The 72089-nt window shown below is 41.9% G+C and overlaps 1 protein-coding gene across 3 annotated transcripts; it reads left to right on the plus strand.

Moving 5' to 3' along the window:
* Positions 1–2246: 2246 nt before the first annotated feature.
* On the plus strand, positions 2247–29677 carry KBTBD11 (kelch repeat and BTB domain containing 11). Of its 3 annotated transcripts, none has more exons than XM_081943038.1 (4): positions 2247–2578; positions 21296–21344; positions 22054–22303; positions 26759–29677. In XM_081943038.1, exons 3-4 carry the CDS (start codon positions 22279–22281, stop codon positions 28717–28719), a joined length of 1986 nt encoding a protein of 661 aa, XP_081799164.1. In that variant the 5' UTR covers positions 2247–2578; positions 21296–21344; positions 22054–22278; the 3' UTR covers positions 28720–29677. The 3 variants fall into 3 exon arrangements, with proteins under 3 accessions (XP_081799164.1, XP_081799163.1, XP_081799165.1); XM_081943039.1 differs by lacking the exon at positions 2247–2578 and adding an exon at positions 2913–2986; XM_081943037.1 differs by lacking the exon at positions 21296–21344.
* Positions 29678–72089: the final 42412 nt, after the last annotated feature.

Consider the following 72089-nt stretch of genomic DNA (forward strand, 5'->3'; position numbering starts at 1 on the left):
ATGCATAAACCAAACCAAAAATTACACAGGAATAAATATGCAAAAAGAAAAGAAAAAACAACAACAAGCATGCTGTGAAGAGGAACATTCAGTAACACATTCTTCGCTTCCCCTTTTCCTCCAACCGCTAACTACTACTAAAATATTTGTGCTATGTTCTGAACACTGGGGATTATTGCTTATATCTGCTTGAGGTTTCATCTGTTGTTTTTAATTAGCCTCAACTCTTTTCCCAAAAAGCATATTCCAAGTGTCTAAATCTGCCTTGCTGTAATGTGTCTCACACACACAAACACACACATTACACAGCAATAATATATATTCTGTCACAATCGTATTACTGTATTATCAGTTTTGCCATTGCTGCATATTTTCCAATTTTGGTTCTCCCATTTTTATATCATTGGCAAATTTTACTTTTTCAAATTCATGCTAAATTGTGAGGATTTTTGTATGACCACTACATGCGAGAAAATATTCCTTTTTTTCTTTTAGCATTTGCAACGTTTATTATTTTATGGTTTGTCCATCTTGGTTTTATACTCCATCTGTAAAACACAATTTACTTGATTCAGCTGATAATTCCACTGCCCTCAATTTGTACGCAATCATGGCTAAAATATGCCTGAGTAATATTTAGGAAAGGGTGTGTCTCACATGCCTTCATCTTGTTTCTCACATGTGAGTAAGACAACTTGAAAGTTTATTATGGACCTTTTTACATTCCAGAATTAAGTTCTGAGGGGGGAAATGATCCACTCTGGAGCCAGATAGTCCATCCTTTTAGTAAATGGTGGAAAGGTGCTGGATGTGGCTGAGCAGAGATGGAGGTGGTGGTGGGGACACAAAAATCAGCTGCCTAAACAACTGTTTCCCATCCCTTTCTGGTCCCTGATTTTACAGCAGGGTCATGGGTGATGACACACACAACAGGTTTTGGTGAAGAGAATGAAATCTAACAGATTTAAGATTGTCCTTGCAAAGTCTTGGACTACTTTCAGCATGGACAGAGGAGTCTCACGTAGCCTGTGATAAGAGGAAGGTTACACCTCAGGAATAGGGCTGAAAGAAGCTCAACCCTATTGACAATCTTTCAAGTATGATTAGGTACCACGTTGAGAAAAGTCTTGTGGATCTTGCAACGCTGGGATGCAGGAGAAGAGATGGGGCTTTATGCTAATAAAATGAATGAATTATTACCCCAATCCCAACCCACTTACTCTTGTGGAAAGCGAACTGTAGTGCTAGGGAGCGAAGCAAGTACCATTAGAATCCTGACTGATAACATAGCTTGTGTTTTTGCACAGGAGCAGCCACAGGTGTTCACTATTTGCTTTTTTTCACCTATTGCAAAAAGTCACTTTCCCTCTGGAGACCATTATCCAACTTGGATAACATTTTATTTTATTTATTTATTTTTATTTTGTTTTGTCAACATGTACAAGGTAACAGGTATTAGTAGAGACATGGACATTATCGCACGAGATTGGTACAAATAGATGGTTATAAATAAGTACAACATGGCCATGAACACATAAAATGAGTTCATATCAAGAGGACAGTAGGATAGGGACGGTAAGCATACTGGTGTGCTTATGCACGCCCCCTTAGGGACCTCTTAGGAAACGTGTGAGGTCCACGGTGGGCAGTTTAAGGTTGAAGCTGTGGGGGTTTGAAGAAGCAACAACGGAGTCGGGTAGAGCATTCCAGGCGTTGACCACTATGTTGCTGAAGCCGTATTTTCTGCAATCGAGTTTGAAGCGGTTTACCTGAGTTTGTATCTATTGTTTGCCCGTGTATTATTGCGGTTGAAGTTGACAGGTAGGACGTTATAGCAGATAATGTTGTGTACTATGCTTAGGTTCTAATTCTATACGTAATTCAATTCTATACTCGTCTGTTGGAAGAAAGCCAGGGAAGCTACAGGTTAGGATCGCGTCGCGCAAAGCGGGGCTTGTCAGGGCGGCGCTAGGCGCGATCCAGCCCGCGGATAAACAAAGGCTCAAGGGCGCGCAGGGCGATACTCGGGCGCCGGTGGCGGCCGGGAAGAATCAGCCATTTCCAAAACAAAGGACTTCCTTCTCCGGGGGCGGCTTGGTAGGAAACCGAGCTCCCTTAACACCCCCGCCAGCTTCCATCGAGCCTCCACCGGCACGCGCGTCTCGCCTCCTCTCTGGGGAGCGCGCGCTCCGGCACCCGCTCCTGCATCATTCAACGCAGGCGCGGCGGCGCGCGCGCGGAGCCACAAGCCCGCGGGTTTCTCCGGGAGATCCGGGTGAGGCAGTGACGGCGCGGCCGGCAACGCTCCCCTCCCCGAAGCGTGGCCGGGAGAACTCGGAGCGGCCTGCTGAACGTGAAACCCGGGAGGTTTCCCCCTCAGCGGCGACGCTGCGTCGTCATGGGCGGTCAGGCGCATCTCTCCCCGCGCTGCCTTGAAGGCGGGAACGGCGCGGTTTTGCGCTCAGGCGGAGGGGGCGGCGGCGCCTCCTCCTGCCGTTGACTGCGAGGGTTGCAGCCGGACGGGAGAGCCGCCTTCGCGAGGGGACGACGGGGCGCCCGCCTGACAGGCCGGACCAAGGTGAGGAGGAGGCGCCCCCCGCAACTTATCCCGCGGGCAAAGAGAGAGAGAGAGAGACCGAGGGACCCAGCCATACGCTGCAGGGTTCCGTCACCTGGCGCGCCGGGGTTTGGGAACAGGCTGCGCCTTTACTCAGCTTCCCCGCAGGGCCCCGCGGCGATCCCCAAGCAAAGCAGAGAGGGAAGGCTCTGCAGTTTTGCCGGCTTGCTCTTCCCCGGCTCCCATTTAATTCGGATTGATTCTGGGTTTCAGCTGGAAGGGTCTTGCTTACTCCTGGGGCTGCGAAGCGGGGAGGCGAGAGGTTGGCGCTTTGCTCTCGAATTGGATCCTCTCGGAGAAAGAACCCTAACCCTTGCCTCGTCCCTGATCAAACGCGCCGTTTGGAATTGCAGCCTAGAAGGTGGGGAGGTGAGAGAGAGCTAGCCAGCCAGGGACGACCGGAGGAAAATCTCTTCTTTAATCGAGATTGTGGAGCCAGATTTCCCCCACACCTCCCCTTGATTCTGGCTTCCCCACCCCCTTCCACTAATCCATTTCACCGCCTGTACAGTAGGACCGCAGCTGCACTGAGCATGCTCTCACACCCCGCACTGGGCATTCATCCTCCTCTCCTCTCTCGCTCTCTCACTCTCCAAACCCTTCAAAATAGGCAGAGAACTTTCCTGTCATTTTCCTTGGGTTGCTTGCATTTTGATTTTCTTTTGGATTTTGCTTTGTGCTCTGGCTTAGACTGATGCGTGGTCGGTCGTCCTTATTCCAACTTGCCTCTTCCCTTATGGAAAAAAGCACATACCGTCATAGATTTTGCCTTAAGGTTTTTAATAACAATTGTTTTTGACCCTTCACTCCCCCCACACCCCAAACCACGAAGCCTTAGACAACCACCACTGCTTGAATAGAAAGCAAGAATGTCACTGGATGAAAACAGCTGTTTTACAATCTCCATCTCTCCTTTCCAATTTGAATTCTGTTACTTTGGCAGATCAAAATAAAGGGTACAATTGAATTTAGGGGAACTGAAGATAGGCTTTGGGAGGCAGGTTGGTTTGGTAGAACCTCGCTAGTCGAAATGTAGATGCCCTCCAAATTAAGACCTATTCCTGCTTCTCACAATTCTTATACTCAGATTAAATCCTAACGTTCATTAACAAACAACAGCAAACATGCCTAATTTCTAAATTTTAGAATTTAGACAGTCTGTCAGTCGCAGCATCTCAGTCTCCTAAAAAAAAAGAATAGATGAATTGGTGTTTGACAAAAATAGGCTACCATCTGGCCAAGCTGAAGAATTTATAATTATATAATCATCCTGATATCTACTCAGAAGTAACGCTAATTATATTTAGGAGATTTTTGCCTCCCAAGAACAAGATTCTAAGGGTCCAATGAGTATCTGTATATAAATTTCTGCAAATGGCTGGCTGAAGACAATCAATTTAGTCTTTACCAACAGCTGGTTAAATCTTTGAGGATTACGTCTCCTAGAATTTTAAAGCTTCATCTGGGATTCATCATTGCAGCACATCTGGATCGAAGACACCAGACTCAAAAAGGCTGGTAAAACTGATGTTCACTAGTATACCGCTGCTGCAATGTAATGGCATTAGGTTATCTCTGAACCAATAGACAGTTCTAAACCATGCTTATTTTAGGGAACTGCTGTTCCCATCTCTAACTGATCCCTGCAGAATTTTCCTTTAGGATTTCACTTTGGGATTATTTTTCTTGAGAAAGCCTGTCCACAGTACTGAGTTAATTGCTGTTTCACATAGCAGAATATAGATATTTTCTCCTTAAAGAACTGAAGGAGAAATCCAGAAAGTTCTCTAGCATAGAAAGATTCCCTTTCAACATTACTTTGCTTCCTTTTTCCACCAAGAGCAGGAATAACTCTAATCTTTCTGATAGCAAACATACTTGTTTGACTTTTTCCCTCCAATCGTCTCTGGCTTCACATTAACCTTTCATTTGAACTAGCTGTGTGCTGTCTCCCAGGGCAAGCTGAACTGTCAGGAGATATATTAATTTACCGTAGGAAATGTTGCCTAGATCCAACCTAGCATAAGTACAACATGACCCTAATCAAAATGGCCAGAGAATTTCATTTAGCAATCCTCTGCTTCCTTCTACCTTACAGCTTGGGACAAGAAACTTGCAAGATGGAAATAGGCCGTAATCACATGCAGGAGATCATTTTCCATTTTCAAGATGGCTAAATAGACTGAAGGAACTCAGAATCTCATGTATTTTGGGATTGGGTGCAGTGATGGGTTCCTACCGGTTCAGACGGGTCCGCTGTAAGGAGAGTGGCACCTGCCATCTAGCAAATATTTTTATTACTCCTTGAGCCCCCACAGGTAGCATCTTCAAAAAATTAGTTTTTGTGCTTTTTTTGCTTTTTAAATATGCAAAATAAGAAGCAAAATAAGTAATTTAGGCTTCCCGTGCTGGTTTTATATATGAAAAAAAGCAAGTTTCAAAATTAGAAGAGGCCATTTGACCCAACCTCTTGGTGATGTTATTGTCGTAGCTCCTCTGAGAGGCTGATTTGAGCACACAACACTTTCAGGATCCTTAAAATGTTTCATTTCACACTCTGCACGAAACGTTGTGCCTTTTGAAGTGTTTTGAAGCAAAATGCTGCAGTTTGCACATATCGAAATACAATATTTTATGATGGTTTTTTCAATCTGTAGCTCAAGGATCTAATGAGGATTAATATATCAGTACAGTACAGTATAGGAGGTACCTTGCTCAATAGTAGTAACTGTGAGAGGGATCTTGGAATCCTAGTGGACAACCATTTAAATAGGAGCCAGCAGTGTGCAGCAGCAGCCAAAAAAGCCAACACAGTTCTAGGCTGCATAAACAGAGGGATAGAATCAAGATCACGTGAAGTGTTAATGCCACTTTATAATGCCTTGGTAAGGCCACACTTGGAATACTGCATTCAATTTTGGTCACCACGGTGTAAAAAAATATGTGGAGACTCTAGAAAGAGTGCAGAGAAGAGCAACAAAGATGATTAGGGGAGTGGAGGCTAAAACATATTAAGAACCGTTGCAGGAACTGGGTATGTCTAATTTAATGAAAAGAAGGACTAGGGGAGACATGATAGCAGTGTTCCAATATCTCAGGGATTGGCAGAAATAAGAGGGAGTCAAGCTATTTTCCAAAGGACCTGAGAGCAGGACAAGAAGCAATGGGTGGAAATTAATCAAGGAGAGAAGCAACTTAGAACTGAGGAGAAATTCCCTGACAGTTAGAACAATTAATCAGTGGAACAGCTTGCCTCTAGAGGTTGTGAAAGCCCCAACACTGGAAGTCTTTAAGAAGATGTTGGATAGTCTGAAACAGTACAGGGTTTCTGAAACGGTACAGGGTTTCCTGCCTAGGCAGGGGGTTGAACTAGAAGACCTTCCAACTCTGCTATTGTATTGTATTGTATTGTATATCCATTGTGGGCTGTTAAATTTAACAAAGAGTAAAGGTACCGGTCTTTGACTTATAACCGTTCATTTAATGACTGAAGTTACAGTGGCACTGAAAAAAGTGACTTATGACTGTTTTTCACATGACAATTGCTGCATCTCCTTGGTCAGGTGATCAAAATTCAGATGCTTGGCATTCGACTCATATTTATCATGGTTGCAGAGTCCCAGAGGTCATGTGATCACCTTTTGCCACCTTATGTCAAAGTCAATGGGGAAGCCAGGTTCATTTAACAACCATGTTACTAACTTAACAACTTTAAGTTAGAGATTCACTTAACAACTATTGCAAAAAAGGTCATAAAATGAGACAAAACTGAATTAATAGCTTGCTTAGCAATAGAAATTTTGGGCTTAATTATGGTCATAGGTTGAGGACTACCTGTATCGTACTAAAGTGTGCTAAAGAGCAGGCCTGTGTCAGATTACAGATAACAGTGCTAACATGAGCTGGTATTACTAAAGCCAAATTCAGGCTCCCATTGTTCTATTCACATTTTTTTTCACTCTGAACAAAAGAATAAATGGGTTATTGTGTTAAATGCTTAGGCTGCAGTTCTTGCCCTGTTTAATCAGGGGAAGACTCCTTAAAGTCAACAGCTTAGAACAGGCATGGAATTACTTTGGATGCAAAACTATTGGGATGGACTGGGGGTGAAGATTTGGGGTGCATCAGTCCAGCATCTTGGAAAGAGTCAAAGATCCATCCAGCTGTCCTCACATGCCATGAGGAGATTTTGATTATGTTGGCCATGGGATGCCTCCAGATGGAGCAATCCTAGCAGCACGAAATGAAAATACATTGTGTAGCTATTCCAGTTTTTTTTAAATGGAATAGAAAAAGATAAGCACTGGGAAAACATGGAAAAATGAACTCATGGTCTCCTGTAAAAGGCCAAGTGACTGCATAGCATAAGCATAGCAACCTCATCCTGAACCACCCAAGGCAGGGAACAGATGGCTCCCTGCCCAGTCCCATAATCTCCTGTGCTCTCTTCTGGTCCTGCAGTTACAATGGAAAGCTAAACACAATTCTTTGTAGACAGGACTTCTACAGCATTGATTGTATCATGCAAATTAGCGGCAAATTAGAAACACAAGTCTATCCCCCCCTAAAAAAAAGACTCATTCTAACCAGGAACTCCATTACCAAAGTAATAATCCAATCTCCCACAAGAGGAGCTAGGTAAGAACATTATTTAGAAGAGCATAAATGTACTGTAGCAACCCAGAACACCAGAAAAAAATAAACAGATCACCTTATACAATATCTGCCAATAAAATAAATACCTATGCAAGTTTATCAGAAAGTGCCTGACAACTCAACCCACTGCAGCACAACCAATACAAACTATGAAAAGGATAACACTGCCATACATCAGAAACATCTCAGAAAAACAACAATGGACTATTACCGTGATGGCGAACCTTTGGCACGCGTGTTACAGGTGGCACACACAGCCTTCTCTGTGGGCACACGAGCCATCGCCCCAGTTCAGCTCCACTGCGCATGCGTGTGCGCCTCCCGCCAGCCAGCTGATTTTCAGGTCTCGGCTGCACATGCGCAGGGTGCGGGGCACATGTGGAAGATGCGTGTACATGCACAGAGCAGGTGTGCGTGTGTGTGTGTGACGCACGCATGCGGGAGGAGCACGTGGGGATGCAGCACCCTCCCCAGCCCATTTTTGCTCCCAGGAGGCTGCAGGGAGGCCTACTACAAGGGGGATAGGCACCCATTGCATTATGGGTGCGGGTGCACACGCTTTTGGCGCATGACAACAAAAAGGTTAGCTATCACTGGACTATTACAATCTCATGGCATCACCTGGAGATGGATAAACTCATGAGATAGCTTCTTTATTATTCACATCTCTGCATCTGTTACAGGTAGTCTTCGAGCTACAATAATTCATTTAGTGACTTTTATAAGTCCTTGACTTATAAAAGTTGATTTAGTGACCATTCAAAGTTACAATGGCACTGAAAAAAGTGACTTATGACCATTTTTCACACTTAGGACCACTGCAAAATCCTCACGGTCACTTAGTCAAAATTGAGATGCTTGGCAATAGATTCATATTTACAGTGCTCTGGAGTCAAGTGATCCCCCTATTGTGATCTTCTGACAAGAAAAGTTAATGGGGAGCCAGAATCACTTAACAACCGTGTGACTAACATAACAACTGCACTGACTCACTGTACAACTGTGGCAAAATTCACTTAATAACTATCTCACTTAGCAACAAAAATGTTGGGCTCAGTTGTGAATTAATACAAAGAAAAACCAACCAGAACCCTCAAAAAAACATCATAAGTACACCACATGTTCCAGTAGCCTAAAAAGAAAAAAAATCAGGACGCATCTATAATATGTAGTGTGAGAACTCTTAACAGTCTGTAGACAGGCAGGCAGAAGAGCTCATCCATGAACACCAACTAACAGTCAGAGGATTTAGTATAAACTCATTAATCTTGCAACACATGGACATTTAGTTTCAACTGGGAAACTTTGAGCAGTTCAGACCAAGGTAATTCCACAAAAAGCTAGGGAAATCCTGGAAGTTTGGCATTCAGACAAATCAGCCATCAACAGGCACCCAGAGATAAACACGTTATTCCAAAGAGACCATAAAAAAGCTAGAAAGGAAACAAAAATGCCAAAACACCTCCTTACCAGAATCAGATAAGCATGGATTAACACCAGACAAACCATCAAGCAGTAAACAACAGCTTAATCAAGGAGAAAACACCACCCCCATTAATTCTGATTGGCAAGCTAGTGTACATCAACAGAGAGGAAGAGGTTGTTATCCAACTAACCCTAATTGATGACATATTAATAAATTTATGCGATCTCATTTAAGCCTTTCTTTCTATTGTTTCATCAGTAACTTTCCTTTGAATTCATCCCAATAAATTACAAAATTCTTTGCTCCTACCTGGAATTGAACTGGTGGTTTTTTTTTTTCCTTGCCGTGTTATTTTGCAGTTGGACTATTCTTCGGTATAGATCATAAGGGGGAAGGCTGCTACTGCTTACTTCTTTCTGATAAGTTTCTGCCCAAAGGTCAAGAGTTCTTTTTCTTACGGTTTTGTGTATGCTTTTTTTGTAATCAGTCCTTATCCAAGATCTTGCTTATTAAGAAGCATGCTCCTATGCATATCTATAATTAGAAGCAATTCTAAGGAGTAGGCATAGGCATTTAACTTGAATTACTGAGGCTAAATCGACAATATTTTAATGTTCTTTAATGTTGAACAACTAAAAAAAAATGCCAGGTAGAAAGAGAATTAGAAAGAATCCTCATTCAATCCTGATTCTTTCCCCACTTCTCATTTTATAGTGGAGGATGCCTGATAAAAATCTCCTTATGTGCATTCCGGATGGTATAACTCAGTAAGAAATTTGTCTCCTCACATTGGTTTAATTTAATAATATTGCAAAAAACAAACAAACAAACCACCAGGAGACTAGTACTGCATTCACAAAAGTTTTACCAATTGGCTAGTCAGTAAGAGGTTATCACCTGAGTGGTGGTGAGTTGGGTGTAAAGAGACCTGTATTTTAGCATCATGTTTGCTAGGAAGAAGAAAGGCACACTTGGTAAAGCTTTGTATTTGCTGTTCCCCATAGTGATGGGCCCAAACTATATGTTGGAGCAAGGCAGCTTGACTCAACAGTTTTAACTCTGGTCAGTATGGCTGAATGATTGGATCTAAAACAGAAGTGGGGAACGATGGCCCCTTTATGACTTGCAGACTTGTGGCTGGCTCAGGAATTCTGGGAGCCGAAGTCCACAAGTCATAAAAAAGCCATTGTTCCCTACCCATGATCTAAAACAATCACTAACTGGTTGTTCCGATCCCCATGTTGTGGCCCGCCACCAACCAGCGGAGCTGGTGGCAGACTCAGAGAGTGAGGAGGTGGGGGAGGAACATGGGCCAGTTCTGGAGTCTGGGGAAGGCTCTGATGAGTTCTCTGCATCAGAGGCAGAGATAGGATCAGGGCCATCCGACAGTTATCAGCTGCCTTCGGAGTCAGAGATCAGTGGGGCAGAAGAACAGCTGGAACCTGTTCCTGATGGGCACTTGCACAGAGCTGCCAGGAGAAGGGAACAGTTAAGGAACAAGAGTTGACTAGGGAGTAAAGGCATAGGTGGGTGGTGAATGGCCCCTCCAATAGGGAATAAAGAGGAGCAAAAGAGGAGTGGAGTTTGCAGAAGACAATTAGTTCACTTAATTAGTGTGAAGATTTGTTTGTGACTCTCAGAGACTCCTTCCCAAGTATTTTCTTGTACAACATTGTGTTTGGAAGATATTGGCCTGGCAGCTCTCAAAGCCTGATAAAGTTTGTGGTTGTAAATTCACCCTTGAAAGACTGCTTGCTGGGACTTTGCTGGATGGGAATGAGATCAATTCACATTAGCTTAATAAAAAGCTCAGCAAAAAAAAAATTATAATCTTTTATTCCTCTACTTCTCATTAGCAGGTGTAGTCATTTTTTTTGCCTCGGGCAGAATTGTAGAGTTAGAAGGGACACATTTTCCACCAGTCCTATTTTGGCAACTGATAGACTTCAAGTAATGAAGAGTTTTATTCTGCTTTATTTCACCCTTTGTAATGTGGGAGGAAATATGTTCAGCTTTAGCCTAGTGCTAGTTATCTATTGTTAGCAAACCAGATTGCATATTGGTACTTACCTGTGACAAATGACCCAGCCATCTGGGTTTGGGACACAGCTTGGAACGGGAGAATAATGTAGCTGATTGTAGATATAGCAAAAGTTGTATTACATTCCAACCTCACAAAAAGCTGATATATTGACATTATCGTCATGTATAAAATGTCATGCTTTTAGCCAGACATTGGCTTTGTATTATATATCATAATTACATTGTACTTTCTTTTTTCTAAACTAGCAATCATTAATCTTAACTAAAAAAGAAACTGAACACAATTAAAATACAAACTAAAGATACAAATTAAGAAGGAAAATGTATCTTATATTTTATACTTAGCGATACTCACTAGTTTATCAATGAATTTGCTACTATGCTAAATAAGTAATACAAGACACAGTAAAATATCACAATATCTCTGATGTAATAACATATATTTTATTGATAGAAAATATTACCTTTTTTATAACAGATCACACATTTCTAATAACCTTTCCTTGGTATCTGGAATAATATCATGTTTCCAATTTGTTAATGTAATTCTTTTTGCCGTACTTATCAGTGGTGGGTTTCAAAAAATTTTTTGGAACCTACTCCGTGGGTGTGGCCTGCTTTGTGGGAGTGGCTTCGCAGTCATGTGACCGGGTGGGAATGGCTTGGCAGTCATGTGACTGGATGGGAGTGGCCAAGACTATGAATTCTTTGCCCCAATGGATGAACTGCAATAAGATTAAAATAAATACAAAAATAAAGAATACTAACTGCAAAAGAAATAAAACAATATTGGACTCAATTGTGGTTGTACGCTGAGGACTACAGGTAACAGAAGGGACCTCTACTTTCAACCAACAATGTACAGTCTTTTCAGGAAGGATGAGAAACAGGAAAGATATAAACAAACAGGAAAGATATAGTTTTTCATCCAAGAAGTTAGTTCAAGAATGAATGTTATAGGTAGATTCCCAGAGCAATACAGATTTCCTTTTTCTGAAATTTAGTTCTCAGTTCCAAAAACAGGAATATATGAATTAGGTTCAGTACTTAGGTTGGTCCAAGTAGCTATTCAGAAGTTAGTGGTTAGAAGCAATGATAAAGCAAGATATGGAATTAAAACCAGAAATATTTTGTTGGCTATTTGAAAAGGAGTACAATATATATTTAATTTTACACATGTTAGCAGCTGCTGGAATTGTGTTTGCACAACAGTGGAAAAACAGATATGAAAATGAACAAATATTATGATGTGCAGGAATAAATTGACAATTAAAATCAAGAAGGCTTTGAATACTTTTTCACATGGGATTTGTTTTAGCAATTGCTAACTAACAGAAACAGAAATTAGAAATCCAAAAGTATGAAAGAAAACACCAATTATGTAAGGAAAGGTCATTAAAATGTATAAGGAAATATTATTAGTTCTTGATCATTATTAATGTGTAGATAACTGTGGGACATTACACACCCACACCCACACAAACTATGACAGTGCCAGGAAAACACCAAAAAATAAGAATCCCCCCCCCCCAAAAGACTGCAAATGAACCCAGTTTTTTTCCCTAACCCTAAGGACAAGGAAGACAAAGCCACTGGAATAAAAACCATCAAGGCATTGTGGGAAATTATAAAGGACAGTGCCAGGAAGCTCACAGAACCAGCAACCATCTCAGAATTACCTAAACAACCAGGGTGAAACACACTAAATCTGGCAAAGCTGCCTTGCACCAACCTGGCCTGCCCATAGAAAAGCAGCCACTTTGAGACACATAAACCTGGTCTGAACACTTAAAAGCAACATATTGCATCACAAAGAAAACATTTCCAAAAACGAATAATATTTTTTGTAGCAAATATATTTTATAAACAATTAAAAAATAAAAATTCCCTAAAAATAATTTAAAAAAAAGATATTCTATAAATAAATAAAAATCCTTAAAAACCAAAGTTAAGTATTCCGCACACAATAATTTATACTGTAACCATTTCAAGGTATTCTACCAGCAATAATTTATACTGTAACCATTTCAAGGTATTCTACCAGCAATAATTTATACTGTAACCATTTCAAGGTATTCTACACACAATAAATTCAAGTAAACCATTTTAAAATATTCTATACTCAATACTTTTAAGTAAAACGATTTTAAAAAAATTCTATATACAATACATTTTAAAGTATTGAGTATAGAATTTTTAAAAATTGTGTATTTTAATTTATTTTGGGTAGAATCTTATTTTAAATAGTCTAAGACAATTTAAAAATAAGAATCCACACACAATAAATTGAAGTAAACCATTTTAAAATTTTCTATACTCAATACTTTTAAGTAAAATTATTTTTAAAAATTCTATGCACAATAAATAAAATATTCTTTTTTAAAAAATTAAGAGAATAAAAGAAAAAAACCTAGGTCACTTACCAGCAGGCAGAATCAACAGCTCTCCGATGCAATGGATGCAGCAGGGTGCAGGCAGGCAACGAGGCAGCAGGACAGGTGAACTTACCAGCTCGGACAAGGGTTGTCGGTTAGCTAGGCACACCGCCTGGCAGGCTTAGCCAGCCAGGCGAGGCTAGAGAAAGGGGGCGGGGGGCTTTCGGCTGCGTGGCATAAGCTAGCCTCCCGCTGCCCCCCTCACGCTTAGTTGCTTACCTGAGGGAAGCAGCAAGCTGCTGGAAGGCGAATCAAAGTGATGGAAGAACCGATCAGCAAGCACAATACAACAGCTGCTTGGGAACGAGAAAGACTCTAGCACCACGCTTTTAAACGGGTCGCCTCCAGCCCGCTCACTGATTGGCTGGTCTCCAGCCAATCAGTGAGCAGCGGGATGGGCTAGTTTAGTGCGGACGGGTGGGGGAGCGAACGAGTTGTGACGGGACGTCCAAGGTGAGCGAGCGACAGGGCAGGGGCAGACATTCTGGAAGTTACTTCTGGGTCCACCAGTCGAACCTCCTCTCACCGGATCGGAAATTTCACCAACCGGTTCTCCTGAGCTGGTGCGAACTGGCAGAAACCCACCACTGATACTTCTGCTCAATACAACCAAAATTCCTGATAAACAAAAAAATTCCAAAGATTTGGTATTTAATTAAACATTAGATTAACATCTTTAATATTTAAAGATTTTTCCATAATATATAATGCCAAAAGATTTTAAATGAATATGTGACCATATTGTGTGGGTCAGTAAGCATCAACTTTCTTATGTCTTCAGCAGAAATAAAACTTGTTTCCATCCTTAAAAATGCATTGTTTGGGGAGGCCAATTCATCCGAAATAGAGTTTTTGATAAATCAACCTTAACCCCAAATCTGTAGGTTCCATTATAACATTTTTAAGGTCCTGAAGCCATTGCTAACATTACAGTTACAATGTAAACTCATTCTTGATATATTTTAAAAGAAATTATTGTACTTATGCATGTGTGGTCCTAATCAGTGAAATGTGTGGTTGGAAGTTTTTATTGTTGTTGCTGTGGTTGTAGAGATTGTCAGAGAAAATATATCCTTACTGGCTAAAGTAATTATACTTATTTTATGCACTCTGGGAGTATGCTATGACTAGTGATGGAACATGAGAAAGATGTAATAGGCACTTTGAGAATAGTTATAATGATATAATCTGGGATGATTCTGTTGTTGAGGCAAAATTGTTCTAAAGTTGACTTTTTGACAGAAATTAAACTAACCACCCTTTCCATATTCCATATTCCATTTCACAGAGAAGAAAATCCTTGCTTTGATAGAGGATTTCATTTTGCTTTAAAAGAAAGCTATTTTTCATTTTATGACGATTTGGTGAAAATATTTTAGGGCTAATGTAGTCAAATGATAGTACTTTAAAGTACCTTCATTTTAGGTAGATACTTAAGCATTTATTTTTGGGTTGGTATCAGAACTGTAACATACTTAATTCTGGATTGCGCTCCTAATTTTGTAGAGAACCTTTAACATAATGGCTTGTTTGCATCATTTAACTGGGCCATGGGGTATCTGAATTGTGTAAACTCCAAAATTGAATTAACTGACCAAGGGAATTAACCCAGAGATTAGATTTAGCACCACACAGATCCAGTTTAACTACCCTCTTGAGTCAATCAAGACATGCCTGGTGTCTTGTAAACTATTTTATGGAATGATAACTGTTCCCTTTGATATCCCAGACAGGATCTACAAAATGAGGGCTTTTCCAGGCACTCTATTTCTGTAGTCATTTAGGTTTCCCCGCCCCCCTCCCCTCTCTCACACACACAGCAAGAGTGTCATTATATGAGACAATGAATAACATTCATAAATGGGTAAGGAGCATGACTTCTCTGAAGTCTGTAGAGATTCTCAGTCATCCAGGTCATGGTTGTCCCAAAGGTACTTTTTCAAGAGGCAACTGGACTTTCTTGTTTTTTGTTTTGAAGACATTTTGCTTCTTGGATGAGAAGCGAAACGTCTTCAAAACAAAAAACAAGAAAGTCCAGTTGCCTCTTGAAAAAGCATCTTTGGGGCTTTTCTGAAGTGACAGTCATCCCAGTCAAAAATTAAAATGGAAATGGAGAGGAACTTGACAATTTTCTAACCTACTTTCTACTGGCTGGAAGAACCAAAATAGATAGATGGATGGATGGATGGATGGATGGATGGATGGATAGATAGATAGATAGATAGATAGATAGATGATAGATAGATAGATAGATATAAAAAGTTATTCAGATAAACTGAAGCCCAATTACAACTAATTAAGATGAAATATATCGGATGAAGTGGTGATTATGTTGTAATCTTTTATCTCTTCCACTTCCCTTTGGTAATCCCCCAAGCAGCTGGGTGTTAAAAGAGTTTTATTTCTTTTGGACTTGTGTGATAATCAAAAGCATGTTGTCAATAAAAATAATGTATGAGGCTAACACTTTATTTTGCAGTATGTTAGGGGTATGTATGTATGTATTTATGCATGCATGCATACATTTGAGAAATCTAATAAAGTCACTTGTGAAGGTTGCCAAGAGAAATTTCATTTCGTATATGGGTACTATCAGGGACACATTGAGAATATAGGAACAAGTTTAGTCTTTAGTAATTTTAGTTGTTTTTTTGTATCCCACCTTTATTATTTTTTACAAATAATTCAAGACAGCTAACATATCCACTGCACCTTCCTCCTCCTATTCACAACATTTTCCGTTAATGTGCAATCTATATTCAAATCTATTTTCAAGGTTTTAAAAGTTAAAAAGAAACTTTCACAATAATGTGAAATATTGTGATGCTGAAGAAAAACTGACCTGCATATTTTGCACCATTTCTAAGAAACTTTTGTGAGGAAATTTAAATCATAAATGAAATTGGTGATTGTAACTATAGTTATTGGGTTATCCTAGTAAAATGGGTTCATGATTGGAAGACTTACAATACAATACAATACAATACAATACAATACAATAGTAGAGTTGGAAGGGACCTTGGAGGTCTTCTAGTCCAACCCCCTGCCTAGGCAGGAAACCCTATACCGTTTCAGACAAATAGCTATCCATCATCTTCTTAAAGACTTCCAGTGTTGGGGCATTCACAACTTCTGGAGGCAAGCTGTTCCACTGATTAATTGTTCTCACTGTCAGGAAATTTCTCCTCAGTTCTAAGTTGCTTCTCTCCTTGATTAGTTTCCACCCATTGCTTCTTGTTCTACCCTCAGGTGCTTTGGAGAATAGTTTGACTCCCTCTTCTTTGTGGCAACCTCTGAGATATTGGAATAATGCTATCATGTCTCCCCTAGTCCTTCTTTCTCTTAAGCTAAACATACCCAGTTCCTGCAACCGTTCTTCATATGTTTTAGTCTCCAGTCCCCTAATCATCTTTGTTGCTCTTCTCTGCACTCTTTCTAGAGTCTCCACATCTTTTTTACATCGTGGCGACCAGAACTGAATGCAGTATTCCAAGTGTGGCCTTACCGAGGCATTATAAAGTGGTATTAACACTTCACGTGATCTTGATTCTATCCCTCTGTTGATGCAGCCTAGAACTGTGTTGGCTTTTTTAGCAGCTGCTGCACACTGCTGGCTCATATTTAAATGGTTGTCCACTAGGACTCCAAGATCCCTTTCACAGTTACTACTACTGAGTAAGGTATCACCTATACTGTACCTGTGCATTCCGTTTTTGTTGCCTAAATGTAGAACCTTACTCTTTTCACCATTGAATTTCATTTTATTAGATAGTGCCCAATGTTCAAGTTTGTCAAGATCCTTCTGTATCTTAAGCCTATCTTCTGGAGTGTTGGCTATTCCTGCCAGCTTGGTATCATCTGCAAATTTGATGAGTTCCCCATTTATTCCCTCATCCAAATCATTGATGAAGATGTTGAAGAGTACTGGGCCTAAAACAGAGCCTTGGGGTACTCCACTGCATACTTCCCTCCATGTAGATGCAGTTCCATTGAGAACTACACGTTGAGTGCGGTTGGTCAGCCAGTTACCAATCCATCTGGTGGTGAGGCTGTCTAACCCACATTCTTCTACTTTATCTAGTAGTAGGTTATGGTCTACCTTATCAAAAGCCTTACTGAAGTCCAAGTAAACTATATCAACGGCATTCCTCTGGTCCACTAATTTTGTCACATTATCAAAGAATGCAATAAGATTAGTCTGGCATGATCTGTTTTTGACAAATCCATGTTGGCTTTTGGCTATTACTTTGTTTGCTTCTAGGTGTTCGCAAATTCGTTGCTTGATTATTTTTTCCAGAATCTTTCCTGGTATTGAGGTTAGGCTGATAGGTCTGTAGTTTCCTGGATCTAATTTTTTCCCTTTTTTGAAGATGGGAACCACATCAGCTCTTTTCCAGTCCTCTGGTAGTTCCCCGGTGTTCCAGGATCTCTGAAAGATATAATTCAGTGGTTCTGAGATCTCGTCTGCTAGTTCCTTCAGAACTCTGGGGTGTAATCCATCCGGTCCTGGTGATTTGAACTCATCTAGGGTAGACAGGTGCTCACTTACCATTTTCTTCCCTATTTCAATTTGTGTTCCTAATTTTGTGGTGCTGCTTTTGATAGGTTGGACTGTTTTATCCCTTTGTGTAAAGACAGATGCAAAACATGAGTTAAATAGTTCTGCTTTCTCCCTGTTGCTTGTCACCTTCTTGCCACTTTCTCCTAGCAATGGACCAATTGTTTCCTTAACTTTTTTCTTGTTTTTAACATGTTGGAAGAAGCTTTTTTTGTTAATTTTTACTTTTGTGGCAAGCCTTTCTTCATTGTGAGCCTTAGCTTTCCTCACTTCATCTTTACAGGCTCGGGCTATTTGCTGATATTCTGCCTTAGTTATGTCCCCCTCCTTCCACTTTTTATACTTACTTTTTTTGTCTTTCAGTTTGTCAGATAGTTGTTTATGCAGCCATGCTGGTTTCTTTTGGGAGCTGTTGTTTTTCTTCTTCATTGGTATTGTGTTAGACTGGGCTTTTCTAATCTCATTTTTCAAAATTTCCCAAGCTTCTTGAGTTGTTTTCCCCTCGAGGATTCTCATCCATGGAATTTTTCCCAAGCTCTCTCTAAGTTTATTGAAATTAGCTTTCTTAAAGTCCAAGACTCTAGTTTGACTTTGTTCTACTACTTGTGTTTGGATAATGTTGAATTCCAATATTGCATGGTCACTTGCCCCCAGGGTTCCTATGACTTCAACACCTTCTATCATTTCCTCTCTGTTAGTGAGAATTAAGTCCAGTATGGCTGATCCCCTTGTTTCCTTCTCTACTTTTTGGAAAACAAAGTTGTCTGCTAGGTTTGTTAGGAACCTGTTGGATCTTCCACTTGGTGCAGAGTTTGTTTCCCAGTTGATGTCAGGGTAGTTAAAATCTCCCATTACTATTGTGGTGTGCTTCCTACATACCTTAGTTAGCTGACTAGCAAAAAGTTCATCTTCTTCCTCTGCTTGGTTGGGTGGCCTGTAGTATAGACCTATGGCAATGTCATTTCCCCCACAACCTTTAATATTGACCCAAATGCATTCAAGATAGTTCTCATTATTGTTGTGCTCTATTTCTGTAGAGACATAGTTATTTCTTATATATAGTGCAACTCCACCTCCTCTTTTATTTGGTCTATTTCTTTTAAATAATTTAAATCCTTCTAGCTGTATGTTCCATTTGTCAGTTTCATCCCACCAAGTTTCTGTAATGGCAATAATATCATATCTGCCCTCTTTTACTTGAATTTCTAATTCTCCCTGTTTATTCCTCATGCTCTGTGCATTGGTATATAGACATTTGAGTCCATTTTGATTGACCTTGTGTTTACTGTCTACATAACCTGTATTATGCCTGACTGCCCCTATTTTCTTGCCACTTGTGTGATTCATGCACATGGTATGACAATCACTATTACATGCTTGGTTTTGCTTGACAGCAGGAGTGATAATCTTACCCACACACACATCTATGTTACATGCATTTATAACCCTATGAATTTTAGTTTGCTGGGGACAGAGATGTTCTGTATCTATTAATTCTCTGTCCCCGCTCTTCAGTTTAAATGTTTATCAAGAAAATCTGTGAATTTAATGCCAAGTAACTCAGTTCCTTTCTTGGATGGGTGCAACCCATCTCTTTTGTACAGTTTTTCATTGGACCAGCTACAGGCTTCATGACTAATAAAACCAAAGTCTTCCCTTTTACACCACTCCTTTAGCCAAACATTAAACTCTGCTACACGCTGGCCCTTCCCTTTTTGTTCCTTATGTACAGGTAAAACCTCTGAAAAGATAAGCCTACAACCTATACTATTAAGTTCATACCCCAAGTTCTGGAAATCATTCTGCACAGAAAGTACATCTTTCTGGGATAGATCATTAGTGCCAAGATGTATAATAGCATCAACGTCACAGTCCTTACTTGCATTCTTGACTATCTTAAGAATACGCCTCTTGTCTCTGCTGGCAGTAGCACCTGGCAGACACCTGACCTCTTTTAAAACCTCCGTATCCTCTCCTAAATTAACATCTCTTACGATTGAATCACCAACCAGAAGGTGACTTCTCTTTTTACATACCTTGATCTTCTTCTGCGACTGATGTGTGATACCTGGTTCCCCTTTTCGCCTTTCCGAAGAAAGTTCTTCGTTTTGGACCACGATCCCCTGCTTATTTGAGTCATCATTATCACAACTGCCTTGACCTATCTCTTTAGTGTCCCCATTAAGGTCAGCAAGGGCACTATATCTGTTTTGCTGGGTCACAGCAAAAGCTTTGGGTTTATGGTTCACAGCTCTCAACCTGCCAGATCCCACAGTTGTCCAGACAGCTCTTCTCCTGCAAGATCTTTGTGGTAGAGGGGGCTGATAGTGTGGCTTCACCATAGAGTGGAATGGCTGACGTAGACACCTAGTTTCTGCTTGGAGAGCACAGATTACAGATTCTAGATAGGTAATCTGCCTATGTAGACTCGTAATTTGTTTACAAAGGGGACAGTATCCAAATTTGAAAAGAGTACTGCGAAAGACAGGTGCAAAACAGCTATTACATTGAACTAAGCCAGTCATTTTGAAATAAATAAAATCACAATCTCAAACACACTAATCCAGAATGTATTATTGCTATTTTGGTTTATAGATATATGATTCGCGCGCCTAACGGCGCGCGGGCCCCCACCTCAGTGTCTTTGTCTTGTGACTCACCCCCTCCTTCTCTCCAGCAGCTCCAATCCTAGCTTCAGGAAGATTCAAATGATATGGAGTTTAAGGGCCCCCACCTCAGTGTCTTTGTCTTGTGACTCACCCCCTCCTTCTCTCCAGCAGCTCCAATCCTAGCTTCAGGAAGATTCAAATGATATGGAGTTTAAGGGCCCCCACCTCAGTGTCTTTGTCTTGTGACTCACCCCCTCCTTCTCTCCAGCAGCTCCAATCCTAGCTTCAGGAAGATTCAAATGATATGGAGTTTAAGGGCCCCCACCTCAGTGTCTTTGTCTTGTGACTCACCCCCTCCTTCTCTCCAGCAGCTCCAATCCTAGCTTCAGGAAGATTCAAATGATATGGAGTTTAAGGGCCCCCACCTCAGTGTCTTTGTCTTGTGACTCACCCCCTCCTTCTCTCCAGCAGCTCCAATCCTAGCTTCAGGAAGATTCAAATGATAGGATAAAGGACTTGAAGGATAAAGCTGAAGTAGAGCATCTTGGAGAAATCTGTGTGGTTAATAAGCATCAGCACTAAGTTGATGTACAAGTACAAATACTCAAGGAAGTGATTAGAACTAAGTGTTAACTATCACACTTCAAAATATTCAGAACTGTAAACCATCTAAAGAGCTTTTGATCCTTACGGTAAAAATGCCAAGATATGCTGTGTGCTTGGAATACCATTGATAGTTTAGAATCAGCTTTTAAAATTTAATTTTACATAATATCTTAATATCAACATCATTGCTGTTTTGGAGACAAGATATCTAAATGATTAGGTCATGGAAATTATAAGGTCTGTACTGCAATATGGAGGAGGAGAGTGTTGATGTGGTCACTGATTAATACTGAACCTGATTTAGGGCAAGCTTCTTAACTATTACTTTTTCTCAATGTTCTTTAGAAGGACAGAGACTGACGCTGAAGCTCAAATACTTTGGCCACCTAATGAAGTGAGAAGACTCCTTGGGAAAGACCCCGATGTTGGGAAAGATTTAAGGCAAAAGGAGAAGGGGACTGCAGAGGAGGATGAAGGATGTGGGGAGGGGGCTGGTGTGGACGGGGTTGCAAAGAATCAGACTTGACTTAATGATTGATCAACAGCAATATATGTTGGGATGAACCCTTTCTCAAACTACTTTTGTCAGATTAGTTTTAGCAAGTCAGGTAATTTGACAGTTACTGTATGTGTTTTTGAGTCTTGTACTTTTATGCTGAGATCCAAGAACTGATTTTCATTTCGAATACTTTCCTAGTGAACATGTTTTTCATCTTCATTACATTAAGTGGGCTGGATAAATCTTTTGATGTGGGTAAAAACTTAAATTCCATCCTGGATCATTATTTCCTGCACTAAATTAATTGTATGGTGTTATACCTAGATGGGTTTTCCTAATTAGTGGACAGAAATGTTATAATCTCTCATTCCGGTAAAAAACAGGATAATGAACTGCCATTTGGGGACTTACATGAGGTCAAAGGGACTTGCCCATGAGAAAAAAAAATGTGTTTAGTTTATGGTATTCAAACCCCACTATTAAATGGAATACAACTATAATAAAAACTTCCTCTGTGGGAATTACTCCAGACAAAACATGTACTGCAGTATTTGTTTCATTCTGAAAGTAATGATCATTAAAACTTTCTTTTTTAATTATATAGGTGGCGAAGATAGCCAATGGCCTCCTAATAAACAGAAGACCTCTTTGAAGCTGAAGTCTTGCAGTCACAACAAAAAAGTTTTGAAAAAAATATACAGTATTGCAGCTAATTTATTCCACTGAAACAATTTTGGAATGCCTATATCTGACACCACTGACAGTCAAATATAATCATCATCATAAAAAAGATCAGATTCTCAAATCCTTTGAAGAAGGAATACAAAGAATGCCATCTATCACAAGAAATTCAGGTAATATAAGCAAAAATACTATTAAAAAGCCCTTATCACTTGAACTGCCATTGATTGACAAGTTTAAGTGACTGAAGACAGCAACCTATGCATGTTAGTGAGCAAGCTGTGTTAAAAGCAGTGGGGTTTAAGTGTGAATAGGCTTTTGTAGGATTAACCTCCAAGTAAATTCTTTTAAGTAAATATGCTATTGCTAAGTCTCACTAAAATATTTTTCTATTACATTTGCAATTCCTATCATTACATTGGTGAAACACAGCTCTTGTATCTTTAGAAGTCTTCCCTGAGGAGGAATATTTAATCAGGGTCTTAAAATCATAGAGTTTGTAAGGGATATTTAATGTTTAATCGGGGTCTTAAAATCATAGAGTTTGTAAGGGACCTTGGGTATCTTTCTTGCTCACTCCTTTGCCCAGTATACCATCTTGAACAAATCATGGTTTAATCTTCTTTTGAAAACTTCCAGCGATGGTGTATCCATAACTTCAGGAGGTAGGCTGTTTCACAAGTTAATTGTTCTCACATTCAGGAAATTTCTCCTCAGGTTTGGATCTTTCACTATAAAGAACTCATTGGATCATTGGATTTTTGCAGTTGAGATCTTTTACTTTAAAGAACCCATTGGTTCTTGTCCTACCTTCATGTTCTCTGAAGAATAAATCCACAACCTCTTTCCATATATAGAAAAACAGCTATTGTATCCCCCTTTAGCTTTCTCCTCTTTAGGCTAAAGGTACAAAGTTCCTTTAACCATTCTTCACAAGATGTAGCCTCAAAACACCTTGCCATCTTTGTTGCTCTTTTCTGTACTCTATCCAGTTCCTCAGTGTCTTTTCTGTATTGTAGAGACAGGAACTGGATACAGTATTCTAGATGTGGTGTGACCAAGGCAACACAGAATAATACTATCATTTCCTATTATCTTGACATTATAGATGCAGTCAAAAACTGCACTGGCTTTTCTGGCCCCTGTGGTACTTTGCTAACTGATGCTTAATCTGTTGTCTACCATGATAACCAGATCTTTGTCTCAAGTACTAATGTTAAGGCAGGTGGCATCTATCCTTTACACGTCCAATGGTTTTCCTGCCTAAATGCAGATCCCTCACATTTCTCATCAGCATTTTGCTGGATAGGACCCAAAATTGAAGTCTATTCAAGATCCTTTTGAATCTTGACTTGTCTTCTGGAGTATTAGCATCCTTCTCCACAGCTCTGTGGCATCAGCAGATTTTATCAATATCCCTTCTAGTCTATCATCTAAATCAGTGGTAGTCAACCTGGTCCCTACCGCCCACTAGTGGGCATTCCAGCTTTCATGGTGGGCGGTAGGGGTTTGCTGTATAAAGTAACTTTACTTTATAAATTTTATAAAGTAAAGTTACTTCCCTACTTTATAAATCACCACTACTGTGGAACCGGTGGGCGGTTAGAAAATTTTACTACTAACAGAGGTACAAAAGTGGGCGGTAGGTATAAAAAGGTTGACTACCCCTGATCTAAATCATTTGTGAAGATGTTGAAAATTATTGGGTCCAGGACTGAAGCTGAGGTACTCCACTGCATACCTTCCCCCATGTTACATAGATCGTGTCCCCCCAAGTTGCAATTATACGTACAATATCACATGTGCCATCCTATACTAGGATTAACTTCTTCCTGTTTTTTGCCCATACTCTGCATTGTTTAAGCAGCTGAGCTTTTTAATGTTGTCCTCCTTAAATTCCTCTGCAGCATCTCCTAGCGTATTCTTAAGTACCCCTTTCTTATCTTTTCCTTGTTGTTGTAAAATTAATTTTCCCAAGAGGCCACATGAGAAACTGGGACTGTTGTGGAGGATCACTGCCATCCCTCACCACCCCCTGCCCCACCTCTGCTGCCCTGCCCTGCCCTGATGTTACCAACATTGCAGACCCAACAGGGACAGTTGAAGGGTCAGATGTGGCCCATAGGTCATAAAATATTCAGGTCTGGTTTTGGATGTGGTTCTAAGTAATGGCCATCCTCTCCCTTTGTATTTAATTAAAGACCTGCAGATGACTTTATCAAGATGTCTTGCAAAGCCATTCTTCCCAGATTTTTATGAGATGAAGCCCATCTGTTGCCAGAAGCCCTTTATGTCCACAAATCCAATTTTCATTAATAATAGAAACAATCTGAATTGCAAGCAAATAAATTGCAAAATTAATTACAGTGACAAATCATTTGGTACTGTAACAGGTTATTTATATGTATGGGCTAGACTTCTTTAATAGGACTGTTGCAAACTATAAAAATTTTAAAACACATCTAAGTTAGTCTCACTTAATGGGTACTTCAATTATACATCAGCTTTGGAAAGCGTTTGGAGCAGTTGGACACCATAAATCCACTTTTCTTTCCATTCATATTTGAATAGAGAGGTATTGGTGAGAGGATGATAACAGGTTGACAGGTCTTCAGTATTAGAATATTGCATAGCAAGTTAACATACATTTGAAAATCTGTATATGATTTGATGCCAAATTTGATGGTTTAATGATGTTTGGCTTTTTGGAAAACAGTTACATAATTGTTTTTCTGCTTTAATGTTCAAATGTTCTATTTAATGTTCACAAATTACTGTGATTGGTTTTCGGAAATCTTTTATAAGTTGCTGTTAGCTCCCTTTCTCTCCACATTTTTAAAAGGAGTTAGGACCTCCTTTTTCATTTGAACTACACTGATTGTTTTTAGTTTAGTTTAACTTGGATTTAACCATTTTAAATTATTACTCTTGTTACTTAACTTTAAGCAGCTAATGGATGGAATGGTAGGGAATGAATTGAAATAATAAATACAATTACAACACCATGCTAAAAAGGCCATCCACATATTGCTGATTTGGTTTAGCTTTGAAGCACACACTCATAGCACCCTTTCATTCACCAGGCTATCACATAGAATTTGCTTCTGATTTTGTGCAAATACCTCTGGAAAGTAAATAATCAGGATCAATGCCAGTCTGACCAATTTTTTGTGTTACTTGTTTAAATCACATATCTACAAAAGATGCATTTGGCACTTCCTGAAGCAATCCTTCCTTGTTTTTAAAATATAGATTTGCCACCAAAACTTAATAGAGCGTAGCCAAGCCTTTGTTGTCAAAGGGTATTGCCAGGTTTCAAGAGTATAATAGTATTTGCCCTACAACCTAGAACAGTTAAAAGAGGTCTTAATTTTTTTTTTACCAACAGTTGTGCTGTGTTGTTGCCAGTAAGCATGTTCCATTATTGCAGGAGAAATCTTCCTTTTGAGTAAAAATATCGAAGCAAGGCTGTCGTAATAGATTTTGTTTTCAGAAGTATTGTCTTGCAATGATGTTGGCAGGTTTCAGCAGGGCAAATGCAATGCCAAATAACTAAAATTCTCTACTTTTTTTTTGTTACACGATCTTGAGATTTCCAGATGTATTTTTAAACTTTTGTTTTTCAAAACCCAACATTTTATGGTATTTAGATCATTGATATGTTAAGTACTGTGGAATAGAGGCCAAGATTCAACCTTCTCCCACACCCTTATTCGTTTTAATATCTCCTGTAAAAGAGGATTATTATTATTTTTTAAAAAACTTTTTGATGAACAGGTGTGTACCCAAAAGGGCAAGGTGTATTAATTTAGCTGCCTAGGGTCCACGTTTGGCAAACTACTCCTATTTTTTCCTAAACTTCATAAGCATGTAATATTCCGCAAAGCTAATTATATGTCCCTTTGCAGATTGCCTAGATTTGCATTATCTCTAGATATAATTTTTATATCATTTCTGTAGGGCAGGGGTCTCCAACCTTGGCCACTTTAAGTCTTAAGCTGGCTGGCTGGCTGGGAGAATTCTGGAAATTGAAGTCCACAAGTCTTATTTAAAGTTGACAAATTCTGAGACCCTTGCTCTAGGGCCAGAATTAAATTTACCAAGGCATGACATTTCTGGTGCTTACTATGGAGATGTAATCATGGGCAAGGAGTTGGATTAAGGCCAAATGTTTGCTTAGCAAAAACCAATTCCCGCCCCCCTCTTTTTTTCTTCTTCTTCTTTTGGATACCTAAGCAAACATGGATAAAAATGAATAAGCGTAAAGAAAATATCAGAAAATCAGGAGAGGAAAAGGAGGGGGCGGAGAGAGAGAGGCAGTCCCAGCAGCATTCTGGCCCGCCTTTCTTGGTACGGAGAAACTCGCCTGAACTTTAATCTCGACGCTGCCACCCAGGGAAGCCCCGCCTGGTCACACAGCCGCACCGGGCAGCCCGAAGAGTTGGGTGCCCTTGACACTTCCAAAGTTCATCCGGGAGCGACGGGGCTACCTACCCCTCGCCTCCCGATCGGTCCGTCAGGCTGGGAAGTAGAGCGCAAAAGGGCAGGAGCGGAGCTGTCCTGAGCCGCGGGGGCGGCGGCGGGAGGGCCGATGGAGCACTCAGCCTTGTCTTGTGTCCTCTCCCCAGGTGAGAACGGAAGCGTCGGCGAGGTGAAGAAGCGCTGCGGGGAGACGGAGCAGCCGCAGGCGGGAGAGGCTGCGGAGGGCGGCGGCGGCGGCGAGCGGTCCCCGGCGATGGAGCCGAGCGTGGCCCCCGAGGAAGGGCCGGGCGCACAACTTCCCCTGCAGGCGCCCTGCAGCTTCAGTTCAGCGCTCTGCTTCAGCTCGTCCGGCGGCGGCGGCGGCGGCGATGACCAGGCTCCGCATCCGGAGCTCGACGCCGCCTCTCCTTCCTCCTCCTCGTCTGGTAGCTGCAGCAGCAGCAACCGCCGCGTGGTGAAGCACCAGTGGGACATTAACAACGCGGCGCCCGAGTCGGAGGAAGAGGAGGAGGGCGGCAGCCGCGGCAAACCCTCGCCGGTCTCTGCGGACAGTCCCGATCCCGATTCGCTCGCCGAGTCGCCCCTCCAGCCTTTTCCTTCGCAGGCGCCGGCCGAAGAGCCGGACTTGGTGATCGAGGTGTCCGGGCAGCGGATCCGGGCGCACAAAGCGGTGCTGGCGGCCAAGAGCGACTATTTCCGCGCCCGCTCCTCGCGGGACATCCTGCGCCTCAAGGGGGTGAGTTACGGGGCGTTGCGCCTGCTGCTGGAGTACGTCTACACGGCGCGCATGGGCGAGGTGCGGCACGACAACCTGGCCGAGGTGGTGAGCGGGGCCCGCGTGCTCCAGATGCCCTGCGCCCTGCACTGCGCCGCCGAAGCCATGCGGGCCCAGCTCAGCCTCGGCAACTGCTACCAGCTGCTCTGCCTGGCCAAGAAGCAGCGGCTGGCCGAGCTGCGCGAAGCCGCCTTCCGCTTCATGAGCGACCATTACCTGCAGGTGCTGCGCGAACCTGCCGTCTACGGGCGCCTGAGCGGAGCCGAGCGGGACCTTATCCTGCGGCGCCGCCTGGAGGCCGGCAAGGCCTGCCTGCTGGTGGCCGAGGTGAGCGACGCCTTCGAGCGTCTCGGCGCGGGCAGCCGGCCGCAGAGCCGCGAGAGCAGCCGCCCGCAGAGCCCGTCCTCGGTGGTCTCCCTGGAGGACGGCGGCGCCCTGCTCTACAGCTACCAGGAGGCGGCCCAGGATTGGAGCGTCCTCACCCGACTGCCCGAGGAGGCCAACGCCAAGGGATGCGCCATGTGCGTCCTCTACAACTACCTTTTCTTAGCGGGCGGGATCTCCACCGGGCCTGGCGACCAGCGGCCCAAGCTGTCGGACAAGGTCTTTTGTTACAACCCCTTAACTGATACCTGGAGCCAGGTGAAGCCCATGGGGCAGGCACGCTCTCAGCTGAAGCTCCTGGCCCTGGACGGGTATCTCTATGCGGTGGGTGGGGAGTGCCTCTTCACGGTGGAGAAATACGACCCCCGGTCAGACCGGTGGAGCCCTGTGGCCCCTCTGCCCAAGGGGGCTTTTGCCGTGGCTCATGAGGCGACCACTTGCAATGGGGAGATCTATGTGTCTGGAGGCTCCCTCTTCTACCGGCTGCTCAAGTATGACCCCAAGCGGGATGAGTGGCAGGAGTGTCCTTACAACAGCAGCCGGCGTCGCTCGGCTGACATGGTGGCCTACAAGAGCTTCATTTACCGCTTTGACGTGAGCAGCAGTCGTGGGGAGCAAGGGCAGGGTGGCGGAGTGGAAGTCTTCCAGTACAATACGGTGGCCAAGCACTGGCGTCAGTGCACTTCCTTTCGCCCTGCTGGCAGCCCAGTCCAACCTTTTCGCTGTGCAGCGTTGGGCAGCACCATCTATTGTGTCAACCGGACTGGGATGTTGAGCTTCAACTTGGCTCAGAATGGCGAGGTGGAAGCAGACGGGGGACTTAGAGGCACCTTTGACACAGAACTGCTCAAAACTCCCTTCGATGCTAAAGGTCTCCTCCTCCCATTTGTGCTGATCCTCCCAGAGAAGGAAAAAACTGGGGAGCCAGAGAGTCCTCTGTCATTGTGAGAGCTGACCTGGTGTTCGAGTCGCTGCTTAGCATGCAGTCTGTCCCCTTTATCTGTGATGTCAACAACGTAGGGCTTTTACTGAAGCATGGATGAGGGCTGGCACAAGCTCTTCAGTCTTGGGTGGTGATGATGGTTGGGCTCCAAAGGCAATAGAAGTAGCAGAAGCTAATCTGAGGTGGAAAGGCAGCAGTATGTAACAACTCCTTTGAGAGTATAGAAGCAAAGAGGAGACCATTGTCAGAATTGTCTTTAGTGCATGCATGCACACACCAGCGTGGGGAGTTATTGTGTTCCACCTAAAAGTGTTGGCTAGCTGTTCAAAGGCTTCCTTACTGCACTTCATGTAGGAAAGAACTCATCTCTTGGCATTCATGTTAACCAGCCAGTGAAAAGCTGCTAAAACAGGTTTAATTATTGTACTGTATCTGCGTCTCTTTCCAATCTAGAAATATGTTGGATCTGTGTAAAAACCAGAAAAAAACCCATTTTAAAAAGGAATTTCAGCGATGGCAGTGTTCTTCTGTACATCTTTGAAAGGAGATTCTTCTAGGCTCTTTCTGCTTGATCTTCTTGCTCTTGGATGCAAGGAAGGAGCCACAGGAGAACTAGGAGCATGTAATGTGGGAAGGGATCAGTATGCCATTTTGGAAGTTTTAATAGGCAAAAAAAAATATTCTTGTATTAAAAAAACAATAGGCGATCATCCACCTCATCATCTTTTCTTGTTTGCATTTTTAAGTTTAATGAGATTTTTATGGAAGACATGCCGTTGTGCAGCCTCAGGAAGTTAAAACAATTGGGCGTGATTAACAGAAGCAAAACATAAGGTTTGAAACAAGTAACATTTTCTCCCATTTGTATATGTTAGAAAAAGAGGGGAAGGGGAAGGGGAAGCACCAATATATCTATTCAGTTCTGGGTTTGCTTTTTTTTTCCATGTTCAACTTTTTTTAGGCAAGATCATATATATATATATATATATATATATATATATATATATATATATATATATATATATATATATATATATATATATATATATATATATATATATATATATATATATATATATATATATATATATATATATATAAAATCAGTTTTAGTCTAAACATGCATTTGTGTTTTTTAAACAGTTTTGCACTGTAATTTGCATATTTAAATCTTTACAAATTGACAGGAACGAACATATTGACAAAATGTCAATAAGGGAGACTTTTGTTTGCATAAGATTACTATCTTCTGCAGATCAATACCCATCAAGGTAAACCAACTGTGGCTTACTTGAAATGCATTGAAAGACTTCACTTTTTTGTCCAGAAACTTTAAAGAAAAATTTATTCTTCTGTTACTCAAATAAGAAAATGGATAGTTTTTAAGCCGATTTCCCTTTTGCACTGGGAGTGTACTGGATTGTAAATGAGACTGGCTTTATTTTAGTTAATAATTTACTTGTCAAGTTCATTATATGTAGAGGTCGTATCCCTTTTCTTCTTAAATCCTTTGTTGAGTCATTGCTTACTAAGCCTGTTGAAAGGAAAGCATCAACTTTCATACACGTAGATACCTGGAACAGAAATATTTTCAATTATTTTATCTTTATTTAATTCTATCAGCTGCCTTCCAAAATGCTGCCACAGTGAATTTTTCAAATTATCAGTAGCACAGCTGATACTTCATATCCAATTATTGGACTGACATGCCATACTGAGCCACAAGTTGACAAACCGTGGTTAGTTGACGTAAGTTAATTATGGGTTGGTTCACAGATCACACTAAGATTGTGCAGATTGTAATGGTTAGGTTTACCCAACGTGATAAGCCAGAACCAAGCGATTGATGTCATAAGCTAATACATTCTTTTAAAAAAAAAATTATAATAAAGAAAAAAAATAACCCAAACCCACACATACATAAGGAAATAGCTTAGTTATTAAATGGAACTTTGATCACACATTAAATCTGACTTTATGTCAATACAGGTAGTCCTCGTGGCCACAATTGAACCCAACATTTCTGTTGCTAAGCAAGACAGTTAAGTGAATTTTTCCCATTTTACAACCTTTCTTACCTCAGTTATTAAGTGAATCACTGCAATTGTTAAGTTAGGAACATGGTTGTTAAGGTTGTTAATGAAAAGAAGGACTAGGGGAGACATGATAGCAGTGTTCCAATATCTCAGGGGCTGCCACAAAGAAGAGGGAGTCAAACTATTCTCCAAGGCGCCTGAGGGTAGAACAAGAAGCAATGGGTGGAAACTAAACAAGGAGAGAAACAACCTAAAACAAAGAAGAAATTTCCTGGCAGTTAGAACAATTAAGTGGAACAGCTTGCCTCCAGAAGTTGTGAATGCTCCAACACTGAAAGTTGTTAAGAAGAGATTGGATAACCATTTGTGTGAAATAGTATAGGGTTTCCTGCCTAAGCATGGGGTTGAACTAGAAGATCTCCAAGGTACCTTCCAACTCTGCTATTCTATTCTATATCAGGCTTCCAGATGACTTTGCTTGTTAGAAGGGCTCAAAAGGTGGATCATGTGACCCCAGGACACCGCGGCCATCAAAAATACATTCCAATGACCACTTAACAGGTGAAAGTGTGAAAAATGATCAGAAACAACTTTTTCAGTGCCCTTGTAACTTTGAAGGGTCACTAAACCAATGTATTTAAATCGAGGACCAGCTGTACAGGACATGTTCAAATAAACGTGCTTCTTCAATCCAGATTTAAAACTGGCTTGATAGTGTCTTTCCACAGGAAGAAAACCATTTATTTTTGCAGAGGTCCATGCCTGATAAATTTAGTTTTTCATACATTGCTGAATCCCATATTTTGGATAATTGGTTAAACATCTTAAAAGCTTCTTTATAATGCTCTATTAAAATACTTATTAATATCAAGCCAAAAAAAGGGACCAGTATGTAGCAAGCCTATTAAACATGTGCTAGTATTTCTTCCACGGTTTTAAGACCCAATCTATAGAAGATGAAATCCAGCTGTTTCCTAACATGACAGTATGTCTTCAACCACAGCTGATTTTGAAAGTCCCTTCTGGTTCACCAGCAGCTCTTGAGTTGGAGGAAGAAACTGGCTGGCTTGGGAGCAACTCCCCCCCTCCCCCCTACAAGGAAGTAATAATATCTATTGCATTGTTGCAATACAAACTCTGGTCTTTAGATATTTTGTAAGTGCTGTTACATACAAGCATGAAAAGGCAGAGCTTGCCTTGTGATGCCATTAACCACGGACCACTCTGTTGGGATCATTGTGATTAGGAATCCTTGTGTAAATTCTCCCATCTATAGTATTGATAAGGAATTTTATGGACTTCATTGTGTAGGTGCTCATCAACAAACTTGTGTTTCCAAAAGAGTCTTACAGAAACCAGTTAAGTTCATTTTTTAAAAAGTGAAACATTCAGTTCCTAAATCTGTTTCTTACTCTAGGTAAGGATTGGTGGGGGGACGGGACAGATGTAAGAACTTCATATCTCTTTTTATCTTTACCCAGGTTCTGTTTGGTTAGGAGACAGTGGAGCTCAGCTCTAGCGGGTGGTTTTGAACCCGTATTGTTTCCTCTTAGCTCAGGCTAAATATTCAAAGATATTTTAAATTTCTCAGTATTAATTCTGCTATTCCGCTCTTAAGCCCTCAAATAACAGCCCGCTAAAAGATTGAATTTATTTCAGCCATAGGTTTTCCTACGAAACTGGCTACTTTATATAGCCTGCTAACTGGAAAAAAATGATTTTAGGGTTGGAGTGTACCACCTGCAGTACTGACACCAAGGTCCCTTCCAACTCTGTTACTATTAATATGGATTTTTTTTTTGTTGTTCTTCGTCTTCTAGTCCCTGGGACGTTCACCAACAGGCCTGCAATGCTATGGAGGTGTTAGAAATTTGTCTACACTTCTCACATTCTTATTTTGCAATCCCCAAGCTGAAAAGTGGATGGAGGTTTTATACAGGTAGTCCTCAACCTACAACAGTTCATTTAGTGACCGTTTGAAGTTATAACTGAAAAAGTGACTTAGGACCATTTTTCACACTTATGACCGTTTCGGCATTCCCATGGTCACGTGATTTACATTTGGAAGCTTATTATTATTATTATTATTTATTATTTCTTAGCGCTTATAGACCGCCCCCTCTCCCAAAAGGGACTCGGGGCGGTGTACAGTCCATATCAGAAATACATCATAAGTAACTATAAAATTTAGACAATTAAAATTATTAAGTAGATAGATACATAAATAAGAGGAGGATAAAAAGATATACAGAACTGTACTGCTAAGTAAATAATTTAAAATGTACAAAATTTAAAACCCCAATATCCTATAAAATTAAGTTTAAAAGAACAATCCCTCTAAAAAACCAGTAGGAAATATGTATGCCAGGAGGTAGCTTGCCAACTGGTTCATATTTGTGACGGTTGCAGTGTCCCGGGGTCATGTGATCCCCTTTTGCGACCTTCTGACAAGCAAAGTCAATGGGGGAAGCCAGATTCATTTAACAACTGTGTTACTCATTTAACAACTGCAGTGATTTACTTAATTGATTCGGCAAAATGGGGTAAAGCTCACTTAAACTTCTCACTTAACAACATAAATCTGTGCTCAATTGAGGTCATAAGTTGAGAACTCTGTAGAAAGAAGAGAACAGGGAGATTAGGATGCGAATCTTACCCTAATTTCAGCATATGAAGATGGAGGGGAAAAAGCTACACGGCATAAAAAATGTTAGGTCTAAGATCTTTACTGGTGGTAATTTGGTACAGATTTGACCATGAAACCAGAAGGAGCTATTTAAAGCACATAATTTAATTTCAGAGAAGGGCTGTAGAAAATGCCTGATTAAAATACTTTTCACAAGATGCCAACTTTACAATTTATTATTTCCAACGGAAGCCAGTAATTCCTGTAATGAGACATATCAGGAGTAAAAATCAAAATACTAATTTATATCCGCCTTGGTTTTTTTTTTTTAAATCACTTTTAAAATTGGTATTGCAGTGGTTAGATGTATACATTTATTTTTTAAAAAAAACATGGCAGAATGTCTAAAACTGGTAAATGTGAAATGTAAAACTTCAAGTGAGCATTTTCTAAGATTATTATCACTTATATTTTTCTCTGTATACTCAGAGTTTAGGACCAGGCCAGACAAGCATTGAGTAATATGTTTGCTTGTTTTACTCATGGGAAAAATATGGTTTTACTCACAATCGTTCTCCATAAATAAATAATCAAACAAATAAATAATGCATGTTGGACTATGGTGAAACTTATCAAGATTTCTGTGATAGTTTAGTTACATTCCCCTGGTTTTTTAAAATCATGATCCAGTCTGCCAGAGTTCTCTGCTTCTTTCTTACAGTCACCTTGGCAGTTCTTTCTGGTATTAACATGATTAGGAGGTGGGAAGCTGAAATTTATGCCCAACTAAGTTTAAATGATTGCCTGGAAAATGCCCACAAATACATCAAGAGTGCTTGTATTACATCTGTCAGAGAAAAAGTCTGGCTGTGTATCTATGGAGGCATCTCTTAATTCAATTTAAAATGCTTTGAATTAACTATGATACTACTCCATACACAAATAAAAGAAATAAGTCCAAATCAACTGAAATCTGCTGTGCTGCACATTTCAAGGAACAAATTATGAAATACAGTTTCCTGTATTTCAACATTTTGTTTGAGACAGCAATTTTATAAACCCTTTACCACAAACAAGCTAAACCTTCCACTTCCATTTAACTGGTTTTTAATGCTGCAGAAAGTCAGTGCAACTGTTTCATTATTACCCTAATTGTCTCATGAGGGTTACTTAATATATCTTCCCGCTGCCTGCTAATTGTCTTGCTGTATGTCTTCTCAAAGGGTTTGGGAGTAATTTGATGCAGAGAATGCTGGTTTTCATCCTATTAAGCAAGGACACTTTTATTACTGCAGTTAAGGTTTCCCAGTTTTTCCCCTCTGTGATATTATATGTTCCGGATTGGCTCATTTCCCCTTCAAAACCAACTCCAGAACAAATTTGAGAGTGATGAGTGGGAGGTAGAGTGAAAGTACAGGAAGTCCTTGACTTAGGACAATTCAGCCCAAAATGTCAGTTGTTAAAGCAAATTTTGCCCCATTTTACAACCTTGCTCGCCACAGTAGTGGTTAACTGCAGTTGTTAAATTAGTCACCCCAGGATATTGCAACTCATAAATATGAGTCAGTTGCCAACATCCAAATTTGGATCACATGACCATGGTGGATGCTGCAGTGATTCTAAGTGTGAAAAATGATCATAAGTCACTTTTCAGAGCCATTGTAACTTCAAACATTCACTCAATGAATGGTTGTAAGTCAAGGACTGTCTGTATTAGAATTGTGTAAAAATATGCTACTGAATCAAGTCTAATAAGCAGATTGGATGAAAATGTTGACAAGTAATACTTCTACTATTTCACATAGTTCAGTAACATAAATCTCAAGTTCTGCAATACTAGTAAAATTGTGTTCTCTTTGAATTCAAAGTTAGACGCAGTTGAGTATTTCCAGGACCATAATCTGTACTTAATTACTAGCCATTTCACTTCATTTCCTTTATGTGAGGCCTACATAATCATAGCCTGATGATTGATTCTTTGGGCAACATATGGGATACTTCTGAATTGACTTCCTGCTCGGGGCCTTTCATTTTTTTTTTCTGTACAAAGATTCCAGATCAAGCCCGTGGCATCATTAATTTTTCAACACTTAAGTTGGTTAAATGAATAGCCGGCAAGTTTTTACGCCATGCATTACAAGTACATGGAAAATGAGCCAAGCAATTACACCAAAGGCATTTTGTTTTATACAGATCCTGTTTGTTCCAGGAAGCCTTTCAAAGAAGCAGCTGGGAAAGGATTTGACCCACTGTCTGAAGTACAAAAGTCTGCATTCGTAAAATGAGATTGATGCTGACCATACCTGTCCCATGAATCAAACTGAGTATTTTTTATGCCCCATGAGTTTGCTTGTAAATGAACACCTGATACCATTTCAACGGCTTCAAAAGAATAAATGATTCCCATGAAAGCAGAGCCTCTCTTGTACTTTTGGCTAGCAGACAGAGGAGGTGCTTTTAGGATGTTTTGAGCTTTCTGTTCAAGTGGTTTATAATTCCCATTAGAACAATGTTAAGTTAGATGCAACTATAGAAAACAAACAAAGCACCACCTGGGGCATCTTGTGCCTATCTGCCTGTAAGCACTGTTGTACCAAAGCATAGCTGTAAGGCGGAAAGGTGTGCTGGCATATTAGGAGGATACAGTGTCAACCAGTTTCATTCAGTCTGGTCAGGTGACATAGGTGGCCCTGGCCTTATACGCTGTTCCTTATTGACCTCACGGCAGACTTGGGAGTGATTGATGAGAGTGGTGCATCAGGTACAGTTGCCTTTCATGATACAGCAGGATTGTATGATGAAGCCATAGAAAAACAATCTTTAATCTGCTGTTGTACGATGCAAAAAGTGCCTGGCCTGCAGGTAGTCCTTGAGTTATGATCATTCCTTTGGAGACCATTCAAAGTAGGAGCAGTGCTGAATAAATGGTACTTACACACAGCCCTTGAAGTTGCAGCTGTTGAAGTGCTCCCATTGTCATGTGATCAGAATTCACATTTAAGACCATAGAGTGCGTCCTCTCCCTCCACCTGCCTATATCACCCTCCCCACCCCATATCTGCCCTTTTGGCCGCCCTGTACAGTGGCACTTCTAAAAGGTGGAATAAGTTCTGCTGCACTACACGTAGGTGGCTGTCGTTCGGGGACTGTTGCATAGGCACTCCTTTCAATATGCCGATAAATTTTAATGTTTCCCACTTGAATGTGCCTTGCCTTCCCCCACCTCCCAGCCACACGATGGAACCTATCAGCATGCAGAGTGTGAATCTCTACGCAATGTGCAGTTGGGATTCGGGAGGCGCTTGCATCGGTCCATCTGCACCCCTCTGCTTACCCATCAATCCCTTCACAGTGCAGATAGGAAGTAATGGCTATGGGCATTTGTAGGCAACCCTAAAATGGCCTTTAGTGATGGCAGTGACAGCATTGGATTGGAGTAGAAGCCCGGGACTTTAGCAGTCTTAGCCAATTACCATCATTTCTGGGCCTCTCCTTCAGCCCCAGCATTGTCATTGCCAAGGAATTCTACCTAAGCCTCACACTATCACCAGCCCCCCAGTGCCCCAGACACCCTCACCTACCTGGGTTTTGCTCATCCTGCCAGCCCTCCTGCTTGAAACTCATCTTCGCTCTCTTCCACCGCTAACAAGCTGTGCCCATCCTGGCCCCATGCGAGACCTTCTTCCCCAGGCTCCTCATGCTAAACACCAAATAGTGGTGGGCCATTTCTTAACAATGTTTCAGAAGGCCAGCAAACACAAGGCGGTAAGGTCAGCAGAGGGCAGGGCAGCAGGGCCAACAAGGTGGCAGGTTGGGTGGAGCGCAAGGCAGCAAGGCCAGGAGAGGTGGCAGAATGCAAGGGAGTGCAAGGGAGGGTCAAAAGCATCAAGATGGGGTGGGGGAGCTGAAGAAGAGGCAGTCCTTAAGAGGGCGTGAGGTGCAGAGGGTTCAGGCCAGGATGGTTTGAATCAGGATGTGTCCTTGCCTAAAAAGTGGCAGGATTTGATTAACAAGGGCGACTGGAAGTGGCAAGATTTCCATTGCTAAGTGGTGCAGGCAAGTGACCTCACACTATACAACCGCATCATTTAACAACGGAAATTCCAATCCCAATTACTGTCATAACTCGAGGGCTACCTGTACTTGTTTTCTGGAAAAAAAAACATAATTATGTTGGTAGGATTTGGTTTTTAAAAAGTAGTTGAGTTTCTCCTTCTAAGTATTTTGGTGGTTTTATTTTATTTTTTGTTTGCTTGCTGTGAACCCGTGAGACTTCTAATTATAGATGCTTTTTATTTCAACTATTTTATTCCAACAGCAGAAATATATTTTTTACCAGTTTAACTTTTGCGCTAGAATTCATAGAGCTCTACTTTAGATCTTCGCAGTTTTCTCACTTGTTCCAGTCTCATTCTGTTCTCAACCACTGCTGTGTTTTTGCTCTATTCCAGAGTCAGATTTCTTTCTTTTTCTTTTTCAAAAGAAGCAAAACAGAGTAAGAGAAGCTGTCATTCTATCTATATCTTTTCAAGGTGATATCCCAGGTTAAATTTGCAAAGTCCACAGTCCCAAAGTGCTTGATTCACACAGCTCTTTTCAGTAACTAAGAAATTATTATATCATGGTACTGTACAATGACAAGAATAATTGTATTCCTACTCCCATGGTTGTGAATTAAAACTCAATTTTTAATTTGGGGGGAATTGTAATCTAGCATAATTTGTAATTCCCCAGTTTGGGGAAGGCAAAATTGAATGAAGCGAAGATGACCAGTGCGCTAGAGAGGAACATAGTTCTTATACGGTGCACTTAACTCCCTTTTGACAATCGAACAACCCTTTCAACCATTCATTCAGAGGTGCATTTCACAGTGGATTGTTGTACGTTTCGTCAGTCAACTATGCAAAAAGAAAAGAGCAGTCATTTATATTCCTTCCCCCCATCAGTACTGTGTTTAGGGACTATTAACATTGCGGCTGCCGAACGCAAATTATGGGACGCAGGACTGCTGCCAAATTATATCGTCACGAGTCTCATTTCATTCCCATCAGCTTTGAACGCTGGACTTGTTTCCAGTATATTCAAGTTCAGCCTTCAACACATGACCAAGGTAGTTAAAATAATCGTGACTGTTAAATGGTTCACTCCCTGCTACTCCAATCTGCAGTTCGGAATCTTTTCCCTATTAAAAAAGAAATGCATCACAGACATTATGCATTGTTTCAGTAAGCTGCCTTGGTGTTGCTCTGTAAGATCTGAATGAATTTCTTCTGTGATTGTGTTAATGCTCCCGGTTCTTGCTGATTTAACGCAAATGCTTTGGCCGCTGCACAATTCAAGTGACTTCCATGCAGAGCAAGCGTGATTCGTTAGCAGTTTGTTTTTTCAAAGCCCAGGCAGACACTTCCGCGAAGCTCTTTATGTATTTTTGGAACATGCTCTATTGGAATAAAATAAAAGCAGCAAGCAAATGCTCCCTGATGGAGAACAATTAGCCAGTGTCTTTTCATTTTTAATGTGTCCTCGTTTTTCTGTATCTTCACGCGGCTAAGAGAATTGGTTCTTACCCTGGATATCGGCATCGCTATAAATCATATCAATCAATCATACGTGGAAAGTGATGCTAATTCTGCCAGAATATGACATTTTGAATGTATACAATGCCATTATTCGTGTCATTTCCTCTAACATGTAGGTAAAGTTGCAGGGAAATATCATCATCATCATCATCATCATCATCTTTTAACTACCCCATAATCCCTTGTGGGTTGGAGTCTGGGCAACTGAACCGAGCTAGCAACTGAACCGAGCTAGCAGAGTGTTTTAATGGCCGGATGCCCTTCCTGTCACCAATGCGGAGATTTGTTCAACAGATATATTTTCAGTGTGTCCAGAGAGAGAAATATATGCCTCTACCAAGGATCGAACCCACAGCTTCCTGATAGTGAGGCTGTGAGCTCCACCTCTAGGCCACCATACCACTTCCCTGCAGGTAAATGTGATGATGAAAAAACAATGATTTATGTGTAGTGATGTCATGTTGCAAACCTTGTGATTTTGGGCTTGTTTCCTGATGCAAGGAGCTTTGCGTTGGGACAATAGGACACTGACTTCGTTACTTACCCCCATCCCCAGGCACCTATTAGCTAATTCATGTAGATAATGCCAACCTACGAAGACAAGAGACCAACACAGCCAGAAAACGTTGATTCCCTGAGCATGATTATAGAGGTAACTGCAAAAGACCTAAAGGACAATCTTCCTGGCAAAAACTTAATAAAGTTTAGACACTATGGAATGTGGTGTATCAACTGGAAAAGAAAAGGGACACAATATATATATATTGTTATAGAAGGTTGATATAATTCAGTAATCTAGTTACAACTTTTACTTGTTCGGTTAACAGAGTATATATCCACTTAAATGCTAAATCAATAGATTTAGATATTTATAACAGAGAAATAGGACCTGCTTGGAAGCGCTGCAAGAGTTTGCTGGGAGATAAAATTGAGGTCATTGGAGGCTGAAAAGGAGGTGCAAACGAATACGTAACTTTAATTTTTGCAACTTTTGCCTATTGAATATGCCTAACACTTAACTGTGTTGACTTCAATCTCTCTTTGGGCTCCAAGTTGGCATGGCTTTTCATTGGTCTCTGTATCTCTTACCCACTAAGATTGTTTTACACTCTGTTAGCAGTTCCTTCGGTAGGGGAGACTAGATACACACAATAATTCAGCCAATATGCTGAATATGCTATCAATGCTTTTGAAGAAAAAACATCTTTTTGTATCTTTTATTTTGTAGGAAATAAAGAGGGAAGAGCTGACCTCTGTGGGACAAAACCTTTAAACAAGTCTTTACTTTTGAAGGAAGAGGGTGAAAGAGAAAAACTACTGCAGGACTTGGGCTTAGATAAAACGGATGTATACAATGAATATAGGCAGTCCTCGACTTACGGCCACAATTGAGCCCAAATATCTCTTGCTGAGCAAGACATTTATTAAGTGAGCTTTGCCCCATTTTACAACCTTTTTCCCGTGTTTGTTAAATGAATCACTGCAGTCGTTAAGTTAGTAGCACAGTTGCTAAGTGAATCTGGCTTCCCCACATTGTCAGAAGGTCGCAAAAAGTGATCACATGATCCCGGGGACACTGCAACCATCAAAAACATGAGCCAGTTGCCAAGCATCCAAATTTTGATAATGTGAATGTGGGGATGCTGCAATGGTCTTAAAGTGTGAAAAAATGGTCATAAATCACTTTTTTTCAGTGCTATTGTAACTTCAAACGGCCACTAAATGAATAGTTGTAAATTGAGGACTATAAGTACCGTGGTGTATTCACAGATGCAAGCTCGCCCGCTGTATTTATAAGATGTGATAAATTCAGCTGAAAAAGATTCTGGCCATTTCTCATGGTATAAACTGCAGAGAGAGAATTCCCTAGGGTCCAAAATGAAGACTTTTTACTAACGCTTCAGTGTTATATATTATTCTCAGGGTTTTTTATAGAAATGGAAAGTACAGCAAAGAGAAGCAACCAGAATGTAAACAGACATTTTCGACCCAGTTCACACAACCTATGCCTAACTAGTATAACTTGTTGAATAAGCTATAACTAGATGGGGTTAGTTTTCATGCAAATGTGTACTTCGTGATTTGCAAACAGGAATGGCTAAGTTCACGCCGTATGTTAACTCACAAGAATACAGAACATTAAGGTTAAGATATAATGCTAATGTGGTTTGCCAAGTCCTCAAATTTCTCCCCTTTTTTTCATTCTATTTTATTGTATCCATTCATTTATTGGTTCATTCATTTATTTTATCCATTCATTCATTGGTTCATTCATTCAATTTAGAAGCTATCCAAATGCACAAGACAGGACAGCTTGCAACATTAAAAACAAGGAAGGCAATAAAACAAGGAGAACAAAGATCATGTGTCTGGAAAAGAAGAATACTTAATTGGATAAAATTCCAGAGGAGCTGGATACCCCACTGTCCCCAGGCCTGGGGAACAAACAAGTTTTGGGTCACTTTTTAAAAACATTGTCAGGATGCCAAATGACTTGAATTAAATTTACTATCCCAGATTGAAGCAATTGTTTCCCATTCCTCACCCCCCTCTAAAAAAATTTTTTCTTCCTGGAATCAGTCCAATCAAAATTTAAATTAATTCCCTTTAATGTTTAATACGAAGAATTACTTTCGTGCTTTTCTGAAAATCTTACTGTACATCAAGAAAGGGTTGGACTTTGCAGAAATCCTAAATTCTTCATCTTGGAAACAAATTGGAAGTATAGTATGATGATGCTAGAGTTCAAGTTGGCATTTGATCTACTTTGAGCTTCTCAAACATGTTGTGAAATGAATTTGAACGAGAAAAAGGTATTAAACCAGATTAATTCAGTGAACCCAGAGACTGGGAATTTGAAATTGAATGTCCCTGGATCTTAATCTAAGATGATTTGGAGCCGTGATGATGCAGTGGTTAGAATACAGTATTGCAAGCTAATTCTGCTGACTGCCAGTAGTTCAATCCTCACTGGCTCAAGGTTGACTCAGCCTTACATTTTTCAGAGGTTGGCAAAATGAGGATCCAGATTATTGAGAGCAATATGTTGACTCTGTAAACTGCCCTGAAGCGGTATATAACTCTAAGTGCTATTCCTATTATCATGGGCAAAGCTTTCAGATCACACTTCATGGCTAGTGTGACATCAGGCCAATGGATCCCAATATCCTTGGGAGGGAGACAGGAATAAAACTGACCTAATACAAAGGAAATTTAGCCTGAGACAATCGACTGCTGGAGATGGAGGACAATATACTGTCCTCTTCCACTCCGTATTGAAAATGACTGGCATTGAATCATTGCCCGTTTGGCAGTAGGGCAGAATCTTCTACATCAGAGGCCAGGGCCCCTTTCTAAAGCTGTCTAGATCAGACAGATCAGCAATTTTAATTGCAACCTAATTAAGAGGAATTTCACATTGGCTTTGTGAACTGTCACTGCAGTTCTCCTTCCTTGTTGATCGCTTAATTGGGAAAACTGAGTCAGCAAGTACATGCCGCCTGGAATTCAAGCTTGAAAGGTTTTGCTCAGCTCTTCATCTCTCATTTCCTAAAGACATTCTGCTATTCTCCCCCCACCCATCTCCCCCTACCCCGACACTGTGTTGATATAGTAATGTTGATCGAAAATAAATGTTTCTTTATTATGTCCACAGGAGTCAACTTCTTGTAAATAGTTGCTTTAAGTCAGTGCTTCTCAATTATTTTCTGTCATGCCCCCCCTAGGAAGAAGAAAACATTTCACGCCCCCCGCGTGACTGTAAATAGTATCCAGCGGCCGATAAAGGTTCCGGGTCGGAGGCCTGATAAATGGGCGCCGCCGCTGGCCGCGGGAGGAGCAGTCGCCTTGTTGTGGCTGCCCGAGATGGATAGGCTTGAGTTGCGACTGTGAGGGCCGGTCGGAAGAAGGAGAAAGAGAAGGGGCGGCTGAGGGAAGAGAGACGCAGGCGGGCTCAGCGATCCTGACGGGCAATCTCTGCCGCCAGGGCGGAACAAAAGCGGGCAGAGGAGACGCACCGGAGCACCCGCTCTGATCAAAAGAGCCCCCCTTTATGGAGCCTCACGCCCCCCTGGGGGGCGCACCCCACTATTTGAGAAGCACTGCTTTAAGTGATGGCATAAATTAAACTACAGCTCAGTCACAAAGGACTTTCTGTTCCTTTATGATAGAGGCCTATTTGGTGCTGCTGATGGCTCTCCCTGCTCTGACCAACCACCACTTTTATTTAGGCTTCATAGGAAGGAGAAAAAAGAGCAGAGGATGCCTAGATGGGTTCTTTCTCACCAACTGAGGCAGAGGTGGGTGTCATACTGTACATACTGTAACAACCAGTTTACCAAGAACCAAAAATGTGAGCATGCCTACGTGCATGTGTGCAGCACTGAAAAACCGCTGATTATATAGGATGTGATAGCGTTAGAGTGGGTGGGTGGACCCAGCTGCTGGTCAGAACTACTGGTTCGCCCAAACCAGTCTGAACTGGCAGCAACTCACATGTTGTGATCTGCCAGTGGCCCACAAAGCTGGCAGAAGAGTCGGACAGTGAGGAGGTTGGGGAGGAATACGGGCCAGTCCTGGGGGTTGTGGAAATCTCACACAAGGGCTCTGCATCAGAGGCAGAGAGGGAGTTAGATAGCAGTGAGGCAGAAGAACAGCTGGAGCCTGTTCCCTGTAGGCACATGCATAGAGTTGCCAGAAGACAAGAACAACTAAGAAAGCAGGGTCGATTTAAGAGTAAAGCCACAATTTGGAGGTGATTGGCCCCTCCCATAGGAAAGAAAAGAGGAATGAACAGGGAGTGGGCTTTTGCAGGAAACAATTCATTCATTTGGTCCAGAAAGTTCTATTTGTGATTATAAGAGACTCTGTGCTAAGGTTTGCTTTGCCCTGTTTTTGGAAACTAGTTATCTGGCAGCGCTCTAAATGAGATAAGGTGCGTGTGGATAAACATTCCTCTGAAACATTCCTTGCTGACTGTGAATGAAAGGAATTCACAGTCGTGTAAATAAAAAAGGTTTTGTCAGGACCAAGACTTTGCTTCTTGCTCTCCAAGGAAGGCTGGTCAGAACATCACCACTGAACTGAGGTTTAAAAAAAAGGTTTGGAAGTCTGCTATCTTAGTCTCAAAGGTGCTTTTTCCCAAAAGCAACTGGACTTTCTTGGTCCCCCCCCCCCCTTTGAAAGCATTTCGCTTCTCATCCAAAAAGCTTCTTCAGTTCTAACTGGATGATTGGGAATCTCCATAGACTTCTGCTATCTTGGACTGAAATATGATGGTCCCCTACATGAGCCCCATTGAACCCAAAGGTAGAATAAACAGATTAATAATGAATAAACATTTTACGATCTGTGGACTTTAACCCTCAGAATTCCCGAGTCAGCAGGGGAGGAATTGTGGGATACATGGCTGGCTCAGGAATTCTGGGAGTTGAAGTCCACAGGTCATAAAATGGCAATAGTTGCTCTTCCCTACTTTAGTATACACATGTAATAATAAGAAAAAAGCAGACAATGAAAACACACAAACCGTTCTAGAATAATTCAATGTCTTTAATGTTTCATGAGAAGGCAGGGGTGGGTTCCAGTAGGCACTACTGCCGGTTCGCTCATGGGCACGAGATGCGCGTGCATGCGCCGTGCAATTAAAATTGTTCTGTGCATGCGCAGAACTTAAAAACAAGATGGTGGTGCCGACGGCGCCAACCGGAGAACTGGTTTGGGGGCATGGCAGCCGTGGGTCACTGCCAGTTCCAGCAACCCAGGCTGCCAAGCCACTACCAGTTCAGCCGAACTGTTCCGAACCAGTAGGAACCCACCACTGTGAGTAGGGTAGAGTTTTGGGAGGACGAGATAGGAAAAGCTTCATTCAACGCTGTTTGCACTATGTTCTGTCCTTCTCCTCTTCATCCAATCCATTTGCTCCCAAAACAATTCTCTGTTTCTGTCACACTCTGGAGTGGCAAAATCTAGAGTCATCTGTATGATCTAGATACAGCCAAAGCTGCCGCACTGTTCTTTCCTGCTGAAGAAGGAATGTGGTGTTTTAAAAGTGATTTCTAAAGGCACCGATTGCCCAAATCAAACAAAATACCGTTCCTATGATTACGCTACAATTCATGAAGGTACCACATACTGCTTTTGTCTTCTTTAAATATAGCCTCTGCCCTGTGCTTTGACAAAGCCCTGGGACAGTTCACTAGACCCTTGAGGCCTTGAAAAGATCCCTTAGCAACGGTTTTATAACATCATCTACCAAGAGGGAGGCAGGTTGGCAGGGCAAATCAGAGGAAAAGGGGAGGTTCAGAATGGGCCAGAACGAGGAGCTGGAACAATTTTCCTTGCTAAGCTGCAGCTATTTAAGTGCTTGTTACACCCACACAAGGCTTAACATTACAGTAATTAAGAAGCAGCAACAAGAGATTCCTGTGGAAAAATTGTGGCGCATCCTTGTTCTCTATAGACACTGTGCACTGATTTTGTCTTATGGCGGTCACTTCTTTTTTTAGACCCTAGTGACGTTCCCACTCCTTGTGGGATCCATTTATAAGGAAGGACGATGGTAAATCCTGGCATGACATGTAGTTCTGGGAAATATTGAAAAGGCAGAATATTATATTTCTCTGGATAAGAAATGGGGAAACATGTTTATAGGCTAAGGTGACCAGATTTTAACATTGGTAAAGTGGGACACCATTGACAGGGGGGGGGGTTGATGAAAAATTTGGTGTATATCCTTGCACCCCTAACCCTTTAGGGAAAAAATCCCCAGGGGTCTTCAAACCTGACAGCTTTAAGACTTGTGGACTTCATCTCCCAGAATTCCTCCTCCAGTCATGTTGCGGTGACATCATCTGCGTGGATCTGCTCCATCTTCGGTTTTTTTCACCGGGGGCAGGGCTGCCGCTGAAGATGCCGATGAGCCCCCGCCGCCACCAGAATAACTGCTGCCGCCTCCCTCCTCCTCCTCCAACAGCACCACCATATTTGCTGCCCGGCGCTGTGGCTGAGGTGAAGCTGCCAAAGCTCCTGCTGGCGCCTCCGCCCGTGGCAGCAGTGGCGGCGCCAACCCCTCTGCTCAGAGCACCTGAGCTGGGCCCCACGTTACCCCTGCTGCCTTCTCTTCCACCGTGCTTTTGAGAAGCCATGAGGCATTTTTTTCCTGCTCCTGCCCCCTCCGCCGCCTTCCTACTGGCTCCCGCGGCCTCATAGCAGGGGCAGGGGTAACACAGGGCCCAGCTCAGGTGCTTCGAGCAGAGTGGGAGGTGCTGCTGCCATGGGCAGGGGCGCCAGTGGGAGCTTTGCCGGCTTCACCTCAGCCGCAGCGTCGGGCAGCAAATGTGGTGGTGCTGTTGGAGGAGGAGGAGGAGGAGGTGGCAGCAGCAGTTATTCTAGTGGCGGCGGGGGCTATGGGGGTTCACTTCAGCCGCAGCACCAGGCACAAGCAGCTAGGACTGCCCACAAAGGACCTCCCCAAGCTTGCTTTGCTGAACATGGGGCAACTGACAAAAGTTTGAGCGGGCGTGGCCGGCGCAAACTACCGTCAGTCGCCTCACACTCATCAAAGCAAGTCTGGGGAGGTCCTTTGCGGGCGGCCAGTTCTAGCCACCTGCAAAGGACCTCCCCTGCTTCCGGAGCCTGTGACAGTAGAAATCACTGCGTGGCAGTTGCAAACTGCTGCGCAGTGTTTTTTTGCCACGCGCACCTTACCAAAAATCAGGACTTTTTAAAAACGCCGTGGGACATGGGACAAATTATTAAAAATCAGGACTGTCCCGCCAAAGCGGGACGTCTGGTCACCTTATTTTAGGCAGGAAATAGGCTCACTCTTAATAGCCCCCACCTTTGTCAACGGGCCATTTAAAAAGCCTGTGCCAGTCTATTCTACATAACAAAGATCCCCCCCTTTCAGCTCCAGGGTGATGGGATTAAGGCATGATAGTATTAGCCCTTTACCCATCTCACCACCGGGCACCTGGGAAGAAGCAATGCTCCACCAAACTTGGACTCAAAGCACAACTTAAAGAGTTGCCCCTGCATGGCCCCATGGGAGTCTGACAACCAATCAGAATACATTTCTTACACAGGAACAGGAGACAGAGAGGTGGGGCCAAACAGAGTATAAAAAAAACCAGAAAGCCCCTTCTTTGCTCTCTCTTCTTCTTCACCCAACATCTGGAAGCATGTGATCCACCTTTTCTGTTCAGGACCTCAAACCATGTGGTCCTGTCCACCATTAAACCATCTTTCCAAGCAGCCTCCATGTTTCCAGTTCCTTTTTTCCCCCACTTGGAACTGAACCCAGAAGGACATTTCTTCCAACTGAAGGAAGGGTGCTTCCTAAACTTTGGTACCCTAAGCCAGCACCTGCTTGACCTTAGCCTAAAGCCAGCCCTGAACATATATTTGGAAAGGTGTTCTGCTGAGGTTGAAAGCTGGTTCACTTCCTTTTGATCCCCATGAAGAGAGATGGGCATTTCATAGACTGCATGGAGCCCAGCCTCATTTTGATGGAATGAGACAGGTGCTACTCAATTTTCCAGGAAATTATGGATTTATAGTAGGGAAATTCCTACCTTTCTCCAATCAAAATATTTGTAGCACATCAAGTTTAGCCTATGACATTTGGACTGCAGAGAATTAGACAAGCAGTAAAGGACAGCAAAGATGTGTAGAAAGTCTACATATAGTGGGTTTAAGCTATTTTACTAAAATCATCATGATCCACCAGCTTCTTCAAAAGAAAACTCTGTCCTTTCACTGCACAGTTATTTTTAATAATATGATCTGTCAGAAAAATATTGCCCTCTGACTATGAGGGTGAAAAATCACCAATACTTCTGCACATTCATTGAATCCACAAAATGCCATCTGCTTAAGCCGCCAATAGCCTAGTGGAGAAGTATATGCAGAATTATCTTTCTTCAGCTGTTTGTGACATGGTTACGAGACATTTTGCATACAAAAATCTTTCATGTTCATTTCAACTCCATCTCCACATGGGCAGGTGAACTCCACGTGAACTCATTAGGATAACATTTTGCAAAGTTTTCTGAACCTTTTTTTTTTTTTGTTATTGGATCCAAGGAAGTAGACAGTGTTCTTCCTGCTAGAGCAGCTCATCTCAAAACACAAATGACCAATATTATTTCCCCCCCCCCAATTGCATGCTGTATTTAACTTGGTGTCAGGGTTCTAAATAGCATCCAAAATAAAATAAGAATCTGAGGCAAGAGGTTCCTCAAAATTCCAATTTATTAAAAGAGCCGTGTTGGCACATCTGGGAAAACCCGAATCTGAAAGCTTCCAGTTTTCCCCACCCAGTTGAAAGTTCAAGATCCTGCCCCTACACCCATAAGTTCATCACATAGTCCAACCTTCTACTGACACGAAGACAGATTCCTCCCATCCAGATCCAGCCAGTCGCAGAGACAAAGATGACCTTGGCTTTCTAAGAAGAATGTTATTGTGGCTACATATCACCCAACTCCATATAATCTTCCTTCCCATTTTCTCACAGTAGAAAGTATGGCAGGCCTGAAGTCCAAAAGGAAAAGATGGCTTGCAGGCATGACAGGCAGCCTCTCCTCAGAAGATAAGCATGTTCTGTAAAGAGAATAATGCAGAGGGTTAACATTTACTAACTAACTACCTAACACACACACACACACACACACACACACACACACACACACACACACACCGGGGGTCCCTTTGGCTTATCTGGAAACTTGTCATGGAACTGTTTCACTAATTTTTCAGCTTTCACATTCCAACTTTTCACCCATGTAGCTTCAGACAAAGGGTACTCCTTCCAATGCACTAAATATTTTAGGTATCCTTCTTGGACAATTGTACCTAGTTGTACCTGTCTACATGGCTTCTTCAGACAGCTGGGGGGCAGTTGTGTGGGGCTGAATTCCAGAGGTGATAAGAGCTTTTCAGGGATTGTGCTTTCTGTCTTGGAGGAGTAGAGTACAACCCTCCTCAAAATATTATGTTTTAATCCAACTAGGTTGAATAATTTTTGACCTCTAATATCTAATCTTTTTTTTTAAAGGAAAGTGAAAGAGCTACAACCTTACATAATTCTGAAGGAAGCAGATTACTTAGGTCCTGTTGGGTTGGGTTTCAGGTGTGGAATTGGTGGTTCCAGTCCAGCGTTGGTCAGATACCCATCTGTTTGCAAAAAAAGAAAAGAAAAAGCGAATTCTTCTAAATGTCTTGATGACATGCTTTTGAAATTCCCAATTGGCCAACAGCTGGAAAGATCTCATACTATACCCAGTATACCAACTAAAATTGCCAGTGACTCTTAACTTTTTCTTTAAGGTGTACTTTCTATCAAAAAAGACAATATCTAACCACGTTTATATTAGATAGATATGCACCTAGTTATTGCTGACTGCATTTTTAAAAGAACAATGAATTAGTTTTGTACGGGGGAAATTAATAGGTAGAATATATTACCTACTTGCCAAAGATTAGAACATGTGTCACAAAGGGCACAGATATTTTTAAAAAACATGATATGCAGATATGATGGTGCCTGCTTCTAAACAAATACAAAGTTTTATTACTAACATATTGACAACTGCCTTCCTTAGCATTTAGAGCAATTAAAGAAGGCAGAATCCAGAATCCATTTTTTTAACTTCTAAGTTTATAGTGTACTTTGTTATTCATTTATTTTGGCATTATGGTATGTGTTGTGGCCCGGCAGGAACCGTTGCCGCTGCCACCAGACTCCGAGAGTGAGGGTCCCTATGAGTCGGCTCAGGAGGATGTGGAGGACCCTGGACAGGGTTCCGACTCTGAGCAGGGATCAGAGATTCTGGTTGGCCACCAGGAGGCACCTGAGGCATGGAGCAGTGGTGAGAGCCAGAGGAGGGGGGCTCCTGATGTCATGCCTTGGAGCAGTGGGGAGGAGTCACGAGACAGTGAGTCAGAGATTAACAGGGAGTTCCTGGACGCTCATTATCGCCATGCCCATAGACGCAAGGAGCGTGGGCGTAATTATCAGTGGTAAGGGCTCTCAGCTGTTGATCAGGAGACTCCTCTTCAGGCTATAAAAGGGTTGACTGTGGATACGCCCTTTGCAGCAGTCAACAAAGGACTCCTGCAAGAAGTTTTGGTCTTGAAACGTAGCAGGCTGGATAGCTGCTTTCGTGTCTTGTATTTGTGAGCTTGTCGTGGTTGTTTACTGCCACGGAACTTCCTGTCTGTCTGTAAAATAAGCCCTGTTCATTTGTATTGTTCCGGAGCGTGTTCTGTGTGGGTGAAGGAGGAAGGGGGTTCAGAACAGGTATGTGTGTTTGTGTATGTGTATGCTTTAATTCTTATATAAATTAAGGTAAAAATCTCTTTGAAGTCAAGCTTACTCCTGGTGGCTTCATGGGCCCATATGTGTAGTTTTCATAGGAACAGATGAAAGTGATTTGCCACCTCTTTTTCCGGGAATTCCCCCCCCCCCCCAATTTTCCAGTCTAACACTCAGCCCTGCAGTATTGCGGTAAACATGGAGGGATAATTACAAGACTCCTGATTTCCTGTCTGATGTTTCTTATCTTCAAATGAGATATTAATTGGATAGACCTTAATTAGAAGATCTCCTGCCCACCAGGCAATTCAAAAGTATGCTAGTGCGAGTAGATAAATAGGTACCACTTCGGTGGGGGAGAAAACAGCGTTGTGCATCTTTGGTGTACACCATATAGTCATGTCAGCTACATGACCATGGAAGCATCTTCAGACAACATTGGCTCCCTCCACTAGGAGATGAATACCACCCCCTAGAGTCGGACACGATTGGGGAGGGAAAAATTTGAGGAGCAGAATTTGAGAGCACACAGGAAACAGGGAATCTTTGCCCTCTCTGTTCCATGAAAGGAAGCCGTTATTTAAGTGGAAAGATGTAATCGGATTCCATGCTTGGGCTATTCATGAGAAACTTTTTTTCTTTTAATCTCATCCTTTTTTCGCTTAACAATTTGTAGCCCGAAGAAGAGATCTCATGAGCTCAAAGGCTCACTCACTTCCACTTGCTTTTAATAATGGTACTATATGAAATTATCAGTGCTTTAAAGGTAGACCAACATGGATGTTTCTCCATAATACACATATCCTTATCATTTAAATGAAACCACAAAACGGACTTCCCCCTTTTCTATGGTTTGACTTTGATCAGGGTATTTCCTTATACACTGCATCTCCCAGAGGAGGATTTCTCCATCAGTTTCATGCAATAATTTGGCTTCCTATTGCACTAGAAAAAATAATGTTTCTGTTGTAAATGACTGGATTCCTTGAAGAAACAGAAAACATCTATTTGTTTTAAGATTCACCGATGAGCTTGAAAAAGATCCAGCTGTTTTAATCTGCTCAAGCAAAGTCCAAAAATTTGTCCCATTACTTTGCTCAATTTCCATCAAGTTGCTTAGTATAGATCTCCATTATAGAATGAGTAGTAAAGTGACATGATGTGCATGTATGTGTATAGGAAGGAAGTATACAATTAGTTTTTTACAATTGTGTTCTGTTTCTGCAAGCAATTCAAAAGCAGTGGAAAACATCTCTTTGTTCAAAATCAGGAGGCTTCCTACCCTTAATATTAGCAACACTACCAACTGCTTCTCCTCTTGCTTGCTTTTTGGCAAATTGTTAGTCCTATTTTTGCCAATAGGTCTAAGTAAAGAAAATAATGTGAGCAATCTGATAGATCTGAGGAAGAAAGCATTATGAAATGCTTCACATCTGAAGACAAACGCCATGTTCAGAATCATGCTAATGGGCAGTCTTCCTTGGCTGTGTCCCTCTTAAAAGGTTTGCCTTAATTGCATGTTGTGGTTTCAGTTATTTTGTTGGGAAATAATACGTCTTTAAGCAGCATTTATAATCCTTTGGAAATTCTTCCAAAACCACTGATGTTGGCTGGCTAAACTGAAGTCCAATAGCTGGAAATCTTAGAAACCACTGCAACTATTGACCTGAATAAACTGGCTGATGTCAGCAAGCTTGGGAGGGGCCCCCCCCCATTTTTCCTTTATATTCCTTCCCCACATAAATCATATTTCAGCTTTATTAGTCGAACAACTTTAATGTAACTTTGGAAACCAGTCCTTAGGCTGTTACAGCTGAGATAGGAGGTCCTGTAATCAATGGCAAGTTCAAAACATTTGCTGGGGGGCTTACCTGCAAGGTGAGTGACACTTTGCATGTAAGCCAAACAAGTTTCATCCTCAAGCCACCCAGACTTCCCAGGCCGGGGTCGGCAACCTTAAACACTCAAAGAGCCACAAAGGTTCTAACTGGAAGCCCCCCGTTCAATTCTGGAGCTGATCAGAAGTTCAGTTCCCCTACCATAGAGTCTCCTCCTACCACGGCAGGGACGTGCGGTCAGGGGAGGCAGGGGAGGCTGAGCCTCACCACTCTCATCATGAAAATAAAAAAAAGAGAAAAGGGAAAAGGCGCTGAGGAGCCTTCTGCACACATGGTCCGGAAATGGGACGACGTGTGCAGGAGGGTCCTCTAGCCTCAGCCTCCCTCCTGCACACGTGGTCCCATTCCCCGCCTTCCTGAGTCAACATGAAGGGGACCGCGGCTCGCGCTGATGACGTCACCAGCCTCACCAACCATAAACCTCACCGCACATCACTGTACCACGGCATCCTTTTTCCACTACCTGTCCTAATTGAAAGCCCTATCAATTGTGCAGCTGACTGGCGACAGGGAGCCGCAGCAGAGGGATGAAAGCCACATGCGGCTCCTGTCCCGGGACTATCAAAAATAACTGCTGCATTTTTAACTCTTCTACTCAGCTAGCAGAATCTAAAACACAGAGCTACCTAATGCAAGAGATAGATAATAAAACAACAACTTCTGTCTACATCACAAAAGCTCTTCGCGATCCAGACCAGACACCACAATAACTGGTGGAGCCGGCATAGAAATGCCTATAATTTAGATCAGAATCCCATGTTATTGAACTGAAATCTTTCAGATGACCACAAGATAGCAATGAAGGGTTAGATTGTATTCTGTATTTATTGCCATCCTGCCGTTATCCACATTTTTGAGGTTCAGGTAAGACAGGCCTTGATTCAGAAGTCTTCTTAGACTTTTGTTTGCAAGCTGAATGATCTGAGCAGGAAAGGAACAGAGCTGGCTGGGGAGTCCACACATCTTCACGTTGCCAAGGTTGAGAAATACTTCATTAAACCATTGCATTTCCTCTTATCAAATGTCCTTGCTCCTGGTTCTACTGCAGAGGACTGTTTACCTGTGTCACATACCTGGAAGACTGCCAATCCTGAACTGAGACAAGAAGAACTGCAGCAGAAGTCTGGCATTTTCTGAGCAAACAGGGAGCTCTGCATGTATAGTAATATTGCATTAAACCCATATTTGATGATCGCTCTTCCTGTATTGTTTGTCTTATACAGGTCAGAGTTGGATGACTTTTTTTGTGACAGTGGTCTTATTGGTTTTTCCCTGGCTTCTGAGGTTATGGCAGGGTGACATCACCAGACCCTGTTTTGCTTTTTTATTTTTTATTTATTTTTAAAAGAATAATAGGGATGCTAAATCCATTGGGACGATATAGTGTTATCTTGAGGAAGGATGGCGGTGGTAGGAAGGTTGTCTCTCATTATTAGAAGGCAAATAAGATTCCCTAAATCCGTGATGGCGAACCTATGGCACACGTACCACAGGTGGCACATGGAGACCTCTCTGCCCGCACATGAGCCCCAATTGAGCTCCACCAAGCACACGCTGCTGGCCAGCTGATTTTTTGAGTCTCTGCAAAGCACTATACAAGCCATCGATATACATCCAACAGGAACAGGAAGCGCCTCAAAGGAGCAGATAGAGGTAAATCCTAGAGAGGCAGGAAATGCATCACTGAGCAATGGAGATGAATGCTAGAGAGGAATAAAGCTGCATACACGGCTGACATAACTTCTGTAACAGCTAGACATGCACAGGGGGAGAGCGCTGGGGGAGGGTGCGGCCCAGAGGTGGCATTCTGCTGGTTTGCCCCGGTTTGGGTGAACCAGTAGTGGTAGTGGTGGGAGGCTGCGGCCACCTGCCCAGACATCACCATGGACACTCTGCTCATGCGCAGAAGCACTGCACGCACGCTCCTGGTTCTGAACTGGTAGTGACGATTAGAGGATTTCATGCCCGGTGTGCCCTTGCACCCCTTTTTTGGACCCTGGAGGCTTCAAGGAGACCTGCTAGGCCCAAAACGGGGCGTGGGGGAAGGGTCGCATGCACATGCGCAGGGGGTCATGGGGGGGGCAGACACACATTGTATTACGGGTGTGGGCACAGGTGCACATGCTTTCGGCAGTCGAGGAGAAAAAGGTTAGCCATCGCTTCCCTAAATGAAGCTCTCCTTTCGCTCACCTGACACAAAATAAGAGAGGAATTAACAAGGAGAAAATGTTCCTGTCTATGGCACACAATGACTTCAAAACCCTTGGACTCGTATGAACCACTTGGAGCTAAGTCCCATCGAAAGCTCTGACATCCATGATGAATCTCTCCTAGTGATCGGTTCCTATGGTAATTCACAAAAAAACAAAACAAAGATGTTGGCAGCTCTGCCTCCATTACATATTTCTTCTGCACTGACTCACGGCGGTTTTGAGGATTGCTAAACTAAAAAGGAATTACATTTATTTACTCAGGGAGGGAGAGGGAGAGCAAGAGAGGCTCTCCCACCAAAACATTACATTCTATTCATGTCATTGACTCTTTATCGATTACTGCAGATGCCCAAAATTAGAGGCATCACTCAAACGCTTCCTTTTCCACCTGAAGGAGAGTTATGGATAGCAACAGTGAGTTGTAAGTCATGGGCTATGGTACTTATAGTTTCCTATTGCAGGTTTTGCATTGACCACTAAATTCATAATATCTTTCCTCTACATGCTCTTATTTAGGACAAATGTTGAATTTCAGACCCTGGAAATGGAGGAAAGGCCTGCTTGTGGGCCTTCTGTGAACTCCTTCTGATTCAGCCTGACAGTTGACTCTTTCTTTTTGTTTATCCTTGAAGCATATTTTACTTTCCATTTAATAGTCTGCCATAAGTCTTGTCTCAAAAAAAGTCTCCCTCTGAGGGAACTAAGAAATTATGAACACAATATACTTACTTTTATTTCTCTTCCCTAGATGTTAATCAAGGAGATGATTTCCACTTTTACTCTTATTCTGGAATGCCTCAGGGAACTTGGCAGGTAGGACAAATGACATTGGTTGAGGATGCAAGTCTCCATGGATTGATTTGGGCAAATTTCAACAGGCCACCTGATTAAACAACAGAACTTAAACAGGAGGATATTGGTCCAATTTCTGGCATCTCCATGGATAGCTGGATAACAAAAAGAACAGTACCTATCTGATAAGCTATGGATGTTCAATGCCAAATTAGAGAGATTTGACACAGCATAAGATGCACACAACTGATGGACCAGAAAATCAAAGTGTTGACATTACTTACTGTGGCACGATGGTACTCAGTTAGCAATGAATGCTCATAATATTGTTTATGCTCTCGACTGATTCTCTCGCCCATAAAAATTCCACATATTTCTAATATTATAAGTGAGAACTTCTTAGCAGCTACCAAAATATCACTAGGAATTTGCTCAAAAGGAGAGCAAGTGAAATAGGGCAGAACTTAGATTCCTCTGTCTCTGGCAATTTAAAAGGACAATATCTTCAAATTCTCAGGTTCATTCTATGTCTGTCTATCTGTCTCTCTGCCTGTCTGTATGTCTGTCTGTCTACCATCCATCCATCCATCCATCCATCCATCCATCTTATATCTATTTATCATTTATCTATCTATGGCACAGTGATTAGAGTGCAGTACTGCAAGCTATTTCTGCTGACTGGTGTCTGCCTGCAATTTGGCAGTTCGAATCTCACCAGGCTCAAGGTTGACTCAGCCTCCCATCCTTCCAAGATCAATAAAATGAGGACCCAGATTGTTGGGGGCAATATGCTGACTCTGTAAACTGCTTAGAGAGGCTGTAAAGTACTGTAAAGTGGTATATAACTCTAAGTGCCATCACTATCGCCATCACCTACCTACCTACCTACCTACCTACCTACCTACCTACCTACCTACCTCATCATCACCCTTCCCTCCTCCTCTCTCCCTCCTCCCCTCTCCCTCTCTCCTTCTTGTATCCCATCATAATCAGAGAATATCCACAGCTTACAGTTTAAGAAATACAGTGGAGCATTTCTACCCTTTTCTGAAAGCAAAATACTGTCTTCAAATGCTCAAAGGGATAGTTTCCTATGTCTGTCCTGATTTCTACACTGGCAGCCAAGTCAGGAGAGAACAAGTGTTACCTGAGACTCTTCTTTCAGCTCCTGAGAAAAGAATTAAGGGTGATCTGTTCTAATTCTGGCACCAGGTGTGTTGGGGTTGGCACCAGGTATGAGGCCAGTTTGCTGCTCTAAGCAAAGAAGTCAGAGCCCTTAATAAATAGAAGAGTACATGAGGAGGAATAGGCCACTCAATGAAGTTATTACAAGGGTTGAATCAACACTCTTCTTGCTGCGTTCCCTGCAAAGCCTCCCCTCCCCATCTTTGGGCTGGTTTAGGCCAGTTAAATATTTCTGTTTTATTAAAGCACCTTTGACCAGTGCTCGTTTTTTCTGGTGCAGAAGGAAACAAAGCAGCTCTCAGTATCTGAGCAAAAAGCCCAGGATCACTTTGCAGTTAACAGGGCTGAGTCCCAGCCTGAAGGGTGGCTCACAGGATCAAACTTGTAATTCTTGGATCACTTTAGTCCTGTCAGTCAGTTATTGTGTGAAATTAACACCGAACTTACTTTGACCTTTCCTTTATATTTATTTATTTATTTCATCTCTCCCCCTCCCTCCCTCTCTCAAAAACGCTGTCCTTTTTGACATGTAAATAAAAGTACAGTTATTAGCTACAGAGTGGAATCCATACCTATAGATCTGCCCAGAAACACTGTGACCTGGGAATACAGTAGTCCAAACCAGACCTACAAATGTGTCTGACTTGACCTAGAATTGGCAGCTCATCTAGATCCAATACTGGCTATTTCTTGGTTTGGCATTGACTCAAAGCCCGGAGGCTGAGTTCTAGTCCCATGTCTGGCATGAAAGTTGGCTAGGTGACTTTTAGCCAATCATCAAGAGACTGCGAGTTGTGCAATGCAATGCAATGCAATGCAATGCAATGCAATGCAATGCAATGCAATGCAATGCAATGCAATGCAATGCAATGCAATACAATACAATACAATACAATACAATACAATACAATAGTAGAGTTGGAAGGGACCTTGGAGGTTTTCTAGTCCAACCCCCTGCCTAGGCAGGAAACCCTATACCGTTTTGGACAGATGGCTATCCAACATCTTCTTAAAGACTTCCAGTGTTGGGGCATTCACAACTTCTGGAGGCAAGCTGTTCCACTGATTAATTGTTCTCACTGTCAGGAAGTTTCTCCTCAGTTCTAAGTTGCTTCTCTCCTTGATTAGTTTCCACCCATTGCTTCTTGTTCTACCCTCAGGTGCCTTGGAGAATAGTTTGACTCTGTTAGATAGGGCAATGAGAAGGCAGACTCAGGTTTAACACAACAACAGCTCTTTATTACAACAGTCAAGTCTGTACAATCCAGCAGCAGTTAGGTGTGACAGCTCTCCTTTTATAGGGAGCTGTCAGACCTCTTAACCAATCAGATTGAACCTCTGTTCCCGCCTGAACAGAGGACTGGAGTGGAAACCACAGTAGCCTGTGTTGATATCTAACAGACTCCCTCTTCTTTGTGGCAACCCCTGAGATATTGCAACACTGCTATCATGTCTCCCCTAGTCCTTCTTTCTCTTAAACTAAACATACCCAGTTCCTGCAACCGTTCTTCATATGTTTTAGTCTCCAGTCCCCTAATCATCTTTGTTGCTCTTCTCTGCAGTCTCTCCAGAGTCTCCACATCTTTTCTACATTGTGGTGACCAAAACGGAATGCAGTATAATGCCTTACCAAGGCAATATAAAGTGGCATTAACACTTCACGTGATCTTGATTCTATGCCTCTGTTTATGCAGCCTAGAACTGTGTTGGCTTTTTTGGCTACTGCTGCACATTGCTGGCTCATATTTAAATGGTTGTCCACTAGGACTCCAAGATCCCTCTCACAGTTACTACTACTTGTAGCCCCGCCTTCAGCATGACAATTGCCTGGGTGACTTTGAGCCAATCACCAGGAGACTGTGAGTTCTAGTCGTACCTATTTCAATGATTTCGAACCAACTCACCTCACAAATTTGTTATTGTGAGAAAAATAGGATGAGGAAGGAGTATTGTGTAGGTTCCCTGCCTTGAGTTTTTAAAATAAAAATAATACAGGCAGGATATAACTAAGCAAACAAATGACAAGGCTTCAATTGTTGCATTTCGGTTGAGAGCTATCTCCATAGCAGATAAGTTACATACAAGCTATTGAACCTGCATACCAGAGATGGAGAATGATGGCCCTTTTATGTAGACTTCAACTCCCAAAATTCATGCTGGCTCAGGAATTCTGGGAGTTGAAGTCTACAAGTCATAAAAAGGCCATTGTTCCTCACCCCTGCAATGTATACCTTTATAAAAATATTACCATAGCTCATTCTTGTAATGAAGTGTAGGAAGAAAAATCCAAACTGGTTCCAAGCCAGGAGAAAGTCGCTGGAAATAAAATGGAGACTGACTGGAAATAAGGACTCTGTTTATTGATAACCAGAACCGACCACAGCATGCAGTTCTGGGACAGCTGATAGTTGGTTTGATGAGTACATGGATTTTTATAGAGTTCTGAGATGCTGCAGGGGTTTGTACAATGTAGTGAGCCTGGTGTCTTTTGCTATTCTAATGGTGGTGGGTTAATCCTATTACATCCTAAAGGTCATACCCTGTTCTTAGAATTTGGGTGGTCGGGATGTAAATTCTTAATCCCATCATCTGGACCTGAAGGTGTGTGTGAATAGGCTGGACTGGCTTTCTTAATGGGCAAGAAATATCCATCTATGCTTTTGTTAAGATTTTTTTCCATTTCTCCTTTGGGGAAATGTAGTATTCTGCCTCTTCTCCAGTGAAGAAGAAGACAAAGAACAAGAGAAGAAGAAGAGCTTAATGCTGGGAAAGATTGAAAGCAAAAGAAGAAGAGGACAACAGAGAATGAGGTGGCTGGATGGAGTCACCAAAGCAGTCGACGTGAGGTTAAATGGACAGGAAGTCCTGGAGGAACATTGTCCATGGGGTCACGATGGGTCGGACATGACTTCGCAACTAACAACAACAACAAAATATTCTGTCTCTTTTCATATTCCCCCAAATATTTCATTCTCTGGGGAGGGGGTGTGCATAATTACTTATTGCACAGGTAAAGGAGGGGCTCTGTTTAAAATTGAGGTGTAAATAGCAAAAAGTGAGTGAGTATGTCCCTCCGTTTCATACAGACCAGTAGGACCCCTTCAGAGACACCATTGGTCTGCATTATACATTTCTTTGATTTGAAAAGTAAGCATTGGCGTTTCTGCAAATAGTTATGCCGCATAGTTTAATCCCTGGGTGGCAGTGACCTTGGTTATGTACAGGAGCTTTTTATCGCAGCTACGCCTGAAGCGCAACTAAGCTTAGAGATTTTTTTTTGTGTTTTTTTGACAAAGTGTCTTGTAAATCTTCTATGACGCTGCTATGAGAACAGATTATCTTCTGCCTTTGTGGTTCCTTTCAAGGGCCATCGGGGAAAACCAATGCTAGGGAAAATGCAGCCAACGATGGAGATTTGTATCGCCATTTACACCCGAACATTGCTGCCTGTCCTTCTGGTGTTGCCAAATTACGGCCACCTTCAATAGCAGCTGTTGGTTTGCACAAGGAGATCAGCAAATTGACATTTCTCCAGGAAAGTGGGGAAAGGTCTGCTGCTGGGAGCGGAGAACAAACAGGGAGGTTGTTTTTCTCTGCAAAATGTGCCTGGAAAATCCTCTTTTAAGCATTCAATCAAATCAAATTGAAAAACACGCACAAGAACAAGTTCCTCATGTATGGCAGGCTGGTCCTGAGTGGGAAAGATGATTGAAAGGGACTTAGAATCAGGTCTTGTGGTTACTTTCCAAGGTTCAGAAAGCAGCAGGAAGAAGTTTTTATGACATGACGGAAGTCATTCTAAACCTCTGGGATCAGGCCAGGCTCCCACCATCTCATATAGGCATATGATAAGGAGGAAAATTCAGTGGTAGGAGAGGTGCTTTGCTTGTATCAATCTCTGACATCTGCAGGTAGATCTCAATGGCTGAAATCTGCTCCTGCCAGTGCATGCACTGTTATTGCTTAGATTTTTATCCTGCCTTTATTATTTTACAAGTATCTCAAGGCAGCAAACACACCCAATACTCCTTCCTCTTCTATTTTCCCCTCAACAACAACCCTGTGAGGTGGGTTGGCTTGAGAGAGAGAGAGAGAGAGAGGGGGGGGGGAGAGAGAGAGAGAGAGAGAGAGAGAGAAATTTGCATTCAAATGGCTTTTGTGCCTAAGGGAGGACTAGAACTGAGAATCTCCTGGTGATTGGCCCAAAGTCACCCAGCCAGCTTTTATGCCTAAAACAGGATTACAATTCACAGTCGCCTGGTTGCTAGAATAATAAATATAGCAATAGCGTTTAGACTTACACTATATTGCCAAAGTATATGCCGCTTCACAGTGCTTTAAGCTGTTTACAGAGTCAGCATATTGCCCCCAACAATTTGGGTCCTCATTTTACCCACCTCAGAAGGATGGAAGGCTGAGTCAACCTTAAGTCAGTCAGGATCGAACTGCTGAACTGCTGACAGCCAGCATTCAGCAGAATTAGACTGCAGCATTGCATTCTAAACACAGCTCTTAGGACAGAGGTCTTCAAACTTAGCAACTTTAAGACTTATGGACTTCAACTCCCAGAATTCTCCATAGCTGGCTGGAGAATTCTGAGAGTTGAAGTCCACAAGTCTTAAAGTTGCCAAGTTTGGGGATCTCTGTGTTAGGAGGTCTGAACAAAAAAAAATGTAGAGACTAAGACACTTTTAATCATAGTATAAGACACTTTTCCTCTGATGATATAGGAAAGGGAGCCCACATTCAGTATGCAATTTCTTCCAGTTGTTCTGGCAAGCATATTACCTGTCCCTTACCTTGATGGTGTAGGTCTGGTTTATGTTGAAGAAAGACTTCTGTCGTATCTGGGTTTTGAGGTTCTGTCTAGACCAGTGTTTCAATAAAGAATCTTTGTAGCTCAGAGTTGAAATGAGGAGTCCTTGATGCTCTCTGACCTTGGTTGTTTTCTTTGCAGACGTTTCATTACCCAAAACTAGGTAACATCATCAATGCTGATCATCATTCTAGATCAGGGGTTGCCAACCTTTTAGACCACTAAATTCAAAATTATAAATCCCACGCACCACTAATATGATTTAAATAAATAAATAGTATTTAGTGCAATATTTAAAATGCAAATAATTTTTCTGCGGACCGCCAACATTTTCTTGCAGACCGCCACCGGTCCACGGACCACGGTTGGTGACCGCTGCTCTAGATCATTATTTCTCAACCCTAGGAACTCTATAATATGTGGACTTCAACTCCCAGAATTCCCCAGTCAGCCATGAAGTTTCTGCACCTTAAAGTTGCCAAAGTTGAGGAACTTTGGTCTAGAAGCTGCTTGGAATAGAAATGGTTCTGTCATTTCTGATCAGCTGATCTCCCTGCACACACAATACCGAGACGTTACAGCAGAGCTGCTGCTGCTGCAGGGAGGCTCAGGTTTGTGTTTGCGCTGCATTGTCCCCAATATAACTTGGGAGAAAGGACATCTGAGAGAGTGGAGGAGCAATCAAGAAGACAAGCTTAAATACACTGTACAATGGATTTATTGGCAAAGCTGCTAGGGGTGAGGGGCTGGCTAGGACTTGAACTGTGGGAAGGCAAACTCAACAATGTCAAACATGACTTATGCAAAAACACCAATCTTCCCAATGCAAAGCATGGACTATTTAAAGCAACACCATTGAAAGAAGGGTGGGCTGGTCAAGCATTAAGATGGGTGGGTGTGGAAGACACATAACTCTAGAAGTCTATAATGTGGATTCTTTCCCCCTCTCCCCCCTGTCTCCAAGGACTTATTTGAAAAGTGAAAGAAACACATTCATTGGGAGGGAGGGGGGTGCATGCTTATGCATGTGTTGCCAAGTCTTCCTTTACAACTGATTCCTAGAGTTTGGAGCCCCGTGGAAATGTCAGTTCCCTTGGCTCAAAAGGCAGGGAGGATTTTGACTTTGCTGCTAGTCCTGTTCCAATGGAGATCTGACATGTAAGCGTGCAAAGAAATGCCTGAGTTGTAATTCAGGTGTGGAGAAGCTAAGTGGACAATCGATGGACCAGGAGCTAGTCTTGAAAGCCCTAGGTCAGAGATGGCAAACCTTTTCGGCACCGAGGGCCCAAACTGAAACATGCATGTGTGTACCGGAGCCTCGGAACCTCAATTAGCTGGTCTTTTGGTTTCCAACGCACACATGCATGCCATCCATCTTGTCTTCGCCTGCGCCGGAGCCCTGGAAACTCAAAGACCAGCTGGCTGGTGCGCACCTGTGAGCCAGCCACCTGGTCTTCTGGTCTTTGCACATGCCAGAGCCCTGGAGACCCAAAGACCAAATAACTGGCGCAAGCTTGCATGCCAGCCAGCTGGTCTTCAGGTTTCTGGGGCTCGAGAAGAGCAGCTGGCGACGGCGCATGTGCCCACAGAGAGGGCTCTGGATGCCACCTCTGACACATGTGCCGGAGGTTCGCCATCATGGCCCTAGGTCAAATCTGATCAGTTTATTTTCCCACTCCTTAAAATCTAGAGGCGGGGAAACGAGGGCCCTTTAATGACTTATAGACTTCAACTCCTAGAATTCTGGGAGTTGAAATCTGCATGTCATAAAGAGACCCTCGTTCCCCACTGCTGCTCTAGAAGGTGGTTGGGTTTTTTGCCTAGGTCTCAAAATGTTTTAAATGTTTCCTGAATAATTCTAAATCTGTAGTCTCTCCATTCTGAGGCCATTTGTTTCATAGCAATTCCCAGAAATGTTGGATGATCCTGTGATCATTCCAGAAAGCCCCATCCTGTTATGAATTTCTCAGGTATTATTATAATAGAAGAAAAAAAACTGCTTTCTAATGCATCTTCCCTATAAGCCAAAGATCTTTCAGAGAAAGATAAATGCTAGTGTGGAAAAGTATCACCCAGACCTCCCCCAGAAAAATGAAATATGCTAGGAAATATTGAAATGGCAGAATATTATATTTCTCTGGATGTGAAAAGGAAGAAACATGTTTTAAAAAGACAGAGTGGCTTCCCTGCAGCTTCCTGCCCCCCCCCCTTTGTCAATGAGCCATTAAAGCCTGGGCTAGTCTACTTTACATAATAAAGGTAGTATCAGCTTTTCACAGAAACTCACCACATGGCATCTGAGAATTCAACCAAACTTGGGATTCAAAACGCAGCCTAGAAGGTTGCCCCTGCATGGCCCCATGGGAGTCTGACAACCAATCAGAAGACAAGATCAAAGGCCAGAGAGGTCATAAAGCCAGGAACTCAGCATCTCAGTCCTCCCTTCTCTTTTTCTCCCCAACATTGAAGCATGTGATCACCTTTTCCATTCAGGATTCAAGCAATGTGATCCTGTCCACCATTAAAACCATCTTTCCAAGCAGCCTCCGTGTCTCCAGTGTCTTTTTCCCCACTTGGAGCCGAACCCAGAAGGACATTTCTTTCAACAATAGCTGGCATAAATGTTCACTCCACCATTGACCTGCTAGATATGGATGCCCAAATTTGCTGCCAAAAGTTTTACTTATTTATTAGATATCTATCCTTCCTTTATTATTTTTATAAATAACTCAAGGAGGCAAACATACACAGTACTCCTTCCTCCTCCTATTCCCCCCCCACAATAACAACCTTGTGTGTTGGGTTGGGATGCGAGATAGGGACTGGCCCAAAGTCACCCAGCTGGCTTTCATGCCTAAAGTGGGACTACAATTCACAGTCATCCTGGTGATTGGCCCAAAATCACCCAATCAGCTTTCCTGCCTAAGGTGGGATAAGAATTCAGAGTCTCCTGGTGTTTGGTCCAAAATCATCCAGCCAGCTTTCATGCTAAGTCGGGACTAGAACTGACCATCTTCACAGTCTTTACAATCTATGGCGAAATTCTTAATATTTCTATCAGGAAAATAAAATAAATATATTCCCTAAGCTGTTTTAAGAATTCAAACATGGAAATGTCAAGAGTGCATTCATGCCTAAAAGAGCCCAAAATAAAATAAAATTCAAAGTGACTCATACTTAATCTCTAGAGTGCTTCTTAAGCTTCAACCAAGTTCAACCAAGAAGCAAGAAGAAATTAAAAACAAAGAAAGAAGATTAAAGAGCGTAACTTGGTATATTTGCACATGGTAAAGAAAGACAGGAAGCACAGAATGAAAGTTATACGTTTTTAAAACAGGAATTTGAATTAAAGTCATCTGAATATTCCTCATCAGATTTTGTATTTCTTTTGTCTTTATTTCTTTATTCTTATTTTTCTTAGCAAACAGCTTGCAGATTATTTTTAAAACGCTTCCATGATTGAGAAAGGAAAAGGCTGAATTTTTCGTTCACTCAAATTGCCTTCGCCTGTTTCCATTTCGGAAATATTTTTCCTCCTTCTGCACAAAATAGAACAAACTGTCATGTTTGTACAGCTGTGCCTTTCATGATTGAAAACCATATTTAGAACACTGATTCTCCTTGCAGATTTTTGTCCTTGCAGTAGCTGTCAGTCTTGATAACAGGGTGACACATTTCCCAGTACAGGACTCCATTATTTTTGTCTTGTGTTTAGCAGCAAATTTAATTTTTCATATTTTGTAGCACCATCTAGTGGATGTATAGTAGAATAAAAAATGGAGATGCTCCTGAGAAATATACAGTATATATTACATGTACTTTCCCTTTCTTACAAGATACATTAGAAATTTGAAATAATTATTTCTTTTACTAAGATTTCAATGAAAGCAAAGGTTTTTTTTTTGAGAAACTACTGCAGTTCTTTATGCAGTAAACCTAAATCAAGCAACATTCAATTCAGCTGAATTTATTTATCCAAAAGGTTGTTTTTGAATTATTTTGCATGGAACCTACAACTAGATATTCCAGGAAATGCCACTTTTTGCTTCCCATACTAATGGTTTGTCACCAAATTCAACAATCATGGAGGATCCTTTGCTAAAACTAAACAAAGCAAGAAAACAAAGAAACTTGGAATGGAATTTAGATCTTTGTTTCATGTCTCCAAATTAAGAGAGAACTCCACAGTGATAAGATGGTAAGTAATAAGTAAGATGATAAGTAAATTCAGGAAACTGGACTTTTCTGTGAACATTGAGATGTGAAATTTAATATTGTGGATCAAACGGACAATGCAACGAGTGTCTAAAAGCTTTATAATATCCTTCATAACATTAATTATATTCATAATAACAAGATGAGTGTGTGTACAGTTAGTCCTTGATTTATGTCTGCTTAACCATTCAAAGTTATGACACCCTCCCAAAAAACCTACTTATGACCAATTTTAAAGCTTACAAGGGCTGCACCCACACCCCACCACTGTCAGGTGAGTGCATTTGTGGGTGCTTGGCAACCATCTCACCTTTGTGGCCATTTGCAGTGTCCCATGACCATGGGATTGCAATTTGGGTTGTACAGGCCAGTGTTTACTTTCAGTTTCTGGCAATCCCCCCCCCCCCAAAAAAAAACTCATTAGGGAAAATTGACTTCAGTGTTCGCTTAATGAAGTGAGGTTTTGACTTACGACCAGAATGATTTACAACCATATTTTCAGACTTGAGTTTGGTTGTAAATCGGTACTACCTGTATGGTCTGAATTATTCCAATCAGACTGTCAGGGTTCCAAATAGCATCTAAAAGTAAACCAGAGTCCAAGGCAAAGTATTGCTCAAAGTTCCAATTTATTAAGAGAGCCATGTTGGCACATCTGGGAAAACCCGAATCTGAAGGCTTCCCGTTTTTTTCCACCCAGTTGCAAGTTCAAGATCTTGCCCCCATGCCCACAAGTCCACCATATGGTTCAATCTTCCACTGCCATCCTGGCAGTTCCACCCATCCAGTTCCAGTCAGGTGCAGAGACAAAAGATGAGCTTGGCTTTCGAGAAAGAATTTTGTTTTGGCTACATATCATCTAACTCTGTACAATCCCCACCTCCCATTTTCCCACAATAGAGAATGCACAGTAGAATAATAGAAAGTGTGGCAGGCCTGAGATCCACAAGAAAATACGGCTGAAGGCCTGACACAGACTTATTGCTACGATCCTGTCATTTTCAATTTGATTCTTAACAGTTCTATACATTTCATCCTTTTAGCCCAGGTGTAATAGGTCTTAGCCCTCTCCAATCTTCCAGCCCAAAAGCCTTCCTTTTCTGCTGACGGATAGATTTCCTAGATTCTGGAAAGCGTTTGGATTGGAAGAATTCAACATATCGCATGACATGCAATTTCCTCCTGGAATTAATGCCACTACAAACATTTGAAGTAATCTTTAATATGCAGCCAATATTATATCCTATTTGGAGGAAAACTCTGCTTGGACCATACCCACACATAAGCAAAATGGACAGCTGAATATTTAGGCCAACTCTCTGCCTCTGAAAGTTATGGAGTTATGAAATGTCTTTGAATATCACTTATCGAGTTATCTGCATTGACACTTAGTAATCAAATTAGATTAGTGAGAAGTTTATAAAAAAAATCTTCAGCAATAAATCACAGATCAGTTACCGCCCTACAGCCCACATGCAGTTCGCCCTATTAAGATGATAATCCTTAATTAGGATTAAGGTCTGAAAAATATCATGAGTTGAAGTCAGAAACGTCCCATGTCCTGGACAAGAAGGAACATGTGCACATGACTGTTGTTTTCCTGTGTCAATAGGAACTTTTTCTACGCACATTCATGTGGTCCTGCAGTCTCAGACAAATTTGCCATGCTTAATTTGAGGAAGACAGACTGAAATATTTTATTCTTCAGGCTTCCTCTTTTTAAAATCCAAAGAAATACATGTTTCTTATTTAACATTTGGTGTATACCATCAGGATTGATCTATTCAATAGCAATAGCAATAGCACTTAGACTTATACACCACTTCATAGTGCTTTACAACACTCTCTAAGCGGTTTACAGAGTCGGCATATTGCCCCCCAACAATCTGGGCTCTTCATTTTACCGACCTCAGAAAGATGGAAGGCTGAGTCAACCTTTTGCCAGTGGGAATCGAACTCCTGGCAGTCAGCAGAATTACCCTGCAATACTGCATTCTAACCACTTTGCCACTGTGGCGCCATGGCTCTCACAACAGTATTAAGTGAATAACCCAAGAACATACAATGGTAGATTTGTTCCAGCTCTGTATTTTCCCTACTTGCGTTTACTATCCTAAACATTTGTTGTCTTCATGGGCTGATGGTACAGTATAGACAATCCTCAAAACCAAGCTTTACAGAACCATGCTATTTGAGTAACTATGCAAGCCATGATCTCATACCCTCCAAATGTAGAAAAGTATCCTTGGAGAAGCCAACGTTTTAAAGCTGTTTTCTTTACAGTAGCTGTGGATTTCTGACGTTCTCTCACTATGCTCAGCCATGCAATATTAATATGTGTGGCACTCATGGCAGGCTGCCAGCAAGTGTAATTACCGAGCAGAGGGTGGGAGAGCAGCTGTCTTCAGCCTTCAAGATTTTGCATTCTGGGTGACCACAGCTTCTAGTCATTTATTACGCTGGAAGGAAGCCCTTTTTAGTCTTCTTAATAGTTTAGCTCGGTTGGGACAAAAATCATTTTGCGGATGAAACCTTGAAGTGTTTTGCAGATTGCATGCATAGCTTCTTGCTCTGTTTCCAACAGCAGTCCGTGTGGCGCCATACCTTTGAAGAGTGTGGCTCCAACAAATGTTTGTGGGTTTAGTTTGGGATAACTAAAGCCATCTTCTACATAATGCCTCACAATTAGTTCCCCATAGTTAATGGATTTGATAAACACCCTGTTCTAATAATACACCCTGACATGAAAGGGTGAAGTTTTGATCCAAAGGAAGGACACCAATACTTAATACTTATCTAGCATGAAAAGACTTTCCAACTGTCCAGCTGAAGGGTGCCATTTGGCTTGGAGTATGGCCTACTAATAAGATGTGAAGGAAATCTCAAGACTATTGTATTTGATCAAAATTGGGATGACTAGCAAAATGTAGCATTCTAACTGAACCTATTTCCCTTTCTTCTATAGTCTATATCAGGGCTCTTCAGCCTTGGCAACTTTAAGATTTGTGGACTTCAACTCCCAGAGTTCCTCATTCAGCTTTGCTGGCTGAGGAATTCTGGGAGTTGAAGTCCACGAGTCTTAAAATAGCCAAGGTTGGAGAATCCTGGTCTATATTATTCATTTACAAGGAAATCCAAAGGCGTTTTGAATAAATCATAGTTGAAAATGACTTACTCATGTATAATAATTTTTAATAAGGAAAAAAAAAAGGTGAATTGGCCATTGGGCAGTTCTAAATATTTTCATATGCTCTCCTGAGCTTTTCTACCTGGAAAAAAGCCAAGGACGACACAATGAGGAGAGCACATCTTCCTTCCCCTGCCCTTCCTGCTTTCTACAGAGGGACGATTGAGAATATCCTGTCGTATTGTATTACTGTTTGGTTTGGAAGCATGACTGCTTTGGGCTGGAAGGCTGTGCAGAGTGCGGTGAGTATGGTAAAAAAAGATGATTGGAAGTTCACTTCCTTCGGTCCAGAATATGGCTTGTAACTGCTGCTTGACCAGGGCCCACAGTATTGTCACGGACTTTACACACCCTCTCCATGGCCAGTTTTCATTGTTGCCTTCTGAGAGGAAACTTTCTGGCATCTGAAGCAGAACAACTAGATTCTGTGATAGCTTGTTAATTCTCAAGACACTTTTTTTTCTGCTGCGTATTCAAATGCGCTCTCTCTCTCTCTCTCTCTCTCTCTCTCTCTCTCTCTCTCTCTTTGTGTTTGTGTGTGTGTGTGTGAGGCGTGCTTCCAAGAAAGGAAACCCCCAACTCCATATTAGTAGAGAAGAGGCACTTTTACTGAGTTTGAAATGATAGCAACGAAAACAACAACAACCAAGATCTGAAGCAAAAGGCCCGAAAGTTACATATTGAAAGCATCCCCAAATCCCAACCCCCAAGGACCCAGGCTGAATGTCCAATCCCCAACCCATAGGGTGTTGGGGGGGGTCATCTTCAGGTGTTTTCGCCCATCTGGAGTTCCAGGATGGTTGGCCTTGACTGGGTATAAACAAGTCCATTCAGCTGCGCAGTAGATGATGAGAGCAAATCCCCCTTTTCGTTCATATAGGCCATCTCCTCCAGCACACTTCCGTACCCAAATGCCAATTGTTCCCCCTCCCCGTTACTATGGCAGCCGATAGCAAGTAAGCATCAAAGAGGCTGACAGTGTGTGTGTGTGTGTGTGTGTGTGTGTGTTATACAGTCCATTTTGAATACATAGAAGAAGAAAAGAGTATGTAAGTTTTGTATGTATGTAAGTTTTGGTGTCCTTTTGTATAACTTAGCACTTCTGCATATGGCTGTTGTTATGATGTTATTATTGTTATCCTTGGGATGGTGACATTGTTGGGTGGGTGGCATTTTTTCTTGAGAAAGTGGGGATTGGCATTTCATTTCAATATGTGCCATTCCATATGCAGAAAAATGACAATAGACGTTATCTTTTCTTTGAGTAGAAGTATATAAGATTATTCTTGGAAGAGACTCTTGAGAGTCCCCTAGACTGCAAGGAGATCAAATCAGTCAAATTGGAAAAGATATCACCTTTGAAAAAGACAGATACTGATGATGAAGCTCAGATACTTTGGCCACCAAATGAGAAGAGGGGGGCTCCTTGGAAAAGACCCTGATGTTGGGAAAGATGGAAGGCAAAGGGAGAAGGGGAGAGCAGAGGATGGGATGGTTAGATAGTGTCATCAATGCAGAGGACATTGGCAAACTGCGGGAGATAGAGGACAAGGTGGCGGGGGCTAGCTCTATGGTCTATAGTTTTGCAACGTGACTTAGCAGCTGAAATAACCTAAGTGTAGTACATAAAATTATCTACTACAATGTTCTACCTGTCAATGACTACTTTAGCTTCAACCACAATAATACATTAGCACACAATAGATGCAAACTTAAGTACATACATAAAATGTACCAAACACGATTGCAGAAAATACTTCCGCAAAAGAGTGGTCAATGCCTGGAATGCATTACCTGACTCTGTGGTTTCTTCCCCAAACCTCCAAAATTTTAACCTTAGACTGTCTATTGTTGACCTCACCCCATCCCTAAGAGGTCTGTAAGGGGCATGCATAAGTGCACCAACGTGCCTACCGTCCCTGTCCTAACAACCCCATTTATTCATATCCATTTCACGTATTCATAATCTTGTATATGCTTATATCTATTATCTTATACAAGCTTTACAAAACAAACAAACAAAAATAACAATGTCAGATGATGCTAAGAATTCTTCCCAGATTACCCGTAGCTCAAATTTGGAATCACTCAATTTATCCACACTCTGTATGGAAGGGCCTAGAACTTGGAGTTCATTAGACTTTCTGACCCTGGTACATGCTGCATGAGTTGGGTTTACAACTTGAGGAAGAATTGACCATGGGAAATTGGGGCACTGAGACCCTGGCAGTTGGCTGGAGAATATCGTCAAATGCCACAAAAGAAGACTTTGCAGATCAGTTTGGAGTCCTGACATGAGTCAGCAAATGAGCCAATCTCAAGTGCTTTCTGCCACATCCAATTGGTGGAGAGCACCTGAAGTAGCAACTGCTACAGATACTATAGCTGACGAGGAAGTCAGCTACAGATAAGAGGGAGTTGTAACCTTCCTACCTTCCACATATCTCTGTCATCACTTTATCTTATGTGAAACTGTGTAAACTGGGAACCCATTAAGTTGAAAAGTAGGCTATATTTATTTTCATTGAAATAGCTAAGGATATGTCTCTTTTAGACAGCCAGTTTGGGGTGGTGATTAAAGCACCATGGTAGAAACCAGACTGGCTATGGATTCTAGTCCCACTTTTGGCATGAAGTTAGAATCTCTGGAGCCAGGGATTCTCTGTCAGCCCTAGGAAGAAGACAAGGCAAACCACTTCCAAAAATCTTGCTAGGAAGGTTCAGTAATCAAAACTGACTCAAAGTACACAAAGACATAAACATATGCAGAGGAGGCATTCAGCTGGTTTGGACCAGTTTGCCCAACTGGTAGCAGAAATCGTGGGCAGGTCCACCCACCCACCTTGGCTCTGTGCTGTCATATTTAGGCACATTTTTGAGGTCGGACGTATGCGAAAAGGCGCCCACGTGAGCAAAGCACATGCATGGAAGTCAGACGCATACACAGAAGGGGTGTGCGCACGGGAAGCAAGTATGTGCACGCGGGGCAAACTGGTGGTAACAAGATGAGAAACCCACCACTGCACGCATGCACGCACGCACACACACACACACACACACCACACACAGGGGTCTTTCTTTTGGAAATGATGCGAGCACTAATCCAACAGCAGCTTAGCAGCATTCTCTAATAAGCTCCAAACTGCAAGCAGAACAATATCAAAATATGGCATGGCCAATGGAATGATATTGGTTAAGTCCTGAGTGGATTATGTAGATTTAACTGCTCTGACCTCCCAGAAGGAGAAATGCTATTCTTGAATGGCTTAGCCAGTTTTATGGTTTTGTTAAGAGAGACGCTCCATTCTACCAACCAGTTTCTACACCTCTACAAATTCTAAGGATGGGAACAGACATTATGACTTACAGTTTGCTACTTACGGTGATGAATTTCCTTCCTCAGTATAATTTCATCACTTCATTAGGTTTGATACCTGGCCCAGGTGAATCACCATTTTTTACTTTGGTTTCTAGCTAAACCCCATTAGCTGCTCAAATTGGAAGCACTTAC

This window comes from Natrix helvetica (genome assembly GCF_964273705.1).
Source record: "Natrix helvetica genome assembly, chromosome: 2".
In the NCBI taxonomy this organism is placed as follows: Eukaryota; Metazoa; Chordata; class Lepidosauria; order Squamata; family Natricidae; genus Natrix; species Natrix helvetica.

Bases quoted from the DNA above. Each gene is read 5' to 3' on its own strand.
- KBTBD11 (XM_081943038.1), top strand. From the start codon at position 22,279: ATGCCATCTATCACAAGAAATTCAG. The intron at 22,304-26,758 runs GTAATATAAGCA...TCCTCTCCCCAG, and splicing joins ATCTATCACAAGAAATTCAG to GTGAGAACGGAAGCGTCGGC.